We start from the raw sequence: 72,089 nt of genomic DNA, 5'->3' as shown, positions 1-72,089 counted from the left end.
TATAACTTGTCACAATTACAAAAAAAACAAATTAAGAACAAATAATACAAAAGAAATAGCAAGAAAACAAAAAAGGCTAAAACAGAATATGTTTTGCTTAAAACCTAAGTAAACTTATTTAAAAAAAAAACTGAAACTTAAACTACTGAAAGATATGATCAATAGGAAGCAGCAGAAAAAAGAATCAAATTAAAAGCTATTTTTAAACTCCTGGAATAAGCAAAACAAGCTTTAATTCAATTCTGATCTAACTCAATTTTTATAAATCCAAACATAGACAAATTATATATCTACAGAAACTACATAAAATTTGCGATCCAACGCAAAAAGAATCACCTAATTCGGAGTTATAGACAAATAGATATGAATTTTCTAAGATTGCAATTTTCTGAAAAAACTGCAATACGGGATTTCGTGAATCTCACCATGGGTGACAAAGAGGAAGAACTCCGGCGAGGTAGCTGCTCCGGCGAGGTGGGCAGGTCGCCGGCGGGGAGGGGGAACGGCAGAGGGGGTCGCGGAGGCGAGGAAGGGGGCGTCAGGGGCTCCTGGGCGTTCTTCTGTTCGGCTCCTTGCAGGAACAACAATGGTGGGGGCGTCGTGGCTACGGGCAGGGAGAGGGCGAGCTGATGGGAAAAATGGAACGAGGAGAGGAGGGACGTTCTTATAGGGGTGGTGGGAGGCTCGGAAAGGAAGTGTAGCCCGCGAATCGGGGGAGGGAAACTTCCTGGGAAGCTTCTGCCATGGCCACATAAGGAAGCTAGTGAGGAGGAAGAAGAAGGTGGGATTGGGCCAGATTGGTTTCCTAACATGGCCCAAGTACATTCCTAAAATAAGAGATCTCTTTCCCTTTTTATTAAAACAGGATTTAATACGATTAAAAGGAAATAGAATATCCTCGGAATATAGGGGTATAATATATTAAAAAAATTAGAAAAATAAATTCAAAAAGATGGACATTTTTCCACGGCCAAAATACTTCAAAAAAAATGTATTTTCAGAAAATCCCCTAAATGCTTTATTTCTTTTTGCAAATAATTACTCAAATAAATCTTGGGTGTCATGGCTCAAATATTTCAAAGAATATCCCCGGGTTTGGAGGGTCATGTTTCTCCTCTCTTTTTCTCTTGTTTGACAAAGTATTGTTCCCGACATTCCGTGAGTGAAGAAGAAAACAAAATGCAAATGAAAAATCAAAAGGAAATTCAAGTGCCACCTTGGTTCAAATTCTTTGTAGTTGAAGAAGTCATGCTATCTCCTCTCGCTGGTTTTTTAAAAAATATGAATTTGAATTCACAGGAAAAAGGGGAAAGTCATTTTATTCCCTCTCATTCAAAAGTTTTGAAAAGTTTCAAATTTCACTCAAGTTTCAATCACTCAAGCAAGCAAACAAACAATCTTATAATTATTTTAACATTCCAAAATTTGGGATGTTACATAAGGGAGTTGACAACCGTGTAGTAGATAACTTGTCTAGGATGGAAAATGTTCTTGATGACCCACTTCCTATTGATGATAATTTTCCTGATGAGCAACTTGTTGTTATAAATACTTCACATGGCACTTATTGGTATGCAGATTATGCTAATTACAGTGTTGCTAAATATATTCCGCCTAGCTTCATCTATCAACAAAAGAAAAAATCTTCTATGATTTACGACATTACTTTTGGGATGACCCGCATCTTTATAAAGAAGGAGTGGATGGTGTTATTAGACATCGTATACATGAGCATGAGCAGGAACAAATTTTAAGGAAGTGTCATTCCGAGGCCTACGAAGGACAGCATGCCGGTGACATAACTGCACACAAGGTATTACAATTCGTCTTCTATTGGCCTAGTCTTTTTGAAGATGCTCGTAAGTATGTCCTTTATTGTGATGAATGCCAAAGAGTTGGTAATATTGGTAAACGTCAGGAAATGCTTATGCACTATTAACTTGCTATTGAACCATTTGATGTGTGGGGTTTTGACTTTATGGGACCTTTTCCTTCCTCTAATGGATATACTCATATTCTAGTTGTTGTTGATTAAGTTACTAAGTGGGTAGAAGCTATTCCAACTAGTAGTGTTGATCATAACACCTCTATTAAAATGCTTAAAGAAATTATCTTTCCAAGGTTTGGACTCCCTAGATATTTAATGATTGATGGTGGTTCGCATTTTATTCATGGTGCTTTCCGTAAACTTTTAGCTAAATATGATGTTAACCATAGAATTGCATCACCTTATCGCCCTCAATCTAGTGGTCAAGTTGAATTGAGCAATCGTGAAATAAAATTAATCTTGCAGAAGATTGTCAATAGGTCTAGAAAGAATTGGTTTAAGAAACTTGATGATGCATTGTGGACTTATAGTACTGCTTAAGAATCCCATGGGGATGTCCCCATATAAAATGGTCTGGGGAAAGGCTTGCCATTTACCTCTTGAGTTAGAACATAAATCTTATTGGGAAATTAAAGAACTTAATTATGATTTTAAACTTGCCGGTGAAAAAAGGTTATTTGGTATTAGCTCACTGGATGAATGGAGGACACATGTCGATCCAAACCAACTCAGTGATTGCTACTTCTTGAGCTTGCATTGGTTTTTCCTTGAAGAGGAAAGGGTGATGCAGCAAAGTAGATAAGTATTTCTCTTAGTTTGTTGAGAACCAAGGTATCAATCTAGTAGGAGGAACAAGCAAGGCCCCAATCATAGTACCTACACAAACAATCAAACACTTGCACCCAATGCTAAAAAGGGGTTGTCAATCCCTTTAGAGTTATTTGCAAGGATGAGATCTGATAGAGATAGATATAAAAGATTGCAGAAACAAAAGTAAATAAATTGCAGCAGGATATTTTTGGTATTTTTGGTTTATAGATCTGAAAGTATAATATGGAAAATGGACTCGGGGGCCATAGGTTTCACTAGAGGCTTCTCTCGTAAAGGAAAATAATATGGTGGGTGAACAAATTACTGTCTACCATTTGATAGAAAAGCGAATAATTATGAAGATATCCAAGGCAATGATTATGCATATAGGCATCACGTCCGTGTCAAGTAGATCGAAACGATTCTGCGTCTACTACTACTACTCCACACATCGACCGACTCCTGCCTGCATCTAGAGTATTAAGTTCATGAAGAACAAAGTAACGCATTAAGTAAGATGACATGATGTAGAGGGATCAACTCAAGCAATATGACGAAAACCCCATCTTTTTATCCTCGATGGCAACAATACAATACAATACAATACGTGCCTCTCTACCCCTACTATGTCACTGGGTGAGGACACCGCAAGATTGAACCCAAAACTAAGCACTTCTCCCATTGCAATAATTACCAATCTAGTTGGCCAAACCAAACCAATAACTCGAAGAGACTTGCTAAGATATGAAATCATGCATATAAGAATTTAGAAGAGATTCAAATAATATTCATAGATACTCTAAACATAAACTCACAGTTCATCGGATCTCGACAAACACCCCGCAAAAGAGTATTACATCGGATAGAGCTCCATGAAGATCATGAAGAACATGGTACTGAAGATCAAAGAGAGAGAAGAAGCCATCTAGCTACTAGCTATTGACACGTAGGTCTGTGGTGAACTACTCACGCATCATCGGAGGGGCAATGGAGTTGATGTAGATGCCTTCCGTGATCAATTCCCTATCCGGAAGATTACCGAAAAAGGCTCCCAGATTGGATCTCACGAGAACAGAGGCTCTCGGCGGCAGAAAAGTATTTTCGTGGGTCCTTTTAGTGATGGGTAATATTTGGGAATTTATACGCCGAATAATAGGGTAAGGAGACATGCAGGGGACCAACAAGCCAGGGAGCGCCCCCCTCCCTAGGGCATACCATGCAGGCTTGTGGCCTCCCGGCATGTGTCCTGCCCCCTACTCCAAGTCTTCTGGATTTCTTCTGGTCCAAGAAAAATCATTCCGGATATTTTACTCCGTTTGGACTCCGTTTAATATTCCTTATCTGCAATACAAAAAACATGGAAAAACTGAAACTAGCACTAAGCTCTAGATTAATAGGTTAGTCCCAAAAATAATATAAAACAACATATTAATGCATATAAAACATCCAAAACAGATAATATAATAGCATGGAGCAATCAAAAATTATAGATACGTTGGAGACGTATCAGTGACTCCAAGACACACAGAGCGGAGACCTAAACCTAAAATTTTCATTCGGCTAATCTACCGGATTTGTTTTGAGGATGGATCTATTTTAATCAGTGGAACCATGGGGAACAAGTCCTAATGCGCAAGATTTGAATAAGTGGGCGCAAGAGGGGTGAGATCTTTACCCTAACTTGGTGAAGATCCCCTAATGCGGCGACTGTGGGGTTGAATACAGTCGTCGGCGAAGGACTCTGGTGGCGAGGGCGCATGGAGATGAAGTTGCGACGTCCGTAGACACGAGCGCGGCAGCAAGGGGTTGCAGAGAGCGACGGTTGAAGATGAATTCAAAAGTCGGGTCTGCTCGATATATATATCCACTTACTCTCGGTAACACCAATTCGGAAATTTCAGTGCCATCGAGTATCTTAACTTCCAGGACGAAGAAACTCGGTGAGTCCGATATTCCAAAATTAGTTGTACCGAGGTTCATAAACAAGATCAGTCCTAGTGATTTGGTGGGACCGAGTTAGTGGAGTTGGTCGCACCGAGTGGCACATGGGAGGTTTTGGAAGTTAGCTCTTGTCGAGAGGGAACTCCGAGTGCACCTCGCACAGAGGGTCCGAAAAGTGCTTGCTCAAATTTTGTGATGAAGAATGAATAGATTTTGAGACGAGAAAGCATAGATAGATAGATAAGGGTACTTGAGAATTCTTGTATATATAATTGGCCAAAGAAAATTAAAATCCAAATAGCAACAATTGATATCCTCGAATGAGCAAAAATATGCATACCAACATGCTCACACAATAAGATGTCAAATAAAACATGGCAAACATGCACAACCACTCTAGTATCTACCAAGCACTTTGGTGATGATGAAGTCATCTATATATGAGTACATTGACATAGGATCCAAGCAAGAATACTTGATCATAGGTCATACTCATCGTTTAAGAACAAGTGAGGTTGCCACTCTTACATAAAGCATTTAATGTGTTCACATCTTAAGAGATGCTTTGACTCAAGTCTTAGATTAAATCTCCCCCTTGATGTGACCTCCCCCCCTAAGAGGGACAAACTAACCTTGTTTTGTCGTAGAATGCTTCATATAGGTGTAGTAGTGGTGGATGCTCATTGTTGATGAAGATCATCTTGAGTTGGGAGCTATCCTTGTTGTTTCATATTCTTCTCACCTACATGGGTTTGTCCTACACAAGGAACAAATACAAGCATATCTATGGACATGGAATGAAGTACATATGAGAAGATGTCCATTGATATACTAATTACCCCCTTGATTACCTTTGAGGGAATATGTGACTCCTTGAACTAATGCATATGATTAGAGTTCATTGCAAATAGTTCTTCCCAAAATGAATAAGCGTGAATTTTGTTGGCCGAGCCACCCATCAAGAACTTCTCTAGTTCTTCTTCTTAGGGTCCCACATCAACTTGATGGGGATCCTTGGAGTTGAGGTAGCGCTTGATGAAGTAGAGCTAGTGGTGGCCTTGGGAATCCAATTGACCAAGGGTTGGGATTCTTCTTCAAATGAATCAATCTCCTCTTGAAGCTTGCCCTTGCCCTTGAGCTTGTGATCTTGTGGTGGAAGGTCGTGTTGAGAATTTGTTCCCTTGGGGAGAGTCGGACCATACTTCTCCTTTCGGGGAACAAACTTTGGGTTGGGGTATTAACCTTCTTCCCATTCAACCCCATTGGCATTGAAGTAGCCAATGCCTTTTTCTTTCGGTGTCCTCCTTGCTTGCGTACATTCTCCTCGAATTTCTTACTTCCGGCAAGACTCTTGAAGACACCTCTCTCTATAATTCCTTTCAATAAATCATTTTCTTTCTCAAGTTTAACTTGGCTAAGAGAATCATTAGTTGAATCAAGAGAGCTACTAGGAACAACATCATTGGATTTAACATTAGTGTTGTTTTTATTAGATGAAGAAACTTGCTCGCATTTGTTACTAGTTTGCTTAGAATGAACTTATGGAACAAAATTATACAAGAGTAATCGTCGGGCTATATAAGAAGAACTCTTCTTTCGAAGATCATCATTGATTGCTTTTAGAAACTCATGCTCTTGGTCTAAATTTAGCTTCTCGAAGCATACCTTCTCATGAGTTCTTGCAAGCTCTCTATGATCCTCTAGAGTAGATTCATGGTCTAACTTAAGAGTGTTTAATTCTTTAGCTAGACGCTCAATCTCCTTCTTATCATCATCACACGACTTGTGTTGACTAGCATGATTATCATCAAGTTCATTTTCATTTTATCACTAGTTTTATCAAATAGCAAGTCATCATCTCCTAGTAAGTCATCCTCGTCACTGTTAAAGTCAAAGTACTCGGGGTGTGATACCTTGGGGCCTTTATCCATGAAGCAGTTTCCAATCCCTTCATTCGGTGAATCAAATATGTCATATGAGTTGGAGGGTACGAGTGCAAGACCGGAAACACCTTCATCTTGACTATAGTCAGAGTTAGAGTGGTAGCTTCTCTCAGTTGGTTGTCGGATTTGGAGCCGGATACCCATTAACCAGCATGACCTTGATGTATTCTCCTTGAGTGGCTCTTGGTGTACTTGTCCTTCTTCTCCGGGAGGGTCTTCATTCATAAATATCTTCTCTACTCCTCTCTCTCTCTTCCAGGTGACTCATCTCTTGAGCTTCGTCTACTAGGTGAATCTTCTCTTATTGGGGGGGGGGGGCAAGTACTCATTGGAGTAGTGTCCGGGCCTTCCATAATTGTAGCAGTTTCGATCACGACTAGGTGAACACTTATCTTCATATCTTGAGTTGGAGCTTCTTTCTTTGCCTCTACTATTGTAGAACTTGTTGAATTTCTTGACCTTGAGGATTATCTCTTAACTAGTTACAAGGTTGTCATTTGAAATAGCGGGGGTATCACTTGAAGCTTTGTAAGCACCGCTTGACTTGTTATGAAGCTCTTCTTTGTCCTTGAGTGAAATTTCATGAGAAACAATCCTACTAATGACTTCTGTTTGCTTGAGATCTTTGTATTTTGGCATCATTTGGATCAATGTGCACACGGTGTCGTTATTTCCATCCAAGGCTCTAAGGATCTTCTTGATGGTGAATTTTTCGGTCATCTCTTTGCTTCCTAATTCGGCAATCTCATTTGTGATGAGAGCAAGCCTAGAGTACATCACAACGACTCCTTCAGCATCCTTCATCTTGAACTTGTCAAGTTAACTTTGTAGCACACCCAACTTACATTCTCTGACGGTTGGGTACCTTCGTCATATCAACCAAGTATCCCAAATTTCCTTTGCATTCTCAAGACTGGTAATATTGTTGAAATCTTCGAGGCATAGGCACTTGAATAGAATGTCGCATTCTTGAGCGTTGTATTACAACATATTCAATTATTTCGTGGTCGCTTCACGATACGGATTCCCTTCCATCACCAAAGAATTCACCTTGCAAACCAACATGAACAACAGCCCAAACGATGGGGTTATGACCAAGAATACGCATTTTCATTTTATGCTTCCAACTAGCAAAGTTTGTACCATCAAAGTATGGACCTCTACAATGATAATTTCCCTCACTAGACGCCATACTATTCTAGGTTGTGAAACCAATGCAATGGATACCAAAGCTCTCATACCCCGTGTAGGATCCAAAGAATGCCTAGAGGGAGGGTGATTAGACTACTTGACCAAATAAAAACTTAGCCTTTTTCCAATTTCAGTTGTGGGCAAGTTTTAGCAATTGTAGCAAGTCAAGCACACCCTACACATGCAAGTCTAAGAGTATAGCAGCGGAAAGTAAATACATGCACATGTAAATAAAGGGTAGGGATAGGAAGAACAAACGCAAAGACTGACATGGAGATTTTTGGCGTGGTTCCGATAGGTGGTGATATCGTACGTCCACGTTGATGGAGACTTCTACCACGGAGGGTAACGGCCGCGCGAGTCCACGGAGGGCTCAACCCACGAAGGGTCCACGGAGAAGCGACCTTGTCTTTTCCATCACAGCTTACGTCCACGAAGGACTAGCCTCACTCGGGGTAGATCTTCACGAAGTAGGCGATCTCCTTACCCTTACAAACTTCTTGGTTCAACTCCACAACATGAAGTAGGAGGCTCCCAAGAGACACCTAACCAATCTAGGAGACACCACTCTCCAAAAGTTAATAGATGTGGTAGTATGATAAACTCCTTGCTCTTGTGCTTCAAAAGATAGTCTCCTCAACACTCAACCACTCTCTCACATATGTGGCTTGGGTAGAAGAGATTGATTGGGTGGAAAGCAACTTGGGAAGGCTAGAAATCAAGATTCATATAGTAGGAATGAAATATCTTGATCTCAACACATGAGTAGGTGGCTCTCTCTTAGAAAAATGAATATGACAAGTGTTGGGTCGTTCTGATTACTTCCTCTACGAACAGGGGCGGAGCTGCATCTGCATCTACCGTGTTGCACCTTTACTAATTTAGGTTGATGCATCCATGCATACGTTTAATCTAAGTGTTTAAAGTACCACTGCAAAATAACTTGACCCTGTTGCATGTGCAACAGGGTAGCTGCAAGTAGCTCCGCCCCTGTCTACGAATGAGAGGTGGTGGAGGGGTATATATAGGCATCTCCAAAAATCCATCTGTTACAACATTATTGCCCAACTCACTGGAACCGAAGCGAAACTCAGTGACAACGACTAGTACAAAATGTGGCAACTTTTGTCTTTTCAGTGAGACCGGTATATGAATCTCGTGTTGGGGAACGTTGCATGGGAAACAAAAAAATTCCTACGCGCACGAAGACCTATCATGGTGATGTCCATCTACGAGAGGAGATTTGGATCTACGTACCCTTGTAGATCGCACAGCAGGAAGCGTTAAGAAATGCGGTTGATGTAGTGGAAGGTCTTCACGTCCCTCGAACAGCCCCACGAACCGTCCCACGAACCGTCCCGCGATCCGTCCCACGAACCGTCCCGCGATCCGTCCCACGAACCGTCTCGCGATCCGTTGCACGAACCGTCTTGCGATCCGTCTAATGATCTGTTCCGATCTAGTGCCGAACGGACGGCACCTCCGCGTTCAGCACACGTACAGCTCAATGATGATCTGGGTCTGCTTGATCCAGCAAGAGAGACGGAGAGGTAGATGAGTTCTCTAGCAGCGTGACGACGCTCCGGAGGTTGGTGGTGATCTATCCCAGCAGGGCTCCGCCCGAGCTCCGCAGAAATACGATCTAGAGGAAAAACCGTGGAAGTATGTGGTCGGGCTGCCGTGGCAAAGTTGTGTCTCAAAAACCCCCCAATACCTCTAGTATATATAGGAGGGAGGGAGGGGAGGAGGCAGCCTCAAACCCTCAAGGTTTGGCCGAAATTAGAGGTGGAGGAGTCCTACTCCAATCCTACTTGGAATAGGATTCCACCTTGCCACTTGGAAACTCTTTCCACCTTCTGTTTTTTCCTTCTCAAACCTTATGGGCCTTAGTGGGAACTTATTCCAGCCCACTAGGGGCTGGTTTATCTCTTCTCATAGCCCATGAGACCCCTTGGGGCGTGACACCCCTCCCGATGGTCCCCGGCACCCCTCCCGGCACTCCCGGTACATTACCGATAAGCCCGAAACTTTTCCGGTGACCAAAACAGGACTTCCTATATATCAATCTTTACCTCCGGACCATTCCGGAGCTCCTCGTGACGTCATGGATCTCATCCGGGACTCCGAACAACTTTGGGTTACCAACACCTATAACTCAACTATACCGAAAACATCGTCGAACCTTAAGTGTGCAGACCCTGCGGGTCCGAGAACTATGTAGACATGACCCGAGAGACTCCTCGGTCAATATCCAATAGCGGGAAATAGATGCCCATATTGGATCCTACATATTCTCCGAAGATCTTATCGGTTGAACCTCAGTGTCAAGGATTCATATAATCCTGTATGTCATTCCCTTTGTCCTTCGGTATGTTACTTGCCCGAGATTCGATCGTCAGTATCCGCATACCTATTTCAATCTCGTTTACCGGCAAGTCTCTTTACTCGTTCCATAATACAAGATCCCGTGACTTACACTAAGTCACATTGCTTGCAAGGCTTGTGTGTGATGTTGTATTACCGAGTGGGCCCCGAGATACCTCTCCGTCACACGGAGTGACAAATCCCAGTCTTGATCCATACTAACTCAACGGACACCTTCGGAGATACCTGTAGAGCATCTTTATAGTCACCCAGTTATGTTGTGATGTTTGATACACACAAGGTATTCCTCCGGTGCCAGTGAGTTATATGATCTCATGGTCATAGGAACAAATACTTGACACGCAGAAAACTATCGCAATAAAACGACACGATCAATATGCTACGTTCATAATTTGGGTCTTGTCCATCACATGATTCTCCTAATGATGTGATCCCGTTATCAAGTAACAACACTTGCCTATGGTCAGGAAACCTTGACCATCTTTGATCAACGAGCTAGTCAACTAGAGGCTTACTAGGGACAGTGTTTTGTCTATGTATCCACACAAGTATTGTGTTTCGAATCAATATAATTATAGCATGGATAATAAACGATTATCATGAACAAAGAAATATAATAATAACTAATTTATTATTGCCTCTAGGGCATATTTCCAACAGTCTCCCACTTGCACTAGAGTCAATAATCTAGTCCACATCACTATGTGATTCTAACGAATCCAACACCCTTACAGTTCTGGGGTTTGATCACGTCTTGCTTGTGAGAGAGGTTTTAGTCGACGGTTCTGAACCCTTTCAGATCCGAGTGAGCTTTACAAATCTTTATGTCATCTTGTAGATGTTGCTACTACGTGCTATTCGGAAATACTCCAAATATCTACTCTACTATATGAATCCGTTTCACTACTCATAGTTATTCAGATTAGTGTCAAAGCTTGCATCGACGTAACCCTTTACGACGAACTCTTTAACCACCTTCATAATCGAGAAAAAATCCTTAGTCCATTTAGTTACTAAGGATAACTTTGACCACTGATCAGTGATTCAATCCTGGATCACTCTCTGTACCTCTTAACAGACTTGTTGCAAGGCACACATCAGGTGCGGTACTCAGCATGGCATACTTTAGAGTCTACTGCCAAGGCATAGAAGACGACCTTCGTCTATTCTCTTTATTCTGCCGTGGTCGGGTTTTGAGTCTTACTCAAATTCACACCTTACAACACAGTCAAGAACTCCTTCTTTGCTGATCTATTTTGAACTCCTTCAAAAACTTGTCAAGGCATGCATCTTGTTGAAACTTCTATTAAGTGTTTCGATCTATCTCCATAGATCTTGATGCTCAACGTTCAAGTAGCTAAACTCCTTTCAAACAACCTTTTATGCTTCACAGAAATTCTACATTAATTCTGATCAACAATATGTCAACCACATATACTTATCAGAAATTCTATAGTGCTCCCACTCACTTCTTTGGAAATACAAGATTCTCATAAACCTTGTACAAACCCAAAATCTTTGATCATCTCATCAAAGTGTATATTCCAACTCCGAGGTGCTTGCACCAGTCCATTGAAGGATCGTTGGAGCTTGCATACTTGTTAGTATCCTTAGGATCGACAAAACATTCTGATTGTATCACATACAATCTTTCCTCAAGGAAACCGTCGAGGAAACAATGTTTTGACTTCCTATGTGCAATATTTCACAAATAATGCAGCAACTACTAACATAATTCCAACAGACTTTTAGCATCGCTACGAGTGAGAAAATCACATCATAGTCAACTCTTTGATCTTGTCGAAAACATCTTTGCGACAAGTCGAGCTTTTCTTAATAGTGACTTATCACCATCTGTTGGGGAACGTCGCATGGGAAACAAAAAATTTCCTACGCGCACGAAGACCTATCATGGTGATGTCCATCTACGAGAGGGGATGAGTGATCTACGTACCCTTGTAGACCGTACAGCAGAAGCGTTAGTGAACGCGGTTGATGTAGTGGAACGTCCTCACGTCCCTCGATCCGCCCCGCGAACAATCCCGCGATCAGTCCCACGATCTAGTACCGAACGGACGGCACCTCCGCGTTCAGCACAAGTACAGCTCGACGATGATCTCGGCCTTCTTGATCCAACAAGAGAGACGGAGAGGTAGAAGAGTTCTCCGGCAGCATGACGGCGCTCCGGAGGTTGGTGATGATCTCGTCTCAGCAGGGCTCCGCCCAAACTCCGCAGAAACGCGATCTAGAGGGAAAACCGTGGAGGTATGTGGTCGGGCTACCGTGGAAAAGTCGTCTCAAATCAGCCCTAAAACCTCTGTATATATAGGTGGGAGAGAGGGTACCTTGACTTGGGGCTCAAGGAGCCCCAAGGGGGTCGTCCGAGCCAAGGGGGAAGGTCTCCCCCCCCCCCAAACCGAGTTGGACTTGGTTTGGTGGGTGGGAGTCCTTCCTTCCCTTCCCACCTCCTCCTTTTTTTTCTCTTTGATTTTTCTTCCAATGCGCATAGGGCCCTTTTGGGCTGCCCCACCAGCCCACTAAGGGCTGGTGTGCCACCCTCAAGGCCTATGGGCTTCCCCGGGGTGGGTTGCCCCCCCCCCCCCGGTGAACTCCCGGAAACCATTCGTCATTCCCGGTAACTCCGAAAACCTTCCGGTAATCAAATGAGGTCATCCTATATATCAATCTTCGTTTCCGGACCATTCCAGAAACCCTCGTGACGTCCGTGATCTCATTCGGGACTCCGAACAACATTCGGTAACCAACCATATAACTCAAATACGCATAAAACAACGTCGAACCTTAAGTGTGCACACCCTGCGGGTTCGAGAACTATGTAGACATGACCCGAGAGACTCCTCGGTCAATATCCAATAGCGGGACCTGGATGCCCATATTGGATCCTACATATTCTATGAAGAACTTATCGTTTGAACCTCAGTGCCAAGGATTCATATAATCCCGTATGTCATTCCCTTTGTCCTTCGGTATGTTACTTGCCCGAGATTCGATCGTCAGTATCCGCATACCTATTTCAATCTCGTTTACCGGCAAGTCTCTTTACTCGTTCCGTAATACAAGATCCCGCAACTTACACTAAGTTACATTGCTTGCAAGGCTTGTGTGTGATGTTGTATTACCGAGTGGGCCCCGAGATACCTCTCCGTCCCACGGAGTGACAAATCCCAGTCTTGATCCATACTAACTCAACTAACACCTTCGGAGACACCTGTAGAGCATCTTTATAGTCACCCAGTTACGTTGCGACGTTTGATACACACAAAGTATTCCTCCGATGTCAGTGAGTTATATGATCTCATGGTCATAGGAACAAATACTTGACACGCAGAAAACAGTAGCAACAAAATGACACGATCAACATGCTACGTCTATTAGTTTGGGTCTAGTCCATCACGTGATTCTCCTAATGACGTGATCCAGTTATCAAGCAACAACACCTTGTTCATAATCAGAAGACACTGACTATCTTTGATCAACTGGCTAGCCAACTAGAGGCTTGATAGGGACAGTGTTTTGTCTATGTATCCACACATGTAAATGAGTCTTCATTCAATACAATTATAGAATGGATAATAAACGATTATCTTGATACAGGAATTATAATAATAACTATATTTATTATTGCCTCTAGGGCATAATTCCAACACCATCATCGTCTGTCTTCCTTTTAAAGATCCATCTTTACTTAATAGTCTTACTACCATCAAGCAGTTCTTCCAAAGTCTACACTTTGTTTCATACATGGATTCTCTCTCGGATTTCATTGCCTCCAGCCATTTGTCGGAATCCGGGCCCACCATTTCTTCTCCATTACTCGTAGGTTCATTGTTGTTTCAACAACATGACCTATAAGAGAGGGTTATCGTACCACTCTGTAGTAGTACGCGACCTTTGTCGACCTACGAGGTTTGTAGTAACTTAATCCGAAGCTCTAATGATCACCATCATCAGCTTCCACTTCAATTGGTGTAGACGCCACAGGAACATCTTCCTGCGCCCTGCTACACACTGGTTAAAGTGACGGTTCACTAACCTCATCAAGTTCCACCACCCTCCCACTCAATTCTTCCGAGAGAAACCTTTCCTCGAGAAAGGACCCGTTTCTAGAAACAAACACTTTGCTTCCAGATCTGACATAGGAGATGTATCCAACTGTTTTGGATATCCTATGAAGATGCATTTATCCGCTTTGGGTTCGAGATTTATCAGACTGAAACTTTTTCACATAAGCATCGCAGCCCCAAACTTTCAAGAAACGACAACTTAGGCTTCTCCAAACCATAGTCTATACTGTGTCATCTCAACGGAAATACGCGGTACCCTATTTAAAGTGAATGCGGTTGTCTCTAATGTATAACCCATAAACGATAGTGGTAATTCGATAAAAGACATCATAGCATGCACCATATCAAATAGGTCGCGGCTATGACACCATCACACCATGGTGTTCTTGGTGGCATGAATTGCGAAACAACTTCCACATTGTCTTAACTATGTACCAAAACTCGCAACTCAGATATTCATCTCTATGATCATATCGTAGACAGTTTATCCTCTTGTTACGACGAACTTCACTCTGAAACAGAATTGAACTTTTTCAATATTTCAAACTTTGTGATTCATTAAGTAAATACTCCTCTATCAACTCAAATCGTCATTGAAGTAAGAACATAATGATATCCACTGCGTGCCTCAGCACCCATTGGACTGCATACATCAAAATGTATTACTTCCAACAAGTTACTATCTTGTCTCATCTCAATGAAAACAAGGCCTTGCTCATGTGGTATGATTTGCATGTCACAAGTGATTTAAAATCAAGTGAGTATAAAGATCCATAAGTATAGAGCCTCTTCATGCAATTTATACCAACACGACTCAAGCGGCAGTGCCACAAGTAAGTGGTACTATCATCATTACCTTTTATCTTTTGGCACCAATATCATGAACATGTGTAACACTACGATCGAGATTCAATAAACCATTGAAGGTGATTATTCAAGCAAATAGAGTAACCATTATTCCTTTTAAATGAATAATCGTATTGCAATAAACACGATCCAATCATGTTCATGCTTAACGCAAGCACCAAATAACAATTATTTAGGTTTAACACCAATCCCGATGGTAGAGGGAGCGTGCGATGTTTGATCATATCAACCTTGGAAACACTTCCAACACGTATCGTCACCTCGCCTTTAGCTAGTCTCCTGTTTATTCCGTAGCTTTCATTTCGTGTTACTAATCACTTAGCAACCGAACCGGTATCCAATACCCTTGCGCTACTAGGAGTACTAGTAAAGTACACATCAACATCATGTATATCAAATATACTTCTTTCGACTTTGCCAGCCTTCTTATCTACCAAGCATCTAGGGTAGCTCCGCCTTAGTGACCGTTCCCCTCATAACAGAAGCACTTAGTCTCGGGTTTGGGTTAAATCTTGGGTCTCTTCATTAGTGCAGCAACTGTTTTGCCGTTTCACGAAGTATCCCTTCTAGCCCTTGCCTTTCTTGAAACTTAGTGGTTTTACTAACCATCAACTATTGATGTTCCTTCTTGATTTCTACTTTCGCAGTGTCAAACATCGCGAATCGCTCAAGGATCATTGTATCTATCTTTGATATGTTTATAGTTCATCACGAAGCTCTCACAGCTTGGTGGCAGTGACTTTGGAGAACCATCACTATCTCATCTAGAAGATTAACTCCCACTTGATTCAAGCGATGGTCGTACTCAGACAATCTGAGCACACGCTCAACGATTGAGCTTTTCTCCTTTACTTCGTGGACAAAGAATCTTGTCAGAGGTCTCATACCTCTTAACAAGGGCACAAGCATGGAATCACAATTTCATCTCTTTATAACATCTCTTATGTTCCGTGACGTTTCAAAACGTCTTCGGCGCATTGCTTCTAAGCCATTAAGTATTTTGCACTGAAGTATTGCGTAGTCATCAGAAACGTGTATGTCGGATATTCACAACATCCACAGACGACGCTCGAGGTGCAGCACACCGAGTGGTGCATTAAGGACATAAGCCTTCTGCGCAACAATCGAGGACAATCCTCAGTTTTAGACACTCGGTCCGCAAAGTTTGCTACTATCAACTTTCAACTAAATTTTCTCTAGGAACATATGAAAACAGTAGAGCTATAGCGCAAGCTACATCTTAATTCGCAAAGACCATTAGACTATGTTCATGAAAATTAGTTCAATTAATCATATTACTTAAGAACTCCCACTCAAAAAGTACATCTCTCTACTCATTTGAGTGGTACATGATCCAAATCCACTATCTCAAGTTCGATCATCACGTGAGTCGAGAATAGTTTCAGTGGTAAGCATCTCTATGCTAATCATATCAACTATATGATTCATGCTCGACCTTTCGGTCTCTTGTGTTCCGAGCAAAGTTGTCAGAATCACGAGGCAAGTCTTAGAATCTTACGACTTTACGATTTTGCTCATAGAATCTAAGTTTCGACGATCCTGGTAGTTATGATTCTACGATTCACGATCCTACCAACGGATCTCCAATCCGATTCAGAATCGCGATTGTGACAACCTTGGTTCCGAGGCCATGTCTGCACATGCTAGGCTCGTCAAGTTTAACCCGAGTGTTCCGCGTGTGCAATTGTTTTGCACCCATTGTATGTGAACGTTGAGTCTATCACACCCGATCATCACGTGGTGTCTCGAAACGATGAACTGTAGCAACGGTGCACAGTCGGGGAGAACACAATTTCGTCTTGAAATTTTAGTGATAGATCACCTCATAATGCTACCGTCGTTCTAAGCAAGATAAGGTGCATAAAGGATTAACATCACATGCAATTCATAAGTGACATGATATGGCCATCATCAAGTGCTCCTTGATCTCCATCACCAAAGCACCGGTATGATCTTCTTGTCACCAACGCCACACCATGATCCCCATCATCATGATCTCCATCATCGTGTCGCCATCGAGGTTGTCGTGTATGCTATGCTATTACTACTAAAGCTACGTCCTAGCAATATAGTAAACGCATCTGCAAACACAAACGTTACTTTAAAGACAACCCTATGGCTCATGCTAGTTGCCGTAGCATCGACGTGCACGTCGATATTAACTATTACAACATGATCATCTCATACATCCAATATATCACATCACGTCGTTGGCCATATCACATCACAAGCATACCCTGCAAAAACGAGTTAGACGTCCTCTAATTGTTGTTGCATGTTTTACGTGGTTGCCATGGGTATCTAGTAGGATCGCATCTTACTTACGCAAACACCACAACGGAGATGTATGAATTGTTATTTAACCTCTCTCCAAGGACCTCCTCGATCAAATCCGATTCAACTAAAGTTGGAGAAACCGACACTCGCCAGTCATCTTTGAGCAACGGGGTTGCTCGTAGCAATGAAACCAGTCTCTCGTAAGCGTACGAGTAATGTCTGTCCGAGCCACTTCGATCCAACAATACCACGGAATCAAGAAAAGACTAAGGAGGGCATCAAATCGCACATCACCGCCCACAAAAACTTTTGTGTTCTACTCGACATAACATCTACGCATGAACCTAGCTCATGATGCCACTGTTGGGGAACGTTGCATGGGAAACAAAAAAATTCCTACGTGCATGAAGACCTATCATGGTGATGTCCATCTATGAGAGGAGATTTGGATCTACGTACCCTTGTAGATCGCACAGCAAGAACCGTTAAGAAACGCGGTTGATGTAGTGGAACGTTTTCACGTCCCTCGAACCACCCCACGAACCGTCCCACGAACCGTCCCGCGATCCCTCCCACGAACCGTACCGCGATCCATCCCATGATCCGTCCCACGAACCGTCTCGCGATCCGTTGCACGAACCGTCTTGCGATCCGTCTCATGATCCATTCCGATCTAGTGCCGAACGGACGGCACCTCCGCGTTCAGCACACGTACAGCTCGACGATGATCTCGGCCTTCTTGATCCACCAAGAGAGACGGAGAGGTAGATGAGTTCTCCGGCAGCGTGACGGCGCTCCAGAGGTTGGTGGTGATCTATCCCAGCAGGGCTCCGCCCGAGCTCCGCAGAAATACGATCTAGAGGAAAAACCGTGGAGGTATGTGGTCGGGCTGCCGTGGCAAAGTTGTGTCTCAAAAACCCCCAATACCTCTAGTATATATAGGAGGGAGGGAGGGGAGGAGGCAAACTCAAACCCTCAAGGTTTGGCCGAAATTGGAGGTGGAGGAGTCCTACTCCAATCCTACTTGGAATAGGATTCCACCTTCCCACTTGGAAACTCTTTCCACCTTCTGTTTTTTCCTTCTCAAACCATATGGGCCTTAGTGGGAACTTATTCCAGCCCACTAGGGGCTGGTTTATCTCTTCCCATATCCCATGAGACCCCTTGGGGCGTGACACCCCTCCCGATGGTCCCCGGCACCCCTCCCGGCACTCCCGGTACATTGCCGATAAGCCCGAAACTTTTCCGGTGACCAAAATAGGACTTCCTATATATCAATCTTTACCTCCGGACCATTCCGGAGCTCCACGTGACGTCATGGATCTCATCCAGGACTCCGAAAAACTTTCGGTTACCAACACCTATAACTCAACTATACCGAAAACATCGTCGAACCTTAACTGTGCAGACCCTGCGGGTTTGAGAACTATGTAGACATGACCCGAGAGACTCCTCGGTCAATATCCAATAGCGGGACCTGGATGCCCATATTGGATCCTACATATTCTCCGAAGATCTTATCGGTTGAACCTCAGTGTCAAGGATTCATATAATCCCGTATGTCATTCCCTTTGTCCTTCGGTATGTTACTTGCCCGAGATTCGATCGTCAGTATCCGCATACCTATTTCAATCTCGTTTACCGGCAAGTCTCTTTACTCGTTCCGTAATACAAGATCCCGTGACTTACACTAAGTCACATTGCTTGCAAGGCTTGTGTGTGATGTTGTATTACCGAGTGGGCCCCGAGATACCTCTCCGTCACACGGAGTGACAAATCCCAGTCTTGATCCATACTAACTCAACGGACACCTTCGGAGATACCTGTAGAGCATCTTTATAGTCACCCAGTTATGTTGTGATGTTTGATACACACAAGGTATTCCTCCGGTGCCAGTGAGTTATATGATCTCATGGTCATAGGAACAAATACTTGACACGCAGAAAACTATCGCAATAAAACGACACGATCAATATGCTACGTTCATAATTTGGGTCTTGTCCATCACATGATTCTCCTAATGATGTGATCCCGTTATCAAGTAACAACACTTGCCTATGGTCAGGAAACCTTGACCATCTTTGATCAACGAGCTAGTCAACTAGAGGCTTACTAGGGACAGTGTTTTGTCTATGTATCCACACAAGTATTGTGTTTCGAATCAATATAATTATAGCATGGATAATAAACGATTATCATGAACAAAGAAATATAATAATAACTAATTTATTATTGCCTCTAGGGCATATTTCCAACATCTCGGTGGTACCAATTTTGGCTAGCCTAGTCAGTTTCCTCAACTCGGTGGGACCGATTCTCAAAACTCAGAAATTCTAATTTTAAGAAGTTTGTTAACAGAGTCGGGGACACTAATTTCGGTTGCACCGAAATGAAACTTGGTGGTATTGATACTCTAGGGTTTGGCATGGAACCTGTGTGAAGTAAAACTCGGTAGGGCCAAATGGAAAAGGTTGGTGGCACCGAATTTTGGATATTTAGCGTTTGGACAGAATACTTGTGGGAGAATTTCATGAGTATTTTTGGTGACTAACTCTAAGCACTTGAGCAACCAGATCATCATAGTCACCTCATCCCCTTTTAATAGTATTGGCCTTCTTATGGACTCAAATGTGATTTCTCACAAAATATAAAATGTAGAGTGTTCAAGCTTGTTGCCAATAGATGTTCCTTGCATTTAGGGGCTCTCCTCGCAATCCTTAGCCAATGCATCATTGAAATTTTCCTGAAATATACTAGATGGAATCATTACATCGATGACACATATGTTGTTATTAATTACCAAAACCACCTTAGGCTTTGTTTGGTAGAAGTGGATTGGGGAGGTTTGGGGAGGAGGGGGTTTGAGGGTATTTGGTGAATCCCTTCCTTCCACCCAATCCTCTCAAATCCTCGGGGTTTTGCTTCCACTAGTCCCTCGAGGAGGATCCTGAAACACATGGATAGGAAGGGATTGAAGGGGAACGGAGGGGATTCGGCTAAGCAAACCCCTCTTACCAAATGGGTGCCCGAGGTTCTGTGGGGTTTCTGGCCCTCTTGGGGATTTTCCTCTCGAAACCTCCTGAATCCCTCCGTGCCAAACAAGGCCTTAGGGAGAAGTTGAGCTTTCAATTAGGCGCACGTATGACACGTTATTTGGTTGCCACCTGCATAAGGTGTTGTCACCACTTCATACTATTGGTGACCTTACCACACAACAGTTTTACTCCTAGCTAGGAACCAAATTACGATTCATCCTAGATACTATCAAATAGGAGTACACATTATTGAGAGCCATATGGCTGAATAGGGAAAGGTTCATCATCGGTGCAACTAGATGGAAGTCCATCCTCTTTGTATTCCTCTTCCTCTTCTACTGTTGAATGCAGTTCTTCCTCTTCCTCTTCCTCTTCTCCTACCTCCACTTCTTCCTCTTCTTCTCTTGCTGCTCTTGCTCTTCTTCTTCTTCAGATCCTTGTTTGGTCTCTTTTATCCCACATTGCATGTACCCACTCCATCCTTTTGTTTTTGAGGCTTCTTTGTCAAATGCCTCCACACCATGGTCGGAGCTGACAACATCGTCAGCCGTCATATCTTCCTCCTGAGGCACGAGTTAATCACGGCCCCATTGAAGGATCCAGCTATGTAGAATGCAACAAGCGAGAACAAGCTTAACCTGAGTGGGGAAAGTGTGGAGTGACTTCTGATCTAGGATCTTAAACATGTTATTCAGAGCTCCAAAGGCCCTCTCAATAGTAACTCTAAGGCTGAAGTGTGTGAGATTGAACACCTCATGTGGAGTTTTAGGATAGTTCCTACCAAAGAACTCATTCAGATGGTACCTGGTTTTTCTGAAGGGTGGAAGAAGACTTGGGCGACATGCATAGCCAACATCTCCTAGGTAGAACTTGCCATCGGAGATGGTGATGCCATCAGGATGACTCATGATGTCACTGAGAATGTTAGTATCATGTGTTGACCCTTCCCAGCCAGCCACCACATAGGTGAACTTCAGATCAAAGTCAACGGCAACAAGCACATTCTGGCTTGTGTAGTGCTCCCTCCCCCTGTATGCTGCAGCTTGTGACCCCAACACACTCACAATGACATGAGTACCATATATTGCCCCAATGCAATTCTGAAATGGAAATACAAGATTGTGTTAGGGCTCACCTTGAACAATACAATCATATGAAGCCATAAAGTACATACTATCAGTGCTCAAGTTGAAGTATGAATACCATCTTGAGCTAGCGTGAATCTTGTTAGGAGTTCGGACGGTTGGTGACTTGATCATCTCTCCTTTGAGATCCCCAACAACATGGAGCACTTGCTTGAAGTACCTTGAGATGGTCTCCATTAATCTCCTCAACGTGTTGTGAATAACTCTGGACGTGTGGTTACGGCCACCAACATGGAGAAACATGGCCACTTGCTCCTCCACACTAGTGTGGATGCTGTCTTGTAGCAGCCCCCTGCTCCTGAAGGTTTGGACAAGTCTAAAAAATGGTGTTCTTTTCATTCGAAGTATTCACACGGCCTCTGTGTTGTTGCTGTTATAGATGTAGTTCAGGTTGGCAATCCTCTCCTGCTTCTGCATAAGAATTAGAGCATAACTGATGACACGTCTCTCACCACGACGAACAACTCTTCAGTGCATGAACATGAGCCATGCATGAATCAAAACTATCAGTGTTGTTGCCTGAACTACTAGCCTCATATGTGCGTCCATAACCTAGTCGACATGGAGGGTCCATTGAGCAATGGGGAAATCGATCCTAACAACCGACCTAATATAGGGGAGAGAGGGTATTTCTTACCAGCATCAGAGACGGGGACGGCGAAGGAGGGGGGCATGGTTGAGTCAAGGACGACCTGACGGTGGCCAACAGGAAGGGAAGCACCAACTCCTACTGTCGGATAGTGATGTTGTCGCGTCCTCCACCTCTACCGCCGGCGCCGCTAGTTGTGAGGCTACAGAAAATGTTTGTCCTAGAGGTAGTGCTGACCGGGTAAATGAGAAGGGGGGTGAGGCCAGATTTGGTGTCGTGTCGTCGTGCCCGATTTTCATCTCCCACCATCCCCACTCATTTTTACAATACTCCCTCGTTTGTTAGCTTGCACATCACTCAGCATGACTCGCTGAAAACTGTCGATTCAAGAGTTTCAGCGAGTCAGACTCTGTTTTAAGATTCGTGTGAGATGCGAGCCGGCCCACCCCGTATGCAACCAAACACAATTTTTTTTACCCAACTTGACTTGGTTGGGCCTAATGTGTCAAACAAACACGCCCATATAGCGAGACAGAACATACGCCTTGGATGGTCGATGGACGACTAAGATTTACTAGCAAATCCGTTAAACCACCACATTGCCTGTCCGATTCCTGAACAGATTGTGTTCCGTGTCATGTTCCCAGCGCCGACTGCAGATCAGTTTCGGGCTGATGTACCTGTACGGCTGTACCTCCAGCCTCTATATAAACTACGTAGCGGTGACCAGCGATAGAACCAGCACAAGCTCGAACCGGTTATATATACGAGTATATACTTAGATAACTAGATCGCTTGCCTCAACTCGCGTGCTTCGGGAGTTCCAAGCACTCCATGGCGTCGCAGAGGCGCTTCTCGCTGCCGGTGGCGCTCGTGTTCCTCCTCGTGCTGCTATTCGTCGCCGGCGCAGGATTCAAGCTTCATCACAAGGACGACAGTCACCCGTCGGTGTCACGAGCATCCGAGGATTCCATGTCCATGCCCCGCAAACTGTTGCGCGCAGTCGTCCGCCGAACGGAGGCACGAGAACCCGAGAAGCCGTCGTCGGGCGGCTCGGCACTGCCGAGGGGCATCGTGCAAGCTACCTCCGACCTCGAGATGGTGTCCATGGTGGGCGACCCTGAGCAGCAGCAGCAAGGCGGCGGCGGCGGCAGGCCGTCCAAGAGCCTGCTCGCGATCCCGGTGGGCGTCAAGAACAAGGCGGCCGTCGACAAGCTCGTCTCCAAGTTCCCCGCCGACCAGTTCACCGTGATGCTGTTCCACTACGACGGCGCCGGGGAGGAGCAGTGGGGCGACCTCGAGTGGTCGCGCCGCGCGGTGCACGTCTCGGCGCTGGGCCAGACCAAGTGGTGGTTCGCCAAGAGGTTCCTGCACCCGGACGTCGTCGCCGGGTACGACTACGTCTTCCTCTGGGACGAGGACGTGGAGGTGGACGCCTTCGACCCGCTCAGGTACCTCGACGCCGTCAGGAGAGAAGGGCTCGAGATATCGCAGCCGGCGTTGGACCGCCGGTCGGAGATCCACCACGGCATCACCACCCGCGCGCTGCCGGGGCCCGAAGGCGGCGGCGACGTGCACAGGCGGTTCTACAAGCCGGCGGCCGGGTGGGGAGCCGGAGGGTGCGACGACAGCAGCACGGGGCCGCCGTGCGCGGGGTGGGTGGAGATCATGGTACCGGTCTTCTCCCGCGCGGCGTGGCGCTGCAGCTGGGGCATGGTCCAGAACGACCTGGTGCACGCGTGGGGGCTCGACTACAAGCTCGGCTACTGCGCGCAGGGAGACAGGACGCTGAAGGTCGGCGTCGTCGACAGCGAGTACGTCCTCCACAGGGGAGTTCCCACCCTCGGCGGCGCCGAGGGCAAGGCCGCCGCGTTCCGGGTCGCCGTGAGGCGGCGATCGTTCGCCGAGATGCAGATATTCAACAGGAGATGGAAGGAGGCCGCGGCGGACGACGCCTCCTGGACAGACCCTTACCCGTAGCCGGCGATCACTAGTTTTTCTTTTTTATTTTCTCTTTTTAGCTGGGAATCTGTAGCTAGCTCTGAAGTGTACATACATATACTGCCTTGTACATGATCACAAATTGTTATGTTAGAGTAAAGCTTTGGTTCTTTCTTATTAACATAAAGTTGCGACAATAACCAAAGGGGTGTGTACTGAATTGGTGTCAAATACATTGAAATAGAAGCAACTATCATCAAGAAACAATGCACTAGAAACCTAGATTGAGATTCTTCAATCGACTATCCTATGCTTGCGGGCAACACTGGACAAATCAAAATGTTCTGTAAACAATACAAGAAGGGTGCATTGACAAGAAGGGTGTAAAGTGTAAACAATCAACTATCCTTCGGTTTTCTGAAATTTGCATTCACATCGACAGTTCTGCTACTTTGAGCTCTACCAAGTCGTTGTGACGAAAATGCAGCCATCTTGCATCAGCAGAGAGCATCAGGCGAGGTCACAGCCGCGACCTTGACAACTGGTTCCTTGTGTTCTCTTGCTATTCGCAACTGTTTTCCGCAGCTCGAACAACAGTGGTCATTTTATAACTTCCCAGATTAAGATGGCTTCAAACGAGTCTGCCGTTTTGCCTGAAACGCAAAGAAAAATGGCCAAACCGGATGAAGTTGTGAAGTGAGACGACCAAAAGAAATGTCTACATAGGGATTACGATCAATGCACCTTTCCTCTTTTTGATTTTTCAGTTTTCCAGCAGGGGAAGAGGCCATGACATCCTGGTGCTCCAGACTCGGAGACCCTGCAAATTACATGTAGGTCAATCACAAAAAATGCTAACAATATGCATCATAATTCGAAAAGGAGCATCTACTAGATGCAAGCTAAGTTGTGGATGATGCAGGAGAAGACTAGCAAAAAATAATTTAACAAAACAGTACTTTGTCGAAACTGGAGGTAGAACAGAACGCTTCAGTGTATGGCTGTAAACGAGCCAAGCTCTGAGTGAATACATCCCAGCTCGATCCGAGGTCGATTTACACTCTGAGCTTAGAAGTTAGCTCGGGCTAGGCTCGTCAAGAAAATTGCATTAAGTGGAAGCTTGTGAGGCTGAATGCTACAACGCATGAGCAATCACGATGGGCTCGTGAATTCTTGTGCTACGGCGCAGATAGAAAAGGCCGAATGAGTTGCATGGTCATTTGGACCTGAACTTCCACGGCGCATGAAAAAACTTCATATGTGCCTCCACATGTTTTATTAGGTAGGGAGAACAGGTGGGCTAGAACTACTGAGCAGGACAAGATCCTATGATATTTTGAAGGAAAGTTTTTTTTTTTTTTTGAGAAAACGCAAAGGACCTTTGCATTTCATTTTATTGGAAAGATAGAGTTTGTTTTACAGTCCTCCTAGGAGGCAGAATACAAGCATTCTAATGATACTTAGTGTACATCCCATGTCTGCGGTAGGATAACCCGAAGCCCGGCAGCACCAGCTCTTGCCCATAAGGTAGCCTCCTCTTTAATTTTCGACAGAAGTGCAGCAATTGAGGGCTGTGCCCTGTCAAAAACACAGTCATTGCGGTGCTTCCATACCATCCAGGGCAGGAGCAGGGTGATGGATGCCAGCCTTTTTCTCTATGGCTGGGGGGTGTTTTGTCGCGCGCGGTTCCACCAGTCCACCAGCAGAGTCCTCCTGGTTTGGGCCTCCTACTGGCATCCGAAGCCACGCGAGGATCTCGTGCCAAATCAGTTGGGTGAATGGGCATTCGATGATGATGTGGTGGATGGTCTCGAAGGCTTGGTCGCATAGAGGGCATCGTGGAGGGTGCTGCAGGCCGCGGCGGGCGAGTCGATCTGCGGTCCAGCATCTGTCCTGCTGCGCATGCCAGAGGAAGAACTTGACCTTTGGCGGCGCCCATGCCTTCCATATCATCTTTCAGGCAGGGCAGGTCACTGATCCATGGAACGTGGCGAGGTAGCCGGACTGTGCTGAGTAGGTGCCCGTGGTGGTCCACTTCCATATCAGGCGGTCAGGCTCCTCGGTGAGGATGGTGTCCGCGATCATCTGCCAGAGCTGAAGAAATTGCCCGACCTCGTGTATGCCAAACACGCCCTGGATGTCGCGGGTCCAACTATTGCCATGTAGGCCTTGTGCCACCGTCCTCTGCTTCCGCCGTCGCTTGGGGATGCAAGCATAGACCAGCGGCGCGATCTCGCTGATTGATCGCCCTTGGATCCAGCGATCCTCCCAGAATAGGGCCGTCTGCCCGTTTCCCAGCTCCATGGTCGTGGAGGCAAAAAAACAGCGCGCGCTCGGTGGCTGAAAATTGAAGGTCAAGCCCAGCCCATGCGCGGTCTGTGTCTGTTTGGGAGAACCATAGCCATCTCAACCTCAAAGCAAGCCCAGCACGCTCTAGGTCGCATACGCCTAAGCCTCCTAGGGAGATAGGCCGGCATACGCGTCGCCAATTTACATGGCAATGTCCTCCATTAGCGTCAGCTCTAGCGGCCCATAGGAATCCTCTCTGTATCTTCTCGAGTTGCTTGATGACTCGTTTTGGCGGGGCGAGCACAAGGAGCTGGTGGATGGGGACCGCGGCGAGGACTGACTTTACCCTTTTGGCAGTGGCGAGCAATCCAGGAGCAGCGGGCTGTGGTCCGATATAACGGACGCAAGGCAGCGGAGGTGGCATTCTCCGTGCATGTCCTCCCAGTCAGATGTGCAAAGCACACGATCCAAGTGTACCAGGGTGGGCGGTGACTGCCCGCTGGACCAAGTGACGGTGCACTGCAGAGGACACCATCTACCGAACCTTACTAAACTATTTAAGTTCGAGCTTGGCAAGCACGCGAGCCTGCAACTAGGCTTGAGTTTGCCTCGTTTAGATCTCGAGACGAGCCTATAACGAGTGGAGCTCGAATATCTTTTACAGCCTTCAGTGTCAATTTCTTAAGTTGCATCAGCTGTTGTGACCAAAAATAGAAAAAGGAACTTCATTGGCAAACTAACCTTTATAAAATTGTATTGTCTTGTATAAAGGTTGATTGCAGTTGATTCTTCTTTCTAGTAACAATCTTACTGTTCTAAAGACAAGACAAATGCTAGATTCATGTAGAGAACACATAAATAAGTTAGTTTATTACTTACACACTCTCGTTGTCGCAATTTGCCAATTCATTATTGCTGTGCAAGAGGCTTGGTGATATCACAAATCCATTCTCTATTCCTACATTCGGACCCTTCTGGGAACCATGACTCTCACTGATCTTTAAAGCTTTCAATCCATTACTCAAATCCTTGTCAATATTCCTTGAGGGCACAACACTAGCCAGTGAGGACTTCTTGTGGTACTGACCACCACCAGTTTGTGGCACAGCTTGATATTTCTCAGGTCTCGCTCCGGGTGTGTGCTTTTCAACAGCTTGGAGCCATGCACTCTCTAACCTCTGCTCCTCAACAGTAACTGTTTTTGACCGTTCAGCAGGGACTCCTTGCCCTCTAGCCCTTCCTGCATTTCCTTCAGTGACGTCTGGCTGCACCCCTCCACCAGCAGCTGAAGTATTGCTGTATTTCTCCAGTTTTTTTTCGATCTCTTCAGAATAACCTAAGCTTCTTGGGGCGTTCAGAATTCCCTTTAGCCGGTCACTGTTTGTTGAGCAACTCAAGACATCAGGCTCAGCTCTTTCTTCCAGGTCCACCTCAAGCTTGAGTCGTCCAGCAAGAAATTCAGACATTAAACCGACTCTGACTTCCACGTTACATCTCAGTGCCGTCTCCATCGAATTTCTGATGCTACTCACAAATCTTTGGGCACGAGACATTATTTTGCTGTCCTCAAATGATATGAAAGCAACTAAATAGCCTGAAATGGAAGTTCATAAAATAGGGTATGTGAACAGCTTTATTTTACGTTAGGCAAGCACTACGAACACATAGAATAAAGAAAAAGCAATCTCCCTTTTCATCCATCAACATTCATGGAAGTTCATTATTGAACCTAAATTTCTAAATCCTTTGAAATGCTCAAGTTACAGGTTTAGTCCAAATTTTAGCATAAAAAATGTGCTGAATCTGATAAGCTACAGAACCACTACAGTAGGCCTGATTTGGACCAACCCTAAAAAAAGCATGGATGATGAAGGCCCAAAAATGATAATGATGCAAACACAAGAAAGAAACCACACCTTCAAATTCTTTGATGGATGCTAGTTTCCCATGATCAGAGAGTAGCTGCTGCAACGTCTTTGAGTGACAATTATCTATGCATTTTCGCCAAATTTGGATAAGGTCTGAGCTTCCATTAATTATAGGCTTTTGCTCAGTAGAATTACTTGCTTGAGCCGAATCCAGTAGAACTCTATCAACAGATCTACAATCTCCATAAATTAAGTTGTCACTGGGCCTCATCCGGGAAGATAATGACGCAAGGTCGTTAGGACTGGAGCGCCCACTGGCTGTTCTGTGGTCCAATGTTTTCCTTGAACCGCGAATAGTAAATAGAGGATGAGAGACACTCCTGCTTGCAGAGGATTCTCTTACTGCTTCCAACATGGTCTCGCTGGTTGCTTTAGCACTTTGTTTACTGCTGCTTCTTGAATGGGTTATTTCTGAATCATGCCCAGAACCAAGCTGGAGCAGAGCTGCAGTGAACCATGTTGAACGCTCACTGGAAAGTCTTATCTGCTTTTCAGCATCAGAAAGAATCTTCAATGCTTGTTGTAATCTTTCTAACTCGGCATCAGTTACTACAGAAGGAAAAGGTGTGCTTAAAACATTAGATAAGCAACAAAATAAATAATGATAGGAGGTAGTGCACTATATCATATACATTTCTTTATTTTTTAACATAAGCCTTGTAGGCAAGTGGTTGATATAGATTTGTACTCCCTCTGATCCAAAAAAAGTGTCGCAGCTAACCTTAGTTCAAAGCTGCGACACTTTTTTCCGATCAGAGGGAGTATGTTTCCAGCACCAAGGTAATTTGCACATGGGTAATTTAACACTTTAAGTGGTAGTTGTATGATAGCAGCAACTAATAATAATGGCACGCACAACTGAAACACTCAACTTTTCTGAAAAGAAATACATGACCAATTTATTTCTGTAGTAGTACCTCATGGGGAAAACCACATCAATTTTACGTTTCTCAAGTTATTCAGAAGAAATACAGCTCGCCGAGTGAGACTCTTATTAGTCTATTGTTTTCGAGCCTAGTCTTGTCATATACAGATATACTTGATGTTAAATAACATATGATAAGGGACTATGCATTTTGAAGTCATTACTGGTAAAAGTCAGGCACAGGAAAATAGTGGATGTTAGATTATAAATAAGAGAACATGATATCCATCAAATATGATTCAGGTAGATCAATATATGTTTTCCTTCATAACTAGAGTGAAATTCGTCATCTCATAAGCAAGAAATTAAGTATTTCCCAAGCTTACTTCATTTGATATATTCGTATACATGTTAAAACTTTAAAACTTTAAAACTAATGCATGCAGTATAACACAACAGTATCACTGTATCAGTAGACTTTGTTTGAGAATGTCATTAACTTATGTCCATAATAGGACTAGTGCAATTTCACACCGCAAAAAAAAAAGACCATTGCACTTTCAAAGATAGACAAAATTATTAACTAGCACCTGTAAGGCATAAGATCATCAATATGATGCCACGTATTTCAGAACAAGGAAAAAAGACATATTTCCTTTTGGCCTAAAAATAATAAGAGATAAAAAGCATACTCCCTCCCCCTCTATCAAAACGGAAAAATCACGCATTCAACTATCAAACTGGACAGATTAAAGGGACAAAAATTGACATTTTCCCAAAATAAAGAACGTCAAACTCCAAAAGGAGCAGTGCACACTCCCAGAATAAAAGATAAGAGAGCACAGTAGTTTGATCTACTCAATACGACACTGGATGATTCTTGCTGCATAACAAACGAAGCATAAATGATAATAATTCAATAAATATGGCTTGAAAGAATTGCACCCATCAGTTGAAATACTTACTATTTCGACCACCAATTCCTTCACCGCACGTAGGGTCAGCTAATCTATAGGTCCCAGCAATGATGTCCATTATGAGCCCAGCTAATTGAGACATTAATGCCATCGGATCAACCCCAGAATCCATCAGTTCTCTTGACCTTTTAACTGTTTCAGCAGTGTCTGATGACATAGCTATCTCTAGAAGATCAAGCAAATTCTCCTCTGAAACAACCCCAACCTGTAAAATATAATTCCAACCTTTGTGTGACTAATTTGAATAGGGAAACTAGTCATATTCATAATTGCAAAAGAGCAAAGAAAAGAAATCATATTCATGCTGGATTTGTTTAACAAGATCAAGAAATTCAGTTAATATTAGTATCAGCTAGCTGCTAGGTGATTTTGTTGCTGAGGTTATCATTCGGGATTTCGATTGGCTGCAGAGAATCTGCCGTTATTATGTGCTAAATCCCAGAAGTTGCGCAACCTCTGAAGGTAATCTTGATCATTATTATATGCTAATTTCTTTGCAATTTTGTTTGGACAAGCAAGAGTTGGAATATTGTTTGATAAAATGAGCTCCATGAAAAGCATCATACATGGTCAAGTGAAAAAATAGTGTGCTATTTGGAAAAAGTAAGTTCATTAACAGTCTGATTGAAAGATTTGCCGGTGTTTGTGCCAGACAAAACATTACATCTTCGTGGATCGCTGCTAGAAAAACTCTTCAGGGAGACAAAAGAAATAAGCACGGTAGACTTTGCATCTTGGTCGTCTGGGCTATTTGGTGGGAGAGAAACAACCGTGTATTTGAGAGCATATTCTTTCATATTCTCTATGTCATTAGTAAGATTAAAGCCAATGTTAGTTACTGGCTTAGGCCTGCTTCTGCTAGGAGCCTAGGAGTGTTTAATTTTGTTCAGGAGTGGTCGCTCTTTTGTAGGTCCTAGCGGATATTGTGTTTTTTGATGGTCGATCGGTCGTTGCTATATTATATTTGGACCTTTTCTTCAGAGCATATTCTTTCATATTCTCTATGTCATTAGTAAGATTAAAGCCAATGTTAGTTACTGGCTTAGGCCTGCTTCTGCTAGGAGCCTAGGAGTGTTTAATTTTGTTCAGGAGTGGTCGCTCTTTTATGTTGTGTTTTTTGATGGTCGATCGGTCGTTGCTATATTATATTTGGACCTCTTATTTTCTTCTTTTAGTATATGATCACATGCAGTTCGCTTGCATAGTTTGAAAAAAGGGTTTCAGGAGTGGCCATTCTTTTTTAGGTCCTAGCAGATATTGTGTTTTTTGATGGTCGATCGGTCGTTGTTATATTGTATTTGGACCTTTCATTTTCTTCTTCTAATATATGATCACATGCAGTTCGCTTGCATGGTTCCAAAAAAATGTTTATGCCAGACAAAATATAAACCTAACACTCACGAAACTGTAGGGAAGAGAGTATAACCTTGAGCAAAGAAAACATAGTCAAACAAGACATTTGTGCAGGACATATATGTAACAACATGTTGTATGGTAATTATCCGAGTGCATTCATGATCTGTCAGTGGAACTTAAACACGATAACTTATGCATACATAGAAGTCTCCACTTAGAGTTTTAGACAATTACAAGTCTCAAAGAAAACCATAACAAAACAGTACTAATAACAAAGAACGAGTGACACTTAAAAAAATAACGGATGACCTAAAAATAACTCACCAGATCATTTACAAGTGACGGCGTAATCTTCTTCCCTAGTAAACTCAGCTGATCTAACATTGTCTCTGCATCTCTCAGCGATCCATCTGAATTTAGTGCTATCAAATCTAAAGCTGCCAATTCGATATCAAGAGTTTCCTTCACAGCAATTTTCCTCAGCCGGCAGACTATGTCAATGTCTTTGATCTTTGAAAACATGTATTTCTGACAACGTGATATGACAGCACGAGGGAGGTTTTCAGGGTCTATGGTTATGAATATAAATACAACGTGAGGTAATGGTTCATCAAGAAATTTCATGAATGCTGACCAGACTTTAGAAGATACCATATGGCATTCATCAACAACAAACACCTTGTATCGTGATGAAGTTGCTGATGCTGGTATATTTTCAATCAAGTGCCTAATTCTGTTAATACCTTTTTTATTGCTAGCATCAACTTCAATTAGATTAATTCCATTTCCGGAGAAAAAGTCATTACACTCCATACAAACCCCACAGGGTTTATTCTCTCCATTAGCAGTGCAACTTAAAGCTGCTGAAAAGATTCTCGCAGCAGAAGTCTTTCCTGTTCCACGAGGCCCATGAAACAGGTATGCTGGAGCTATTCTCTCCCTTATGATGGCATTACTAAGTGATTGTACTACAAAGTTTTGACCAACAATTTCATGATATGATCTTGGACGGTACTTCTGGCTCAAGCTTCTCTGGTCTGAAACTGCATGATCAGCTCCACTGGAAGGCAAAGCAATCCCATCCTGGCTCTTACAGCTTGACCACCTTCTGCCATCCAACCGGCTCAAAGCTTCTAAATCTAGTTCTCCAAATATGGTTGAAACTCCCTCGCTTGCTGAATCAAATGACGAGTAAGAAAAATGGCAACTATCACCCAAGAGTGGCTCGCCTTGGGAAGATTTTTTAAGATATCCACATTTGTTGGAGCCAGATGATCTCTTCCTTCTGTGCATCGTCTGACTTCCACACAACAGGCTGCTTCCTTTTCGTCTAAGTGTATCAGATAGTGAAGGAGAACAGCTTCTTTGTTTACTCCCCTTTGACCAATATGGAATACCACACCTTTGACTTCTCAGCGGTGCTTGTTGGTTCAACCCATCGTCATCAAGTGAAGCAGCAGTTGTTGCATCCCATGAACCGACGGTGCTGGGATTCCTGCCTCTGTGCCTGTAATAAGAGCTAGTGGAGACCGGAGTGCAAGAAAAGGAAGATCCTTCTCTTCTTGCCATTTTCAACAGCTTAGAGGGATTTGATGAGCTGAGACATCCAGAAGCAGCAAACAGCGGTGATGTTGATCGAGAAAAGTAGCCTCCTTTCTGAAGCAGCTCATGATTCTCTGAGTTATAAGTCTCAGTATCCTCAGACTGCTCACCAGAGTTAACATGGAGATCTAGCAGCTTTGAAACTGTTGAATTTCTCATTGCTCCCTTCTTTGAGAATGAACTCCTCCTCACCCTCCTAATAGTTCTTTTAACAGGAGTGCCTGAGTTCGAGCCTTGGACACTGTATATGCTAACAGGAACCTCCAGACATGTGTCACTCCTACAGTCCATAACATTAGAAATGCATGGGCTTTCCAGGCTCCTGTCATCCTGATCAAAATTTATCCCACTTTCACTGGATTTGTTAGAGTGATTCCTCCAATTGTAAAGATAAACATTTTTCCTTTTCTTTTCACTTTTCAGAGGCCCGACGGATGGCTCATTGTACTTTTGTGTCAAATTACTGACAATCTCATTGTGATTTATAATACTAGAACTTGTCATGCATGATCTAGAACTCAATGGGCCCCTCCAGGATGAGCATGTTTCAGGATCACGCAGGAACCGTGCCTTTCGCAAGGCAGTAAGTTCTTTCTTCAAGTGAAGCTCGCTAGGACCAACACACCCTTCAGCCATGGCTGTCATAATTGAAGAACCAGAGACGTAGTGGCGGACTAAAAAGAACCACCAACCTGATCAAGAACCATAATATCAAAGTCTGGATATCTGAATAGCATAATCAAAGTAAAAATAAACAACTAATAGCATTAAACTAGATTTATACCTGGCACATGATATGCACAAACAGACCCATGAATTGATAAAGAGAGGTAAATTGCAATCCAATGTCAAGGAGTAAAATATTAAAACTTGTGGAGTAACATACAGATAAAACTAGGCAGATGATTGAATATTAATATGTGAATGGCAATTCCTATTTCCAGAAAAGGGAAACTTTGATATGGTATGTCATTAAATCTACTAATCTAGAGATGTATACAGCATTACAGCTAGTGATGTTAATATGGTGTATAAAATACTCATGCGGATGAATCTGTAGCACAGAAAAGGTGATACAGAGCTAACCAACACTACAATCAAACTGAGAAATTTACAGGTAGAACCGAATTTTCTTCCTAATGTGAGGTACCAACTAGCCAGCATGTCAAATAACATGATAGATAGAAGGTTATCAATTAATCCTTCTGGTTTGCTCGATACAAATAGGTTCTAAAGACCCAACATCACCAAGATCGCATGTCAGAATGAGTCAGCCAGTCACGCACCAATAATTTCCTGAGTACTTTTATTGCCTCTTAAGTAGTAACTGCATTTCCTAAAGAAAACCAGCAGATAATTTATCTGTTTCTCCACTTATGGAACCTTTAAAGAACCTTTAAACACAGAACCTTGGACAAATGATAAAAAAAAATGGGTTCAATCGATCCAAAACTCAACAGTTCAGGTACAATTATTAGATGCAAGAATTTGCAAAAATGAGATCTCAGGAAGCTGTGCTTAGAGAAAGAATGATCTATAATAAGTACATAAACTAGCCCAACCAAATGATGGTGTCTTTAGAAGACACAGCAGGATAATTGGATAAATTAAGCCCCATCCAAATTATTTTCCCGTCTATTAGCTGGAGTCTGGAGAGTAAACCAGATATTGAAGCATTGGTTGCCATTTTCTAACTTCCTTTACTACAATGTTCATAGATATTCATATTCCACATTAAAATCACCAAAAAAGGAGACTACAATGTCTTTATTTTTGTTCTACTCCCTCCGTTCCATAATTATTGCGTGATTTTAGTTCAAATTTGAACAGAGGAAGTATGTTTGAGTAGTTTTTTGTCTATTCTCTTCTCTGAAATTTTATATCTATTAGTCTGTCTGAATGGAACATTGAGATCATTTATTCCTTATAATAAGATGAAATGAAATGTGTAAAACATGCACTATTTAAATTGTCCCTTCCAAGCAATTATGTAAACGCAACACATGTGAGGAAGATAACTGAATAGGAAAGGCACTAATCGACAAAAAAAGGGTATCAGTAACATCAGTATCAGAGAGCACAAGCTTGAATCATACACTTGCCCGCAAAAAATTAAATCAAGTAAGCATGCAACCCAAAGGTTGGACACGAGTCATTCCCTCAAATAATAAAAATGGTGTTCACTGCTCAGCCTAAGCAGGCTCAGATAAGTTCTAGGTGATAGCCAGAGACAGACAGGTTCAGACAAAGACAGTAAGGAAATGGCTCACCGTCCGGGTTTCCCTCTCAAGGGAAGTCGACTGCCGGTATTCTCTGGAGCAGGCCACGGCTGGCAGGCAGATCAGCGACGCTCCGGCGAGGGTCCAGCTGAGATCAAGGGGGAAGGTGGCTGAGTCAAGGAAATTTTAGGAAATTACTGGACAATGGACGGAATCAGGGGCACGCATTACCCTAGCATGATCCAGGGCAAGATAAACGAAGGCCACATTTCATTAATCCACGCGCAAATCTCGGAACAAATCAAGAAGGTGCTAGAAAAGTACCAGCATTTTCCCTCCCTAGCCCCCCCGCTAACAATGGCCCTAGATTGCGTCGAACAAACCACTCACCGAGGCAAAGAAGCAGGAGCAGGAGCAGGAGCGCCAATCCGGATGGAACGCGCCTCAAATCTGCGCCTACGAAGCGGGCGGCCAGAGACGAGAAAGGAAAACCGGAAGGCGTCAGGCCGGCCCCACAATGGCACGACGAGCAGATCGACAAGTTTGAAAAAAGGCGGCGCCTTTAGGGCTGGAAACCTACCGGAGTCCAGCAGGCGGGGCGGCAGAGCCGCGGGTCTCGAGCAATGCGGCGGATTTCCGGGGAGGTTTCGCGGGATGTGGAGGCGCCTGCAGCCTGCTCCTGCATCCACACAGGCGAGAGTAACAAAGGGGCACGCACCTACGTGGCGTCAGCGGTCGCCATGCCCAGCCACTCCGGCCGCTACCCCCTGTATGCCCCGCATCCACACGCCGCCGTGGCGCCCCTGCTCGTGTCCGTCACCACTCCGTTACACAAGATCTGGACGACAATGGTCTATGATCTACGCCGGGATAGCGGGGTGGTTGAGAGGGACAAGAGATAGGGCGTGGACGCACCTTGGTCCGGCCACCGCCACCGACGCCGCCACCCCAGGTCCGGCCGCCGCTTGACGATCTGTCGCCGTCGTTCAGGACGAGGGAGGAGAGAGGTCAGAGCTTCTCTGTTCCGGGGAGGGGTGAGCGAGAGGAAAACTGTTCGGGGTGAGGCGAGCCAAGGTGGCCACCGCCGCTGTGTGGAGCGAGCGAGCCTGGCCGGGTCGGGCAGCCGCGCTCCTCTTTCCTTCTCGGGTGCTCGTGTCCTGCGTCCGTCTTTCCAGGGAGTATTTTAATCTCTGTGTCCGTTGCTACGATTTTTTAACGGGGGCTTGAGCTGGACACACATGCATGAGGCCCCATGGGAGGACAAGGTGGTGGTGGTGGGAAGATTTGCCCTAGAAAACGCACGCTTTGGTCCAAGAAGACGGCTTCATTTCAGGCCCGCCCGCCGGAGCTCCTCAATCCTCCACCACGTATGATTATGTTTCTTTTTTGACCACATGGCGTGCTTCATCAATTATCATGCCATGATATGCTCTTCGCTTCGACAGAAACCATGGAATAGTGGTCGGTGGTTTGGCGTCTCATCACATAGACAGTGTGTGGTGTTGACTCGGCAGTCTCAACAAAAACTTCTAGGGTGTTATAAGCAGGAGAAGAAGAAAAAAATGCTTCTAGTTTCTCAACAAAATATTTTGGTCAACTTGAAACTCAAACGACTTATGCGGTTAAAATGAATGAAGAATAGTTTCCATCCATAAGCGATTTGGGGACGACTCTAGGGTTTTTTGGACGGCGTTGCGGGTCTATCTAGTCTCCGGGTATAGCATGGAAATGAGTGATCCCTACCAAGTATAGGGGTCCGCTGGATTCGATGGGGAGGCAAAAAAAGATAGAGGGTGGTGGTGGTTGATTACGTTGCTAAATTTTTCAAACCTGAAAAGCGACAGGGCCTCAATGTGTGGTACGGGGCCAACAAAAGCCATGAAGATTTTGTTTCTGAATTGTCGGGGATTGGGGTTGGCCCCGATAGTTGGTGAGCTGAAGGGCTTCATAAAGTCCCTCAAATCCGGCTTGGTGTTCCTCTCCGAGAAAAGGAAGAGGGTGACAATAATGGGAAAAGTGAGATGTAGCACATAAATTGTAGATGAAAGTATGGTGGCCTTGCGCTTTGGTGGAGAAATGAAATTGTTGTGGAGGTGCAGACTTACGTCAAATACCATCTCGAGGTACATGTTTTTGAAGACAGAAGAATGTGGAGATTTCCTGACATATATGGTGAATCACAAACAAAACTCTATGACAAAATCTGAAGTGTTATATAGTATCTTGTTGCTCAGTCTAGAGTATTGTACAGGAGATTGTATTTTATTTTTTTGAAGATGCAAAAGTTCTGCCTCATCGATTAGTTAAAAAAATAATTACACAGTTAATTTATGAAAGACCCAGGCAAAAATATACAAACGGAGCACACACAAAGTACTCACATGGCATGAAACCCCATAACCCCACATGTGGCCCCCAAAACTCTCGAGATACACAACATCTACAAACCCCGACACGACTACTACGCCAAGTGACCCCCGACAAGAACACCTCAACACAAGACATTAGGCACTTCCCAACCCAAGAGACAACCCAATCCAATCGGACGGGACGATAGACCAAAGATCATCCATCAAGTAACAAGAGACGCCTTGCCTTTGGTGCCATTCTTATCTTTGCTCGTCTTCTTTTGTTTGCCCCTTATTGGTGTCCCCATTAGGAGGCAAGCAATCGACCTGCCCAAACCAGGTCTAGCGAGATCCATGTTGATTGGCAAGTCACAAAGTTGATTTGCGAAGAGAGCATCTTTGGACTTGGAGTAGGTGCTAACACAAGTGGCTCATGTTGGAAATATGCCCTAGAGGCAATAATAAATTAATTATTATCATATTTCCCTATTCATGATAAACATCTACTATCCATGCTAGAATTGTATTGATCAAAAACTCAGATACATGTGTGGATACATAGACAACATTGTGTCCCTAGTGAGCCTCTACTAGACTAGCTCGTTGATCAAAGATGGTTAAGGTTTCCTAACCATAGACATGAGTTGTCATTTGATAACGGGGTCACATCATTAGGAGAATGATGTGATGGACAAGACCCAAACCGTAAGGATAGCATTTGATCGTATCACTAAGTTTATTGCTACTGATTTCTTCATGTCAAGTATTTGTTCCTAAGACCATGAGATCACGTTGTTGGAAATATGCCCTAGAGGAAATGATAAAATAGTTATTATTATATTTCCTGTTTCAAGAAAATCGTTTATTATCCATGCTATAATTGTATTGAATGAAAACAAAGATACATGTGTGGATACATAGACAAAACAATGTCCCTAGCAAGCCTCTAGTTGGCTAGCCAGTTGCTCAAGGATAGTCAAGGTTTTCTAACTATATGCAAGTGTTGTCACATCATTAGGAGAATCATATGATGGACTAGACCCAAACTATGAACGTAGCATGTGATCGTGTCATTTTATTGCTATTGTTTTATGTGTGTCAAGTATTTATTCCTATGACCATGAGATCATATAACTCACTGACACCGGAGGAATACCTTGTGTGTATCAAACGTCGCAACGTAACTGGGTGACTATAAAGGTGCTCTACGGGTATCTCTGAAGGTGTCCGTTTAGTTAGTATGGATCAAGATTGGGATTTGTCACTCCGTGTGACGGAGAGGTATCTCGGGGCCCACTCGGTAATGCAACATCACAAACAAGCCTTGCAAGCAATGTGACTAAGTGTAAGTCACGGGATCTTGTATTACGGAACGAGTAAAGAGACTTGCCGGTAACGAGATTGAAATAGGTATGCGGATATCGACGATCTAATCTCGGGCAAGTAACACACCGAAGGACAAAGGGAATGACATACGGGATTATATGAATCCTTGGCACAGAGGTTCAACCGATAAGACCTTCGGAGAATATGTAGGATCCAATATGGGCATCCAGGTCCCGCTATTGGATATTGACCGATGAGTGTCTCGAGTCATGTCTACATAGTTCTCGAACCCGCACGGTCTGCACACTTAAGGTTCGATGATGTTTTAGTATAGTTGAGTTATATATGTGGTTACTGAATGTTGTTCGGAGTCCCGGATGAGGTCACGGACGTCACGAGAGTTTTCGGAATGGTCCGAAAACGAAGATTAATATATAGGATGGTTTCATTTGGTCACCGGAAAGTTTCGGGCATTACCGGCAGTGTACCGGGAGTGACGAATGGGTTTCGGGTATTCACCGGGAGGGGCCCACCCACCCGGGAGTGAGCCCGGTGACCCTAGCGTGGCGCACCAGCCCTTAGTGGGCTGATGAGGCCAAACCAGTAGGGCCATGGCGCCACAAGGGAAAAATACCAAAGGAAAGGAAAAAAAGTGGGAGGTGGGAAGGGAGAGGAGGACTCCTCCTTCCCCAAACCGAATTGGAGTTGGAGTCCTCCTCTCCACTTCGGTCGGCGCCCTTGGGGCTCCCTTGAGCCCCAAGTCTAGCCCCTCCCCTCCTCCTATATATACTGTGTGGTTTTAGGGCTATTTGAGACACAACTTTGCCACGTGCAACTCAAACCTATACCACGTAGTTTTTCCTCTAGATCGGATTTCTGCGGAGCTCGGGCGGAGCCCTGCACGAGTAGATCATCACCACCATCGGAGCGTCTCACGTTGCCGGAGAACTCATCTACTTCTCCGTCTCTCTTGCTGGATCAAGAAGGCCGAGATCGTCATCGAGCTGTACGTGTGCTGAACGCGGAGGTGTCGTCCGTTTGGCGCTAGATCGGAACGGATCGTGGGACGACGGTGATTTCAATCACGAAGCTGTACCACTACATCAACCGCGTTTCTTAACACTTCCTGCTTAGTGATCTACAAGGGTACGTAGATGTAATCTCCTCTCGTAGATGTACATCACCATGATAGGTCTTCGTGTGCGTAGGAAATTTTTTGTTTCCCATGCAACATTCCCCAACAATGGCATCATGAGCTAGGTTCATGCGTAGATGTTATCTTGAGTAGAACACAAAAGGTTTTGTGGGCGTTGATGTTCGATTTTCTACCCTCCTTAGTCTTTTCTCGATTCGGCGGTATTGTTGGATTGAAGCGGCCCGGACCGACGTTACTCGTACGCTTACGAGAGACTAGTTTCATCGACTGACATGCAACTCGCTGCATAAAGATGACTGGCGGGTGTCGGTTTCTTCAACTTTAGTTGAATTGGTTTTGACCGAGGCGGTCCTTGGAGAGAGGTTAAATAGCAATTTGCACATCTCCGTTGTGGTTTTTGCGTAAGTAAGATGCGATCATACTAGATACCCATAACAGTCACGTAAAACATGCAACAACAAGTTAGAGGACATCTAACTTGTTTTTGCAGGGTATGCTTGTGATATGATATGGCCAATGACGTGATGTGATATATTGGATGTATGAGATGATCATGTTGTAATAGTTAATATCGACTTGCACGTCGATGCTACGGCAACTGGCACGAGCCATATGGTTGTCTTTAAACTAACGTTTGTGTTTGCAGATGCGTTTACTATATTGCTAGGTTGTAGCTTTAGTAGTAATAGCATAGATAGCACGACAACCTCGATGGTGTCACGATGATGGAGATCATGGTGTGTCGCCGGTGACAAGAAGATCATGCCGGTGCTTTGGCGATGGAGATCAAGAAGCACAAGATGATGGCCATATCATGTCACTTATGAATTGCATGTGATGTTAATCCTTTTATGCACCTTATTTTGCTTAGAACGACGGTAGCATTATAAGGTGATCTCTCACTAAAATTTCAAGATGAAATTGTGTTCTCCCCGACTATGCACCATTGCGACAGTTCGTCGTTTCGAGACACCACGTGATGATCGGGTGTGATAGACTCAACGTTCACATACAACGGGTGCAAAACAGTTGCACACGCGGAACACTCGGGTTAAACTTGACGAGCCTAGCATGTGCAGACATGGCCTCGGAACACAAGAGACCGAAAGGTCGAGCATGAATCGTATAGTTGATATGATTAGCATAGAGATTCTTACCACTGAAACTTTTCTCAACTCACGTGATGATCGGACTTGAGTTAGTGGATTTGTATCATGTACCACTCAAATGACTAGAGAGATGTACTTTTTGAGTGGGAGTTTATCAGTAATTTGATTAGTTAAACTCTAATTATCTTAAACATAGTCTAAGTCCACTTTGCAATATTTTATGTTGTAGATCAATGGCTCACGCAGTAGCAACCCTGAATTTCAATACGTTCCTAGAGAAAGCTAAGTTGAAAGATGATGGAAGCAACTTTGTAGACTGGGCTTGTAATCTAAAGCTGCTCCTGCAAGCTGGGAAGAAGGATTATGTCCTTAATGTTGCGCTAGGAGATGAACCACCCGCTACGTCTAGCCAAGATGTTTTAAACGCCTGGTTAACACGTAAGAAGGACTACTCAGTAGTTCAATGTGCAGTCTTGTATGGCTTAGAACCGGGACTTCAACGTTGCTTTGAGCGTCATGGAGCATATGAGATGTTCCAGGAGTTGAAATTTATCTTTCAGAAGAACGCCCGGATCGAGAGGTATGAGACCTTTGATAAATTCTATGCTTGCAAGATGGATGAGAATTCGTGTGTCAGTGAACACGTGCTCAAAATGTCTGGGTACTCAAACCGTCTAGCTGAGCTGGGGATTGAACTCCGGCAAGAGGCTATCACTGACAGAATTCTTCAATCACTGCCACCTAGCTATAAGATCTTTGTGTTGAAATATAACATGCAAGGGATGAACAAGTCACCCGGCGAGTTATTCGCGATGTTGAAAGTCGCAGAGTCAGAACTCCGGAAAGAGCATCAAGTGTTGATGGTCAATAAGACCACTGGTTTCAAGAGAAACGACAAAGGCAAGAAGGGTAGCTCCAAGAATAGCGGCAAGCCTGTTGCCAATCCGACGAAGAAACCCAAGGCTGGATCTAAGCCTGAAACAAAGTGTTATTATTGCAAGGGAATGGGTCACTGGAAGCACAACTGCCCCAAGTATTTGGCTGATAAGAAGGCGGCCAAGGAAAAAATCAGGTATATTTGATATATATGTTATTGATGTGTACTTAACCAACTCTCATAGTAGTGCCTGGGTATTTGATACCGGTTCTATTGCTCATATTTGCAACTCGAAGCAGGAACTGCGGAATAAACGAAGGTTGGCGAAGGATGAAGTGACGATGCGCGTGGGAAATGGTTCCAAGGTTGATGCAATCGCCGTCGGCACAATCTCACTTCAGTTACCATCGGGATTAGTTATGAACTTAAATAATTGTTATTTAGTGCCTACGTTAAGCATGAACATTATATTTGGATCTTGTTTATTGCGAGACGGTTACTCGTTTAAGTCAGAGAATAATGGTTGTTCTATTTCTATGAGTAATATCTTTTATGGTCATGCACCCAATGTGAGAGGATTGTTCATACTGAATCTTGATAGCGATGATACACATATAGATAACATTGAGATCAAAAGATGTAGAGTTAACAATGATAGCGCCATGTTTTTGTGGCACTGCCGCTTAGGTCATATTGGTGTAAAGCGCATGAAGAAACTCCATTCCGATGGGCTTTTGGCGTCACTTGATTTTGAGTTGTTGGAAATCATACATACCGATGTATGTGGTCCGATGAGTGTGGAGGCGTGATACGTCTCCAACGTATCTGTAATTTTTTATGGTTTCATGCTATTATCTTGTCAAACTTTGGATGTTTTGCATGCCTTTTATATATTTTTTGGGACTAACTTATTAACTCAGTGCCAAGTGCCAGTTCCTGTTTTTCCATGTTTTTGACCCCTTTCAGAGGAGAATTTGAAACGGAGTCCAAACGGAATAAAATCCCCGAAAAGATTTTTTCCATAACGGAAGAAGATCAGGAGACTTGAGAGCCAAGGCAGGGGGTCCCCAGGGTCCCCAGGGGCCCCACAAGCCCCCACCCCGCGGCCAGGGGGAGGCCGTGGCCCTCAGACTTGTGGGCCCCTGGACCTCCTTTTCCCTAGGTTTTGCGCCTATATATCCCCAAAAATTCCACAAAAAAAACAGGAGATCATCGAAAGTACTTTTCCGCCGCCGCAAGCTTCTGTCTCCGCAAGATCCCATCTGGGGCACGTTCTGGTGCCCTGCCAGAGGGGGGATTCGGACACGGAGGGCTTCTTCATCAACACCATGACCTCTCCGATGATGCGTGAGTAGTTCACCATAGACCTACGGGTCTATAGCTAGTAACTAGATGGCTTCTTCTCTCTCTTGGATCTTCAATACAAAGTTCTCCATGATCTTCATGGACATCTATCCGATGTAATCTTCTTTTGCAGTGTGTTTGTCGAGATCCGATGAATTGTGGATTTATGATCAGATTATCTATGAATCTTATTTTAGTTTCTTCTGATCTCTCTTATGCATGATTTCATATCCTTGTAATTCTCTTCGAGTTGTGGGTTTTGTTTGGCCAACTAGATCTATGATTCTTGCAATGGGAGAAGTGCTTTGTTTTGGGTTCATATCGTGCGGTGACCTCACCCAGTGACAGAAGGGGTAGCGAGGCACGCATCGTGTTGTTGCCATCAAGGGTAAAAAAGGTGGGATTTTCATCATTGGTTTGAGATTACCCTCTACATCATGCCATCTTGCTTAAGGCGTTACTCTGTTCGTCATGAACTCAATACACTAGATGCATGCTGGATAGCGGTCGATGTGTGGAGTAATAGTAGTAGATGCAGAAAGTATCGGTCTGCTTGTCTCGGACGTGATGCCTATATGTATCATCATTGCCTTAGATATCGTCATGACTTTGCGTGGTTCTATCAATTGCTCGATAGTAATTTGTTCACCCACCGTAATACTTGCTATTTTGAGAGAAGCCTCTAGTGAACACTATGGCCCCCAGGGTCTACTCCACACCAAATTTTCAGCCTTATACTTTTTACTTCGTTGCACTTTCCGCCTTCAGATCTCACTTCGCAAACAATCTTGAAGGGATTGACAACCCCTTTATAGCGTTGGGTGCAAGCTCTTTTGTGTTTGCGCAGGTACTCTAGACTTTACGAGATTCTCCTACTGGATTGATACCTTGGTTCTCAAACTGAGGGAAATACTTACTGCTCCTGTGCTGCATCACCCTTTCCTCTTCAAGGGAAGAACCAACGCAAGCCCAAGAGACGTCAGAAGGTTCTCTGGCACCACTACTGGGGAAGAACTTTTGTTGTCGTAGCAGAAGAATTTCTGGCGTCGTTGCCGGGGAGAATCAAGTCAAGAAGAGCCTCCCGTCAATGTGCCAATTTCTAGCGCCGTTGCCGGGGAGGATCAAGTCAAGAACTCATCCAAGTAGGTGTCGCAAACTCATCTCTTGCATTTACTTTGTTTGCCAGTTGCCTCTCGTTTTCCTCTCCCCCACTTCACCAATTTTCCTTTTTCGTTCGCCCTTTTCTTTCGCTTGTCTTTCCTTTGCTTGTGTGCTATGTGCCTTCAATATGCTTGCATCTTCGCTTGCTGAAAATCTAGTGATATGGATCCTCATCCACTTGCTAATCTCTTTAAGAGATCCAGTTATGTTGATCCAATTGCTATTGAGTTGAGTGCACTTGACTATTGCTATCTCACAGACAACAGCGCCAAAAGTTGACACGTTGACAGAGGTTGGGCTTGCGTTGGTTCTTCCCTTGAAGAGGAAAGGGTGATGCAGCACAGGAGCAGTAAGTATTTCCCTCAGTTTGAGAAGCAAGGTATCAATCCAGAAGGAGGGTCTCGTTAAGTCCAGAGTAACTGCGCAAACACAAACAAGCTTGCACCCAACGCTTCAAAGGGGTTGTCAATCCCTTCAAGATTGTTTGCAAAGTGAGATCTGAAGGCGGAAAGTGCAACGAAGTAAAAAGTGTAAGGCTAAAAATATGGTGTGGAGTAGACCCTGGGGGCCGTAGTGTTCACTAGAGGCTTCTCTCAAAATAGCAAGTATTACGGTGGGTGGACAAATTACTGTCGAACAATTGATAGAACCGCGCAAAGTCATGACGATATCTAAGGCAATGATCATGCATATAGGCATCACGTCCGAGACAAGTAGACTGATACTTTCTGCATCTACTACTATTACTCCACACGTCGACCGCTATCCAGCATGCATCTAGTGTATCGAGTTCATGATGAACAGAGTAACGCTTTAAGCAAGATGACATGATGTAGAGGGATAATCTCAAACCAATGATGAAAACCCCATCTTTTTACCCTTGATGGCAACAACACGATGCGTGCCTCGCTACCCCTTCTGTCACTGGGTGAGGATCTCCGCACGGTATGAACCCAAAACCAAGCACTTCTCCCATTGCAAGAATCATAGATCTAGTTGGCCAGACAAAACCCACAACTCGAAGAGAATTACAAGGATACAAAATCATGCATAAGAGAGATCAGAAGAAACTCAAATAAGATTCATAGATAATGTGATCATAAATCCACAATTCATCAGATCTCGACAAACACACCGCAAAAGAAGATTACATCGGATAGATCTCCATGAAGATCATGGAGAACTTTGTATTGAAGATCCAAGAGAGAGAAGAAGCCATCTAGTTACTAGCTATGGACCCGTAGGTCTATGGTGAACTACTCACGCATCATCGGAGAGGTCATGGTGTTGATGGAAAAGCCCTTCGTGTCCGAATCCCCCCTCCTGCAGGGCACCAGGACGTGCCCGAGATGGGATCTTGCGGAGAGAGAAGCTTGCGGCGACGGAAAAGCGATTGCGATGATCTCTTGATTTTTTATGGAATTTTTAGGATTATATAGGCGAAAGACCTAGGTCAGGGGACCTCCAGGGGGCCCACAAGTCTGGATGGCGCGGGCCCCCTGGCCGCGGGGTGGGGGCTTGTGGGCCCCCTTGGGCTCCCCTGCCTTGGCTCCCAAGTTCTCCGATCTTGTTCCGTTCCAAAAAAAATATTTTCGGGGATTTTCTTCCGTTTGGACTCCATTTCAAAATCTCCTTTGAAAGGGGTCAAAAACATGGAAAAAAACAGGAACTGGCGCTTGGCACTGAGTTAATAAGTTAGTCCCAAAAAATATATAAAAGGCATACAAAACATCCAAAGTTTGACAAGATAATAGCATGAAACCATAAAAAATTATAGATACGTTGGAGACGTATCAAGCATCCCCAAGCTTAACTCGTGCTCGTCCTCGAGTAGGGAAGTGATAAAAAATGAATTTTTGATGTGGAATGCTGCTTAGCATAGTTGCCCTTTGCAACTTCTTTCACGTGACATGAATGTTCAGATCCGTAAGATTCAAAACAATAGTTTGCTATTGACGTGAAAACAATAATACTTCAAGCAAACTAGCAAGGTAATCATGAACTTTCAAAATATCAAGGCCAAAAAAGTTATCCCTACAAAATCATATAGTCTGGCTATGCTCCATCATCCTCACACAACTAATGTAAATCACGCACAACCCCGAAATTAGCCAAGTAATTGTTTTCACACTCTTACTTTCTCAAACTTTTTATAACTATCACGCAATACATGAGCGCGAGCCATGGATATAGCACTATAGATGGAATAGAGTGTGGTGGTGGTTGTGAGACAAAAAGGAGGAGATGGTCACATTGACTCGGCGTATCAATAGGCTATGGAGATGCCCATTAATATATATCAATGTGAATGAGTAGGGATTGCCATACAAGAGATGCACTAGAGCTATAAGTATGTGAAAGCTCAAAAGGAAAACTAGTGGGTGTGCATCCAACTTTCTTGCTCACGAAGACCTAGGGCAATTTTGAGGAAGCCCATCATTGGAATATACAATCCAAGTTATAAAATGAAGATTCCCACTAGCATATGGTAGTGACAAAGCAAGAAGCTCTCAATCATGAAGAACATGGTGCTAACATGAAGCACAAGTGTGGAAAAAGACAGTAGCATTGTCCCTTCTCTCTTTTTCTCTCCCTTTTTTTCATTTGGGCTCTTAGGCATCTCTTTTTTCTTTTCTTTTCTTTTCTCTTTTTTTTGTTTTTGGGCTCTTTGGCCTCTCTTTTTTTCCCTCACATGGGACAATGCTCTAATAATGATGATCATCACACTTTTATTTACTCACAGCTCGAAGATTACAATGATGATGACTCCATAGGAAATGCCTCCGGCAGTGTACCGGGATGTGCAACGATCTAGCATGGCGTATGACGTTGAAAACATCTCGCTAGCTATCTTACGATCATGCAATGGCAATATGAGAGTGACGGCGCAAGTCATGAGACGGAACGGTGGGAGTTGCATGTCAATATATCTCGGAATGGCTATGAAAATGCCTTAGTAGGTAGGTATGGTGCCTGTTTTGAGGAAGGAATTTGGTGGGTTTGTGCACCGGCGAGAATTGCGCGGCACTAGAGAGGCTAGCAATGGTGGAAGGTGAAAGTGCATTTATACCATGGTCTCACATTAGTCATGAAGAACTCACATACTTATTGTGAAAGTTTTTATTAGTAATCGAAACAAAGTGCTAAACGCATACTCCGAGGGGAAGGGTTGGTAGGTGTAAACCATCGCGCGATCCCGACCTCAACAAAAAGGATGACAATTAATAGATCAATTATGCTCCGACTTCCTAACATAGCGGTTCACCATACGTGCATGCTACGGGAATCACTAACTCCAACACAAGTATCTCTAGATTCACAACACCCTACTAACATAGCTTTTAATATTACCAAATCCGTTTCTCAAAACTATTTGAGAGGAATCAAAACTTCTCTTTCTACTCAATGCACATGAAGATGGAGGTTTTTGCATCCTCTTTGGGTACCTAGCACATTTGGGACTACTTTCATAGCATAAGCCAACTACCAAATCACGCACCGCCGTGATCTAAAGATATAAGTGAAGCACAAGAGCAAAAGTGTCTAGCTCAAAAGATATAAGTGAAGCACAAGAGCAAAAGTGTCTAGCTCAAAAGATATAAGTGAAGCACAAGAGCAAAAGTATCTAGCTCAAAAGATATAAGTGAAGCACTATGAGCATTCTAGCAAAATCACGATGAGTGCATGTCTCTCTCTCTCTCAAAAAGGTGTGCAGCAAGGATGACTGTGACCAAACAAAAAGAAAAGACTCCTAAGATACAAGACGCTCCAAGCAAAACACATATCATGTGGTGAATAAAAATATAGCTCCAAGTAATGTTACCTATGGATTGAAGACGAAAGAGGGGATGCCTTCCCGGGGCATCCCCAAGCTTCGGCTTTTTGGTGTCCTTGAATTTGGCTTGGGATGCCTTGGGCATCCCCAAGCTTGAGCTCTTTCCACTCCTTATCTCTTTGTCCATGGGAACAGCACCCAAAACTTGAAAACTTCACAACACAAAACTTAAACAGAAACTTGTGATAACATTAGTACAAGAAAACAAACTACCACTTCTTTTGGTACTGTAGCAAACTTGAACTCTATCTATATTGATGATGGGATACTATATTCTCACTTTCCCATATCTAGTACCCCCCCCCCCCGATACTAACCATAGTTTCATCAAAACAAGCAACCAACTCAACAAAAATAGAATTTGTCAAAAACTGACCAGTCTATAGCAATCTGTATACTTCGTATACTTCTGGTACCTCAAAAAATCTGAAAAATTACGACGGCCTGGGTAAAAAGCATATCAATCAGAAGAAAAAGAATCAACTCAAAAGCTCTTTCTGAATAAAAATGAAAAATCATCTCGTGAGCGAAAAGTTTCTATCTTTTTCCAGCAGGATCAAACAACCATTACCAAGACTAATCATAAAGGCTTTGCTTGGCTCAAACACAAAAAGAAACACAAAAAACACAATCACAACAAAATTATGAAAGTGTGGACGCAACAAAACAGAAAGAAAAAGATAAATTCATTGGGTTGCCTCCCAACAAGCGCTATTGTTTAACGCCCTTAGCTAGGCATAAAAGCGATAGAATCACGTATCCTCATCTTTGGTGCTCAAACCATAAGTGCCCTCATCATGGATTCATAAGACAATCTTATATTCTTTCTAGGAAAGTGTTCCATGCCCTTCCTTCATATCGATGATAGCACTAATAGTACTTAGGAAAGGTCTACCACGAATAATAGGGCATGTAGGATTGCAATCAATGTCAAGCACAATGAAATCCACGGGTACATAGTTCCTATTTGCAATAATAAGAACATCATTGATCCTTCCCATGGGTTTCTTGATAGTAGAATTAGCAAGATGCAAATTAAGAGAACATTCTTCAATCTCATTAAAACCCAGAACATCACATAAAGACTTTGGAATCGCAGAAACACTAGCACCCAAATCACACAAAGCATTGCACTCATAGTTTTTGATTTTGATTTTGATGGTAGGTTCCCACTCATCATGAAGCTTTCTAGGGATAGAGACTTCCAATTCAAGTTTCTCTTCAAGAGCTTTCATCATAGCTTCGACGATATGATCGGTAAAGGCTTTGTTTTGGCTATAAGCGTGTGGAGAGTTTAACATGGATTGCATCAAAGAAATGCATTCAATCAAGGAGGAACTATCATAATTGAATTCCTTGAAATCCACAGTAGTAATTTCATTACTACTCAAAGTTTTAACGTCTTCTACTCCACTTTTAATGCTTTTAGCATCAAGGTAGATGGACTCTTAATCATTGGGGCACTTTTCAACCAAAGTGGATTCATATACATACCCATAACCATTAGGTTTGACACAAGAAAACAAAGATTCGATGGGAGTGACACCAAGCACTTTAAGATCTTCGTGATTCTCATCACGAGAACACGCCTTTTTAAGCCATTCATGTCTAGCACGAATTTGGGTGGTTCTTTCTTGGCTCTCAATCATGGAAACACGCATAGCTTTCAAAGTTTCATCCATGTTGATTTTGGGAGGAGCACATCTAACTTTCAAAGCATCAACATCACAAGAAATCCTATCCACGCTCTTAGCCAAATCGTCAATTTTGAGTAGTTTTTCCTCTATGGACGCATTGAAAATCTTTTGAGAGTTGATGAACTCTTTGATATTACTCTCTAGATCACAGGGTAATCTATTGTAATTTCCATGAGTATTTTTGTAGGAGTTGCCAAAGTTATTAGAGGAGTTACTAGGAAAAGGCCTAGGAACATAGTTTCCTCTAAAAGGCATTGTTGTTGCCAAAGTTATTCCTACCAACAAAATTAACGTCCAAGCTAGCGTTGCTACTCTCAATCAAAGAAGACAAAGGCATATCATTAGGATCCAAAGGAGCACTTCTACTAGCAACCAAATTCATTAACTCATCCATCTTAGCACTCACGAGTTAATTTCTCCTATAGCGTGTACCTTCTTACTAGTAGGTGACCTTTCAGTGTGCCATTGAGAGTAGTTTGTCATGATGTTGTCTAAGAGCTTTGTGGCTTCTCCTAACGTGATTTCCATGAACGTTCCACCTGAGGCGGAGTCCAAGATATTTCTAGAAGAGAAATTCAAACCAGCGTAGAAGATTTGAATAATCATCCAAAGGCTCAAGCCATGAGCAGGACAATTTCTAATCATTAATTTCATTCTCTCCCAAGCTTGTGCAACATGTTCATGATCAAGTTGCTTGAAATTCATGATATCATTACGGAGAGAGATGATCTTAGCCGGCGAAAAATACTTGGATATATAAGCATCTTTGCACTTATCCCAAGAATCGATACTATTTTTGGGCAAAGAAGAAAACCAAGTTTTTGCGCGATCTCGCAACGAGAAAGGAAAAAAGCTTCAATTTAATCACGTCATTATCCACATCTTTTTTATTTTGCATATCGCAAAGCTCAATGAAGGTATTGAGACGGGATGCGACATCTTCACTAGGAAGGCCAGAGAATTTCTCTTTCATAACAAGATTCAGCAAAGCGGCATTGATTTCGTATGACTCCGCACTAGTGGTGGGAACAATCGGAGTACTAATAAAATCATTATTATTAGTATTCGAGAAGTCACAAAGTTTGGTGTTTTCGTTCATGGTGACTTCAGCAAGCAAGCAAGCACACAAGCAAAAAGCAGGCGAGAAAAAGGGCGAACGAAAAGGCGAACGAAAAAGGCAAATCGGTGAAGTGGGGGAGAGGAAAACGAGAGGCAACTGGCAAACAAAGTAAATGCAAAAGATGAGTTTGCGACACCTACTTGGATGAGTTCTTGACTTGATCTTCCTCCCCGGCAACGGCGCCAGAAATTCTTCTGCTATCCCACAGACAAGAGCGCCAAAATTTGACACGTTGACAGAGGCTCGGCTTGCGTTGGTTCTTCCCTTGAAGAGGAAAGGGTGATGCGGCACAGGAGTAGTAAGTATTTCCCTCAGTTTGAGAACCAAGGTATCGATCCAGAAGGAGGGTCTCGTCAAGTCCAGAGTACCTGCACAAACACAAACAAGCTTGCACCCAATGCTTCAAAGGGGTTGTCAATCCCTTCAAGATTGTTTGCAAAGTGAGATCTAAAGGTGGAAAGTGCAACGAAGTAAAAAGTGTAAGGCTGAAAATATGGTGTGGAGTAGACCCTGGGGGCCATAGTGTTCACTAGAGGCTTCTCTCAAAATAGCAAGTATTACGGTGGGTGAACAAATTACTGTCGAGCAATTGATAGAACCGCGCAAAGTCATGACGATATCTAAGGCAATGATCATGCATATAGGCATCACGTCCGAGACAAGTAGACTAATACTTTCTGCATCTACTACTATTACTTCACACATCGACCGCTATCCAGCATGCATCTAGTGTATTGAGTTCATGACGAATAGAGTAACGCTTTAAGCAAGATGACATTATGTAGAGGGATAATCTCAAACCAATGAGGAAAATCCCATCTTTTTACCCTTGATGGCAACAAGACGATGCGTGCCTCGCTACCCCTTCTGTCACTGGGTGAGGTCACCGCACGGTATGAACCCAAAACCAAGCACTTCTCCCATTGCAAGAATCATACATCTAGTTGGCCAGACAAAACCCACAACTCGAAGAGAATTACAAGGATATGAAATCATGCATAAGAGAGATCAGAAGAAACTCAAATAAGATTCATAGATAATCTGATCATAAATCCACAATTCATCGGATCTCGACAAACACACCGCAAAAGAAGATTACATCGGATAGATCTCCATGAAGATCATGGAGAACTTTGTATTGAAGATCCAAGAGAGAGGAGAAGCCATCTAGTTACTAGCTATGGACCCGTAGGTCTATGGTGAACTACTCACGCATCATCGGAGAGGTCATGGTGTTGATGGAGATGCCCTCCGTGTCCGAACCCCCCTCCGGCAGGGCACAAGGAGGGAGCCCACAAGCCCCCACTCCGCCACGAGGGGGGAGGCGGCGGTGGGCAGGCTTGTGGCCTCCCTGGCCGCCCCCTGACCTAGGTCTTTGGCCTATAAATTCCCAAATATTCCGCAAAAAATCAGGGGAGCCTCGAAAATACTTTTCCGCCGCCGCAAGCTTCCTTTTCCGCGAGATCTCATCTGGAGACCCTTCCCGGCGCCCTGCCGGAGGGGACTTTGGAGTTGGAGGGCTTCTTCATCATCATCATCGCCCCTCCAATGACTCGTGAGTGGTTCACTTCAGACCTACGGGTCCGTAGTTAGTAGCTAGATGGCTTCTTCTCTCTCTTGGATCTTCAATGCAAAGTTCTCCATGATCTTCATGGAGATCTATCTGATGTAATCTTCTTTGGCGGTGTGTTTGTCGAGATTCGATGAATTGTGGACTTGTGATCAGATTATCTATGATATATATTTGAGTCTTTGCTGATTTCTTATATGCATGATTTGATATCCTTGTAAGTCTCTCCGGGTCTTGGGTTTTGTTTGGCCAACTAGATCTATGATTCTTGCAATGGGAGAAGTGCTTGGTTTTGGGTTCTGCCATGTGGTGACCTTTCCCAGTGACAGTAGGGGCAGCAAGGCACACATCAAGCAGTTGCCATCAAGGGTAAAAAGATGGGGTTTTTCATTGGTTTGAGATTATCCCTCTACATCATGTCATCTTGCTTAAGGCATTACTTTGTTCTTATGGACTTAATACACTAGATGCATGCTGGATAGCGGTCGATGTGTGGAGTAATAGTAGTAGATGAAGAAAGTATCGGTCTACTTGTTTCGGACATGATGCCTATAGAAATAATCATTGCATAGATATCGTCACGACTCTGCACAGTTCTATCAATTGCTCGACAGTAATTTGTTCACCCACCGTCTACTTGCTTTCATGAGAGAAGCCACTAGTAAACACTACGCCCCCCGGGTCTATTCACATCCATCGTCTACAACTCTGCTTTTACTTTGCTTTGTTACTTTGTTGCTTTCAGTTCTCACTTGGAAAACAATCTATAAGGGATTGACAACCCCTTCATAGCGTTGGGTGCAAGCTTTTGTGTTTGTGCAGGATCTTGAGATACTCCTCCGCTGGATTGATACCTTGGTTCTCAAACTGAGGGAAATACTTACCTCCGCTGTGCTACATCATCCTCTCCGCTTCGAGGGAACACCAACGCAGAAGGATTCCTGGTGTCGTCAACGTGCCCATTTCTGGCGCCACTGGAAGGTCTTTTGTGCAGCAGCATAACGGACATCAGAAGCATTCGTGCGCCATTGCCGGGGATCCTTTTGAAACATCAGAAGTATTTCTGGCGCCGTTGCCGGGGAGGAGAAATCAAGATCTATCCAAGTAGGTCTCACAAACTCTTCTCTTGCATTTACTTTTGTTGCCAGTTGCCTCTCGTTTTCCTCTCCCCCACTTCGCATTTGCCGTTTTCATTCGCCTTTCGCTTTCGCTTTCTTCTTTTGCCCGTTTGACTCTCTCTTCCTGCTCGTTTGTTCGTGAGATAGTCCATCAATGGCTAGACCCACCACTCCACACGACACCCCTGAAAATGAAGTTCTCAATTTCAGGCAGAATGAGGAAGAAAATTTGAAGGACGCTTGGTACAGGATTTGCAATGCTCAAAGTAGATCTACTCGTAAGCAATCCACTACCGTCCTCCTTCGCAGTTTCTATGTTGGAATTTCTCCTTGGAATAGGTATATCCTTGATACCATTGTAGGCAGGAACTTTTTGGGGAGCCATACTGTTGAATCCTATAGAGCTATCATTAATTTGGTAGGCTCACCCCCACTCATGGTTAATGGAACTATCTTGACCTTGGAACACGTGATGCAAAGGCTTGACGCTATTGAAAACAAAATTGCCACAGTTGAACTTATTGAGGGTTTGGATAGAAAGATCCACAATCAAATCTCTCAGTACGGATCCAAAGTGGGACACTTTTTGAAAAATTTAAAGGAGAAGGAACTTATAGTTAATGATTCTTCTAGAATTGGCAAATTAGAAGATGTCATAACCAACTTGGGTTCTGCTTTTGCCGCTGTGCAAAATACTCCAAATCTTACTCTCAAAAAGACCGTCAAGCCTGTTTTTGTTCCTAGAGCTAGTGGTGAGTCATCTAATAAATATGAAAATCTTAAGATGATAAATGATCATGCTACCTATGGTTTGAGTATCAAAGATGACTATACGTGATTCCATCACTTTCGCCTAGCTAAGAGCGTTAAACAAAAGCGCTTGTTGGGAGGCAACCCAACGAATCTATCCTTTTTCTCTATTTTGTGTTTTCCACACTTTCATAATTCTGTTATGATTGTGTTTTTTGTGTTTCTTTTTGCGTTTGTGCCAAGCAAAACCGTTATGATTAGTCTTGGGGATGATCGTTTGGTCATGCTGGAAAAGACAGAAACTTTCTGCTCACGAAAAGAATTTTCATGTTTTTTCTGTAAGAGATTTTGAGTTGATTCTTTTTGCTGCTGATTGCTACGCAAAATATTCAGACTGTCGTAATTTTTCAGAATGTTTGAAGTACCAGAGGTATACGAAACATACAGATTGCTACAGACTGGTCTGCTGTTAACAGATTCTGTTTTTGTTGTGTTGGTTGCTTATTTTGATAAAACTATGGATAGTATCGGGGGGTATTAGCCATGGAGGATTGAAAGTACAGTAACCACACAAGTAGAATTTAAGTTGCTACAGTACCTAAGGAAGTGGTGGTTTGCTTTCTTGTACTAATGTTATGACGAGTTTCTGTTTAAGTTTCGTGTTGTGAAGTTTTCCAGTTTTTGGTGAAGTTCTTATGAACAAAAAGATAAAGAGTGGCAAGAGCTCAAGCTTGGGGATGCCCAAGGCACCCCAAGATATTCAAGGATGCCGTAAAAGCCTAAGCTTGGGGATGCCCCGGGAAGGCATCCCCTCTCTCGTCTTCAATCCATCGGTAACGTTACTTGGGGCTATATTTTTATTTACCACATGTTATGTGTTTTTGCTTGGAGCGTCTTGTATCATAGGAGTCTTTTATTTTTTTTGTGTCACAATCATCCTTGCTGCACACCTAGAGAGAGAGACATGCACACACCTTGATTTTGTCAAACTTCACTTATATCTTTTGGTAGACAATTCAGCTCACATGTGCTTCACTTATATCTTTTGAGCTAGATACTTTTGCTCTATGTGCTTCACTTATATATTTTAGAGCACAGCGGTGCGTGGCTTGGTAGTTGATCTATGCTTTGAAAGTAGTCTCAAAAGGGGTAGTTATCTAAAGGGATATGAAAACTTCCACCTTCATGTGCATTGAATAGTTAAAGAAGTTTGATTCATCTCAATTAGTTTTGTGTTGTGGTTATGGTAATATTGAAAGTCATGCTAGTAAGGTGTTGTGGATCTAGAAATACTTGTGTTGAAGTTAGTGATATCCGTAGCATGCACGTATGGTGAACCGCTATGTGATGAAATCTGAGCATGATTAGTCTATTGATTGTCATCCTTTGCGTGGCGGTCGGGATCGCGCGATGGTTTATACCTACCAACCCTCCCCCCTAGGAGTATGCGTTGAATGCTTTGTTTCGATTACTAATAAAACTTTTGCAACAAGTATATGAGTTCTTCATGACTAATGTGGAGTCCATGGTTTAGATGCACTTTCACCTTCCACCATCACTATCTTCTTAGTGCCGCGCAACTTTCGCCGGTGCACAAAACCCACCATTAGCCTCCCTCAAAACAGCCACCATACCTACCTATTATGGCTTTTTCAAAGTCATTCCGAGATATATTGCCATGCAACTACCACCATGACATGTGCCACCACGTGTACATTGCCTTTGCACGATCGTAAGATAGCTAGCATGATGTTTCCATTGATGTCTATGCCATGCAAGATCATTGCCACGGTACACTACCGAAGGCATTCCATATAGAGTCATAGTTGCTCTAAGTTTTGAGTTGAAAGTGTGATGATCATCATTATTGGAGCATTGTCCCATGTGAGGAAATAAAAGAGGCCAAAGAAGCCCATAAAAAAAGAGGCCAAAGAGCCCACCAAAATAAAAAAATAAAAAAATAAATGAGAGAAAAAGAGAGAAGGGACAATGCTACCACTTTTTCCACACTTGTGCATATTAAGCACCATGATCTTCATGATTGAGAGTCTCTCGTTTTGTCACCACCATATAGCTAGTGAGAAATTTTCATTATATAACTTGGCTTGTATATTCCAATGATAGGCTTCCTCAAAATTGCCTTAGGTCTTCGTGAGCAAGCAAGTTGGATGCACACCCACTTGTTTGCTTTAAGGGCTTTCACATACTTGTAGCTCTAGTGCATCATTTGTATGGCAATCCCTACTCATTCACATTGATATCTATTGATGAGCATCTCCACACTCATTGATATGCCTAGTTAATGTGACTATCTTCTCCTTTTTTGTCTTGCAACCTCCACCACATTCCACACCATCTATAGTGCTATAACCATGGCTCACGCTCATGTATTGCGTGAGAGTTGAAAATGTTTGAGAAAGTAAAGGTGTGAAACTGAAACAATTACTTGGCTAATACCGGGGTTGTGCATGATTTAAATCATTGTGCAATGATGATAGAGCATAACCAGACTATATGTTTTTGTAGGGATAACTTTCTTTTGGCCTTGTTATTCATGTCACATAAGAGGAATTACAGATGACACCTATGCTAGGTAGCATGAAAGCATCAAAAATTCATTCTTATCACTTCCCTACTAGAGGACGAGCAGGAGTTAAGCTTGGGGATGCTTGATACGTCTCAAATGTATCTATAATTTTTGATGGTGTCACGCTGTTATCTTGCCTTCTGTGTATGTTTTATGTACCTTTTTATATCTTTTTGGGACTAACTTATTAATTCAGTGCCAAGTGCCAGTTCGTGTTTTTTCCGTGTTTTTGACTCTTTTCAGATCTGATTTTGGAACGGAGTCCAAACGGAAGAAAAACCCCGAAATGATTTTTTCCCGAACAGAAGAAGTCCACGGGGCTTTTGGGCCAAACCAGGTGGGCTCGAGGGAGCCCACAAGCCCCCACTCCGCCACCAGGGGGAGGCGGTGGTGGGCAGGCTTGTGGCCTCCCTGGCCGCCCCCTGACCTAGGTCTTTGGCCTATAAATTCCCAAATATTCCGCAAAAAATCAGGGGAGCCTCGAAAATACTTTTCCGCCGCCGCAAGATTCCGTTTCCGCGAGATCTCATCTGGAGACCCTTCCCGGCGCCCTGCCGGAGGGGACTTTGGAGTTGGAGGGCTTCTTCATTATCATCATCGCCCCTCCAATGACTCGTGAGTAGTTCACTTCAGACCTACGGGTCCGTAGTTAGTAGCTAGATGGCTTCTTCTCTCTCTTGGATCTTCAATGCAAAGTTCTCCATGATCTTCATGGAGATCTATCCGATGTAATCTTCTTTGGCGGTGTGTTTGTCGAGATCCGATGAATTGTGGACTTGTGATCAGATTATCCATGATATATATTTGAGTCTTTGCTGATTTCTTATATGCGTGATTTGATATCCTTGTAAGTCTCTCCGAGTCTTGGGTTTTGTTTGGCCAACTAGATCTATGATTCTTGCAATGGGAGAAGTGCTTGGTTTTGGGTTCTGCCATGTGGTGACCTTTCCCAGTGACAGTAGGGGTAGCAAGGCACACATCAAGCAGTTGCCATCAAGGGTAAAAAGATGGGGGTTTTATCATTGGTTTGAGATTATCCCTCTACATCATGTCATCTTGCTTAAGGCGTTACTTTGTTCTTATGGACTTAATACACTAGATGCATGCTGGATAGCGGTCGACATGTGGAGTAATAGTAGTAGATGCAGAAAGTATCGGTCTACTTGTTTTGGACGTGATGCCTATAGAAATAATCATTGCATAGATATCGTCACGACTCTGCACAGTTCTATCAATTGTTCGACAGTAATTTGTTCACCCACCGTCTACTTGCTTTCATGAGAGAAGCCACTAGTAAACACTACGCCCCCGGGTCTATTCACATCCATTGTTTACAACTCCGCTTTTACTTTGCTTTGTTACTTTGTTGCTTTCAGTTCTCACTTGGCAAACAATCTATAAGGGATTGACAACCCCTTCATAGCGTTGGGTGAAAGCTTTTGTGTTTGTGCAGGATCTTGAGATACTCCTCCACCGGATTGATACCGTGGTTCTCAAACTGAGGGAAATACTTACCTCCGCTGTGCTACATCATCCTCTCCGCTTCGAGGGAACACCAACGCAGAAGGATTCCTGGTGTCGTCAACGTGCCCATTTCTGGCGCCACTGGAAGGTATTTTCTGCAGCAGCATAACGGACATCAGAAGCATTCCTGCGCCATTGCCAGGGATCCTTTTGAAACATCAGGGATCTACAAGGGTACGTAGATATAATCTCCTCTCGTAGATAGACATCACCATGATAAGTCTTCGTGTGCGTAGGAATTTTTTTGTTTCCCATGCAAGTTCCCCAACACATGCAACAACCTGACACCGGAGGAATGCCTTTTGTGTATGAAACGTCACTTCATAACTGGGTGATCACAAAGGTACTCTATATGTATCTCCAAGGGTGTCTGTTGGGTTGGCATGGATCAAGACTGATATTTGTCACTCCGTTTGATAGAGAGGTATCTCTGGGCCCTCTCGGTAATACAACATCACAAGAAGCTTGCAAGCAATGTGACTAAGGAGTTAGTCACATGATATTGTATTGTGGAACGAGTAAAGAGACTTGCCGAGAACGAGATTGAACTAGGTATGGAGATACCGATAATCAAATATCGGGCAAGTAACATAAGTTGAACAAAGGGAACTGCATACGGGATTGATCGAATCCTTGGCATCATGGTTCAATCGATAAAGATGTTCGTGGAATATGTGGAAACCAATGTGGCCATCTAGGTTTCGCTATTGGTTATTGACCGGAGAGGTGTCTCGGTCATGTCCACATGATTCTCGAACCCGTAGGGTCCACACGCTTAACGTTCGGTGACAATATAGTATTACTAGGTTATGAATGTTGGTGACCGAATGTTGTTAGGAGCGGATGGGATCCCAAATGTCACGAGGAGCTCCGAAATGGCCTGGAGGTAAACATTTATATATGGGAATTCATACTTTGGCTACCAAAAAGTTTTGGGTTTTTTCGGTATTGTACCGGGAAGCTTCTAGAAAGTTCCATAAACTTATGGAGGAGTCCGGAAGTCTACCAAGGGTTCCACCACGTCCCAAGGGTTTGCATGGGTTGAGGGGAGGCACCCTGGACTTAATTGGCCAGGTGCACAAGTCGCTCAAGGCCCATGTGGCTTGGGAGAGATAGAAAGTCCACCTATATATGGAAAGGGAGGGAATTGGACTAGGAGTCCAACTCCTCCCCGTTGGTTGTGCCCTAGGGCTTGGAGGGGTTGTTCCCCACGCCCCTCCACCTATATATAGAGGGGAAGGGGCACCCCAAGAGGAAAAACCAAGCCCTTGGCACCTTCCTCTCTCCCTAGTTCATTTTCTCCTCCGTTTGCGGTTCCGGTAGCGCTTGGCGAAGCCCTGCTCGCATTGCCCTGCCATCATCTCTACCATGTCATTGTGTTGGTTGAGAACCCATATACTACCCCGCCCTCGCTCACTAGATCGAGGAGGCGGAGACATCATCGAGCCTCACGTGTGTTGAACGCAAAGGTGTCGTCCGTTCGGTGCTAGATCGGGACGGATCGCGGTTGGATCGTGAAGACGCACGACTACATCAACCATGTTATATATACGTTTCCGCTTAGAAATCTACAAGGGTATGTAGATATAGTCCCCATATCGTAGCTATGCATCTCCACGGATAGATCTTGCATGTGCATAGGAAATTTTCTGTTTCCCATGAAACGTTCCACAACGATGGTATGAGAGCTAGGTTTATGCGTAGATGATATGCGCGAGTAGAACACAGAGTGTTTGTGGGCGTTGATGTTTAGATTGCTTACCTCCTTAGTATTATTATGATTTGGCGGTATTGTTGGATGAAGAGCCCTGGACCAACCTTACTTGTCCATGTACAAGAGATCGGTTCCACCGGCTAACATGCGACTTGTTTGCACAAAGGTGGCTGGCGGGTGCGTGTCTCTCCTACTTTATTGAATTGGATTCGACATAGGCGGTCCTTGTTGAAGGTTAAAAGGCAACTTGAATATCACCGTTGTGGTTTTGCATAGGTAAGAAAAGTTCTTGCTAGTTGCCCATAGCAGCCACGTAAAATTTGCAACAACAAAGTAGATGATGTCTAACTTGTTTTTGCAGGGCATGTTGCGATGTGATATGGACAAAGACGTGATTTGACATATGTGATGTATGAGATGATCATGTTTTGTATAGTTATCATGACTTGCATGTCGATGAGTACGACAACCGGCAGGAGCCATAAGATTGTCTTTAATTTATTTGTGACATTTGCTTTACTTTATCGCTATGAGTTAGCAATAGTTGTAGAAGCAATAGTTGGCGCGACAACCACATAACGACACGACGATGGAGATCATGGTGTCATGCCTGTGGCGATGGAGATCATGTCGGTGCTTTGGAGATGGAGATTAAAAGCACCGGATGATGATGGCCATACCACCTCACTTATATGATCTGCATGTGATGTTTATCTTTTATGCATCTTATTTTTCTTAGGACGAAGGTAGCATTATAAGATGATCCCTCACTAAAATTTCAAGATAAAATTGTGTTCTTCCCAAGTATGCACTGTTGTGAAAGTTCGTCTTTTGGAAGCACCTCGTGATGATCGGGTGTGATAGACTCTATGTTCGCATACAACAGGTGTAAGGCAGTTTTTCACACGCAGAACACTTGGGTTAAACTTGACAAGCCTAGTATGTATAGACATGGCCTCGGAACACATGAGACCGAAAGGTCAAACATGAGTCATATAGTAGATATGATCAGCATGGAGATGTTCACCATTGAAATCACCTCATCTAACGTGATGATCAGACTTCAGTTGCTGGATTTGGATCATGTCACACTTAGACAACCTGAGGGGGGTTAGTTTCAGTAGGAGTTCTTAAGTAATATGATTAATTTAACTCATTATCACGAACATAGTCTAAGGATGCAAATTATGTTGTAGATCAACAGCTTGCACTATAACTCCCCTGTATTTTGATATTTTCCTAGAGAAAACTAAGTTGAAAGATGATGGTAGCAATTATGCGGACTGTGTCTGTGATGTGAGGATTGTCCTCATTGTTGCATAGAAGGCTCATGTCCTCGATGCGACACCCCCTCAAGTTTCGTTTGTGGGTCTTGTGAACATTTGACACGCACGTTATGATGTCTACTTGATAGTTCAGTGCGTCATGCTATATGTCTTAGAATTGAGGCTACAATGACGTTTTGAACGTCACGGAGCATATGATATGTTTCGAGAGTTAAAATTGGCATTTTAGGCTCATGCCCGTGTTGATAGGTATGAGACCTCCGACAAATTCTTTGCATGCAATATGAAAGAGAATAGCTCAACCGGTGAGCATGTGCTCAGATTGTCCGGGTGATACAATCGCTTGAATCAAGTGGTAGTTAATCTTCCAGATAAGATAGTGATTGACAAAGTTCTTCAAGTCACTTCCACCAAGCTACTAGAGCTTAGTGATGAACTATAACATGCAAGGGATGGATAAGATGATCCCTGAGCTATTCGCGATGTTCTACATCGCGTAGGTATAAATCAACAAGGAGCATCAGGTGTTGATGGTTAGTAAAACCACTAGTTTCAAGAAGGGCAAAGGCAAGAAGGGAAATTTTGAGAATGGCAAGCCAGTTGTCACTCCAGTGAAGAAACCCAAGGTTGGACCCAAACCCGAGACTAGGTGCTTCTGTTGTAAGAGGGAATGGACACTAAAGTGGAACTGCCCTATATAATTGGCAGATAAGAAGGCTGGCAATGTCAACGAAAGTATATTGTATATACATGTTATTGATGTGTACCTTACGAGTGCTCATAGTAGCCCCTGGGTATTTGATGCCGGTTCAATTTCTAATATTAGTAACTCGAAACAGGAGTTGTGGAATAAACAGAGACTAGCTAAGGGCGAGGTGACGATGTGTGTTGGCAATGTTTTCCAAGGTTGATGTGATCACCATCGCACGCTCCATCTACCTTCGGGTTTAGTGTTAAACCTAAATAAATGTTATTTGGTGTTTGTGTTGAGCATGAACATTATATTGATCTTGTTTATTGCGAGATGATTATTCATTCAAGTAAGAGAATAATGGTTATTCTGTTTACATGAATAATATCTTTTATGATCATGCACCCAATGTGAATGGTTTATTCAATCTCTATCCTAGTGATACACATGTTCATAGTATTGATGCCAAAGGATGTAAAGTTAGTGATGATAGTATCACTTACTTGTGGTAGTGATTCTTATGTCATATTGGTGTAAAATGTATGAAGAAACTCCACGTTGATGGATCTTTGGACTCACTCGATTATGAATCGCTTGAGACATGCGAACCATGCCTCATGGGCAAGATGACTAAAGACCCCGTTTTCTGGTAAGATGGAGCGGGCAAGTGACTTACTCGAAATAATACCTTTTGATGTATGCAGTCCAATGAGTGCTGAAGCACGCAGTGGATATTGTTATTTCTTACCTTCGCAGATGATTTGAGTAGATATAGGTATATTTACTTGATGAAACACAAGTGTGAAATGTTGAATAGTTCAAGCAATTTCAGAGTGCAGTTGAAGATTATCATGACAAGAAGATAAAATGTCTATGATATGATCGTAGAGGTGAATATCTGAGTTACGAGTTTGGTATACATTTAAGACAATGTGGAAATTGTTTCAAAACTCATGCCACCTGCAACACCATAGTGTGTAATGGTGTGTCCGTACGTCGTCGCGTGCTCTATTGGATATGGTGCGTACTATGATGTCGCTTACCGACTTGCCACTAACGTTTTGGGGTTATGCATTAAAGACAACCACATTCACTTTAAATAGGGCACCATATAAATCCGTCGAGACAACACCGTATGAATTATAGTTTGGCAAGAAACCTAAGGGCTTCAGACTAATAAGCTCAAACCCATAGCGGAGAAGTGTGTCTTCATAGGATACCCTAAGGAAACAATTGAGTATACCTTCTATCTCAGATCAGAAGGCAAAGTACTTGTTGCCAAGAATGGATCCTTTCTAGAGAAAGAGTTTATTTTGAAAGAATTGAGTGGGAGGAAGGTAAAACTTGATGGGGTTATTGAACCGTCACTTCAATTAGAGGGTAGCACGACACAGAAAGGTGTTTCTGTGACGCCTACACCAATTGAAGAGGAAGCTAATGATGATGGTCATGAAGCTTCAGCAAGTCACTACCGAACCTCGTACGTCGACATGGACACATACTGCTCCTGAGTGGTACGGTAATCCTGTCTTGGAGGTCATGTTGTTGGACAACAGTGAACCTATGAGCTATGGAGAAGCGATGGTGGGCTCGGATTCCAACAAATGGCTAGAGGCCATGAAACCGAGATAGGATCCATGTATGAAAACAAAGTATGGACTTTGGAAGAATTACCTGATGGTCATAAGGCTATTCAGAACAAATGGATTTTTAAGAAAAGGACGGACACGGACGGTATTGTCACTGTCTATAAAGCTCGACTTGTCACAAAGAAGTTTCCGACAAGTTCAAGGAGTTGACTACGATGAGACTTTCTCACCTGTAGTGATGCTAAAGCCTCTTGGGATTATGTTAGAAGTTGCTGCATTTTTCAACTATGAAATTTGGCTGATGGATGTCAAAACATCATTTCCTTAACGATTTCCTTGAGGAAAGGTTGTATATGATACAACCAGAAGGTTTTGTCAATCCTAAGGATGTTAAAAAGGCATGCTAGCTCCAGTGGTCAATTTATGGACTGGTGCAAGCATCTCGGAGTTGGAATAAGCGCTTTGATAAGGTGATCAAAGCTTTTGGGTTTATACAGAGTTTACCAAGAAACTTGTATTTACAAGAAAGTGAGTGGGAGCACTATAGAATTTCTGATAAGTATATGTGGATGACATATTGTTGATTGGAAATGATGTGGAATTTCTGGAAAACATAAAGGGTTATTTGAAAGGAGTTATTCAAAGGAAAACCTGGATAAAGCTACTCAAACATTGGGCATCAAGATCTATAGAGATAGATCACGATGCTTGATAAAACTTTCAATGAATATGTACATTGACAAGATTTTGAAGGAGTTCAAAATAGATCAGTCAAAGAAGAAGTTCCTGGTTATATCGAAAGGTGTGAATTTGAGTAAGACTCAAAGCTCGACCACGGCAGAATAAAGAGAAAGGATCAAAGTCGTCCCCTACGCCTGAGCCATAGACTCTATAGTATGTCATGATGTGTATCGCACGTGGTGTGAACCTTACCATGAGCGTGTCAAAGGGTACAAGAGTGATCCAGGAGTGGATCACTGGACAACAGTCAAAACCATCCTTAGTAACTAGAGGATCAAGAAAATGTTTCTCGATTATGGAGGTGATAAAAGAATTCATAAGGGATTACATCGATGCAAGCTTTGACACCAATATGGGTGACTCTGACTAGCAAGCCTGATTCGTATAACGGAGCAGTCATTTGGAATAGTTCCAAGTGGAGCGTGGTAGTTGCTACTTGTAAACTACGTTGGTTTTTATCCCCGAAGAGGAGAGGATGATGCAGCACAGTAGAGTAAGTATTTCCCTCGGTTAAGAAATCAAGGTTATCAATCCAGTAGGAGAACCAAGCAACACCGGCACCTGCACACACAACGCAAACCTTCACACCCAACGCAGGCGAGAGGTTGTCAATCTCTCGACGGTCAAGAAACGAGATTAAATAATATATGATAGATTGATAAATAAATAAATAAATGTTAAAAAAGTGCAGCAAGTATTTTTGGTATTTTTATATAAGTAAACGAGATTGATCTTATAATAGAAGTAGACCCGGGGGCCGTAGGATTCACTAGTGGCATCTCTCTCAAGAAAATAGCATACGGTGGTAAACAAATTACTGTTGGACAATTGATAGAAAAGCAAACAATTATGACGCTATCCAATGCAATGATCATGACATAGGCATCACATCCAAATCAAGTAGACCGAATCCTGCTTGCATCTACTACTATGACTTCACACATCCACCGCTAGCCATCATGCATCTAGTGTATTAAGTTCATAAGAACGAAGTAATGCATTAAGAATGATGACATGATGTAGTCAAGACACAAACATATAAGAATTCATCCCAACTTGTTATCCTTAATGGCAACAACACATGTGTATCAACTCCCCTTCTGTCACTAGGACTGAACACCGCAAGATCGAACCCATTACCGAGAACCTCTTCCCATTGCAAGAAGATCTAATCTAGTTGACCAAACCAAACTAAAACTTCGAAGAATAAATGCAAGGCTATACTAAATCATACATAAAAAAATATCAGCAAATAACTCAAATAAAACAAGGATAGATCTGATCATAAACTCACAATTCATCGGATCCCAACAAACGCACCGCACAAAGTCATTACATCGAATGGATCTCCATGAAGATCATGGAGGTTGTTGTATTGAGATACAAAGAGAGATAGAGAGACATGTAGATAGTACCTACGGACCCGTAGGTCTGTGGTGAACTACTCACGCATTATCGAAGAGGTGGCAAGGTTGATGTAGAGCCCCTCTATGGTGAGTTCCCCCTCCGACAGAGTACCGGAGAAGGCCTCCAGATGGGATCTTGCGAGAACAGAGGCTTGCGAAGGCGGAGTAAGTATTTCGTGGATTCCCTTGAGGGTTTTGGAGTATTGCTGAATTTATAATGGAGGAGGTAGGGCAAATGGAGCGTGGAGGGCCCCACACAACATCAACCCCCCTTGGGCGCGCCCTGGTGTTGTGTGGGGCCCTTCGACAAGATCTTCCTTGGCCTCCAAGTTCCAGGTGATCCTTATCTTCAATAAAAAATCCTCAGAAAGTTTTGCAACGATTTGATCTTATCTGATATTGATTTCTTGCGAAACAAAATAGGGCAGAAAACATGAATTGGCACTTGGCACTAAGTTAATAGGTTAGTCCCCAAAAATGATATAAAAAGGTATAAAATGATAATAAAAAGATCCAAGAATAATAATATCATAGCATGGAACAAGTAAAAAATAATAGATATGATATGTTGGAGACGTATCAAGCATCCCCAAGCTTAACTCCTGCTCGTCCTCGAGTAGGAAAGTGATAAAACATATTTTTGATTGTGGAATGCTACCCAACATACTCCAGGTTATTTTCATAGCATAGACATGAGAACTTAGATGATTCAAAGCAATAGTCTATATTTGACATGAAGACATAGATACTCAAGTGATGCTAACAAGCAACCATGCCTTTCAAAATAACAATGCTAAAGTAAATTATCCCTAGCCCATTATGCTCAATCATTGATTCATTCATGATGCACACTCGAATATCAATCATACCCCTTGCACACACATGACCACATGAACCCCTAGTTGGTGCTTTTAAAGAGAAGGATGAGACTCAACATAAAACATACATAGAAAGGCCCTTCGCAGAGGGAAGCAGTGATTTACACAGGTGCGAGAGCTTAAGTTTTAAAAGGGATGCAAATTTTATTTTGGGTGGCATGCTTTTCTCGTCAATGAGAACGACTTAAGGTTCCCAACACTTCTCACATTGGATACATCATAGGTGGTTACCAAACAGAAAGTAAATATTTTTTGTATCTCTATTCCCTCATCATCGTTTGAGTGTCATCAAGACTTTGGTCTTTCTAATGTCACATCCAAGAGAATATTTTTTTTGTTTCCACCATTACTTTTCACAATCCATGGCTAACCGAATTCACGGGTGCCTTCCATACCATCACATTCCATTTATTTTTGGGACTGGACATCCCTTTTACCGCCACAGTCTCGTGCAATGACAAGTGAATACACACTCATCATGAGAATGACATATCCAACACAAAAAATATCGGCCACCCCTCACCGCTTCATGAGCGATACGGGCATACAAAAGAGAAAATATTTTGAGATTTTTTAGAGATGGGACATGCAAATTTACTAGGAACGGCACTAAAATACCGCATATAGTTAGGTATGGTGGATACAAGTGGCAAAACAAGGTTTAAGGATAATGGATGCACAAGCAGTATTCTCGCTTAGTACAAATGAAGGCTAGCAAAAATATTGAGAAGCGCCCAACTAGAAAATCATAATGATGCACATGCATACATAAAACATAACCAACATCGAACAATACACCACAAGTAGGGTATAACTTCATTGCATAACTATTGACTTTTCGTGCTTGCATAGGAAATCATAAACCTTAACATCAATATTCATACTAGAGCATAATTGACTCACTATCATAACTCACATATCATCATCTACATATCTTAAAACTATTACAAAGAATCAAGTTTTTCATGTCCCATAAAATTTTTGTATGCTAGTTTTCATTATTCTACTTGAATATTCATAACAAAGGGACCAAGCATCATATCTTGTACCAATTACCAACACTATTTTCACAATCTCAAAAAGATATAAGTGAAGCAAGAGAGTGGACTTCTTCAAAAATTTCTAACATTCTCAAAAAGATACAAGTGAAGCAAGAGAAGAGGTTTCAAAACACATAGCATTCTCAAAAATTTATAAGTGAAGCATGAGAACAAGTTTATTCAAAACATTCGCACCATCGTGCTAAAAAAGATATAAGTGAAGCACTAGAGCAACCACCTAGCTTAACAAATTTAAGTGAAGCACAAGAAGAAATTCTAACAAATTATGATGACATGAGGCCATCTCAAGCAAATGTGTTCAGAGGTGATGATTGTGAAAAACTAATAAGCAAAGACTCATATCATACAAGACGCTCCAAGCAAAACACATATCATGTGACGAATAAAAAATATAGCCTCAAGTGTGTTACCAATAGTCGTTAGAAGAAAGAGGGGATGCCTTTCGGGGCATCCCCAAGCTTAGATGCTTGAGTCTCCTTAGATATTACCTTGTGGTGCCTTGGGCATCCCCAAGCTTTGGCTTTTGCATCTTCATTCCTTCATCCATCGACGTCACACCCAAAACCTGAAAACTTTAATCAAACAAAACTCAACAAAACCTTCGTGAGATCCGTTAGTATAACCAAGCAAACTACTACTATAAGTACTATTGCAAACCCATTAAAATTTTATAATTACATTATAGGTACTGTATTCTAACTTTTCCATGGCTTGCACCCCCCAATACAAGTTATAGATTCATCAAAACAAGCACACAATGCAATGAAAACAGAATTTGTGTTAAATAGAACAGTCTGTAGTAATCTGTACTATAACCATACTTTGGTAACTCTAAAAAGTCTAAACAATTAGGAAAATGTAAATAATTTGTAGAACAATATTGTGTTAAAATTTAGTATTATTATCATGCTCTAGTAAAAAAATCAAAATTCGTTCACTGGAGACAGAGTTTCTGTTTCAGATTCAACATTGTTTCTACTCATCTTATGAATCATCATAAAGGTTTTACTTGGCACAAACACTAAATAAAACATAAAAACACTATAATAACGGAAGAATAATTGTGTAAACACTCAAGAACAGGAAGGAAAAGGTAAAAATAAATTTTATTCATTGGGTTGCTCCCAACAAGCGCTATCGTTTTATGCCCCTAGCTAGGCATGATGATTTCAATGATGCTCGCATAAAGGTAAATAATTGAAACATAAAGGGAGCATCATGAATTACATGGAAAGCATATTTAAGTCTAACGAACTTCCTATGCATAGGGATTTTGTGGGCAAACAAATTATGGGGACAAGAATCAATTAGCATAGAAAGGCAAAACAAGCATAACTTCGAAATTTCCAACACATAGAGAAGAAACTTGATATTATTGCAATATGTAAAAGCATATGTTCCTCCCTCATAGTAATTTTCAGTAGCATCATGAATAAATTCAATAATATAACTATCACATAAAGCATTATATTCATGATCCACATACACAAAAGTCTTACAATCTTCCCACATAGTGGGATTAACATTAACTAAAGTCATGACCTCTCCAAACCCACTTTTATCAAAAAAATTCAAAAGATTGAGCACTCTCCAAATATGTGGGATTCTTTTTTACCTAAAGTTGACACTCTTCCAAACCCAATTTCGATACTATTGCAAAAATTATTATCAATAACATATTCATCATTAGGATTAAATAAATTTTTAAGATCATAAGAAGCATCACCCCAATCATGATCATTACAATGAGTAGTGGACATGACAAAATTATCATCCCCAAGCTTGTAGTTTTGCATATCATTAACATAATTGACATTAATATAATTTATAGTAACATCATTGCAATCATGCTTTTCAATCAAGGAGCTATCATGAATCACTTTATAAATTTCTTCTTTCAACACTTCATCCAAATTTTCAGATTCATGATTTTCAAATAAAACTTCATAGAGATAATAAAGTGAACTCAACTCACTAGTAATTGGTTCATAATAATTTGGTCTTTTGAAAAGATTAGCAAGTGGATGAGGATCCATATCATTAGATTTTTAGCAAGCGAAGATGCAAGCAAATAGAAGGCACATGGAAACACAAGCAAAGATAGAAAACAAGCAAAAAAGGCAAACAGAAAAGAGGGCGAATAAAACGGCAAATTTTTGTGAACTGGGGGAGATGAAAACGAGAGGCAAATGGCAAAGAAAGCAAATGCAAAGATAAGAGTTGATAGTGTAGGTACTTGGTAACGACGCGAGAGATTGGCAAGTTGATGATGTTGGCTTGATCCTCCCCGATAACAGCGCCAAAAATTCTTCCTGCTACTTGTAAACTGCGTTGAATTTAACATCACCTTGGCACCGGTCCACCGACATATCAAATTATCAAAGTAGCGAACGCGAATCAACTCAACATGATGAATATGACTAGACAAAAATTCTCATTTGTACTCGGGAGCGCTTGCTTAATAGTATAAGAGTACTTTCAGGCATGTCCTTTGCTACAAAAAGGATTGGTCTACCTTGCTACACCTTTACTACTATTGTTACTTGTCACTTGTTATGAATGATCTTGTTACAGAATTATATCATTGCTAATTACAACACTTGGAGAGAATACCTTGCTGAAAACCGCTTGTCATTTCCTTCTGCTTGTCGTTGGGTTTGACGCTCTTACTTATCGAAAGAACTACGATTGACCCCCTATACTTATGGGTCATCATGAGGCACGTCGGGAGGCTGCGAGGAGGTCGTCCGAGGGAACCAGGCGATAGGTCTGGCTCTACAGCGTCTAGGGATGTGCTCTTTGGGCCATATGGTCGCTGGAGCAAACGACGACGACCATTCCCGCGGTGGCTCCGGGCAACACAAGTGGGCGAGGGAGAGGGGGGCCATGTGTGTGACATTGGTGAGCTCACTAGGAGCACAATGGCGACGCTGCTGAGGTTCGGGGAAGCCCGGGGCAAGGATTTTGATGATGTTGGCCATGGTAGAGGTCAGAGCTCATGGGGAAGACAACTCGAGGACATGGAAGTTGTTATGGTGAACTCCCTAGTCTTCTATGGTACATCATGATGCCATAGGAGCCGTCGGAATCGGATGGCGTGCTTCAACGACGTCGAATCGAAGGCGGCAATTCGAAGATGCGTCCTGGAGCTCTGTGATGGACATCTCTAGTCGAATTCATAGGCTGGCAGGATGTGGTAATGGCATACGAGCTTCCTGGCGAGGTGGAATAGATTCGGGTTTCCGTTGGCCACATGCTTGATAGACGCCGGCGACGGGGCGCTCTCTCGCGTGCTTGCGTGAGAGGGCTAGAGGAGGGAAGAGGAATGAGGGCAAGCGGCCGAGAAAGAACGAGGGAGAGAGGACTACGACGGTAGGGAGGCCAGTGACGGAGGCGACACTTGTTCAACACTCTCTCCGGAGTTGAGAGCGAGTGCCCGTCGTCCAGTTGAGAGAGGTGAGAGATAATTTCCCTTTTTCCTTTTTCTAGTTTGGCCCCCACTTGTAATTGAAGGAAAGAAAGGTGAGAGAGAGAGTTTTGTTTTTTTCGATGGATGAGGGTCCCACATGTAAGTGTGCGAGAGAGAGGCGGTGAGAGAAAGGGTTTTCTCATTTTATTTATTGAGAGTGAGTCCGAGACGTAAGTGACACATGGAGTCAAGGGCAAAATGTCGAGCAAACATTGAGATATCGGTCAAAGACCTTTGACCGAACGGTAACGACGCGAAAGGGCATTTCTATAAGTGCACCTAACAACAAAGGGGCAAATTTGACCATGCTTCAAAATTAGGGATAAATCTTAATAGGTTCGAGTTAGGGACACAACTATAAAAAAAACCTTGAAATAAATACTGTTTAGTGTAATCATCTAAAGAAAATTTGATGAAAAAGCCAAAAACGAGTGTAAT

General features: G+C 43.0%; 1 protein-coding gene and 1 pseudogene across 6 annotated transcripts; one reads left to right on the top strand and one right to left on the bottom strand.

Moving 5' to 3' along the window:
- The first annotated feature begins 22,951 nt into the window (after positions 1-22,951).
- LOC123450259 lies at positions 22,952-24,336 on the top strand (annotated as a pseudogene).
- On the bottom strand, positions 24,209-36,441 carry LOC123447834 (protein STICHEL-like). Of its 6 annotated transcripts, none has more exons than XM_045124525.1 (10): positions 36,210-36,441; positions 35,875-36,132; positions 35,685-35,750; positions 35,346-35,464; positions 31,798-33,767; positions 30,106-30,322; positions 28,264-28,824; positions 27,227-27,941; positions 24,803-24,878; positions 24,209-24,711 (listed from the first exon to the last, which is right to left on the bottom strand). In XM_045124525.1, exons 5-10 carry the CDS (start codon positions 33,718-33,720, stop codon positions 24,679-24,681), a joined length of 3,525 nt encoding a protein of 1,174 aa, XP_044980460.1. In that variant the 5' UTR covers positions 33,721-33,767; positions 35,346-35,464; positions 35,685-35,750; positions 35,875-36,132; positions 36,210-36,441; the 3' UTR covers positions 24,209-24,678. The 6 variants fall into 6 exon arrangements, with proteins under 6 accessions (XP_044980460.1, XP_044980459.1, XP_044980457.1 ...); XM_045124524.1 differs by having other exon boundaries at positions 35,346-35,442; XM_045124522.1 differs by having other exon boundaries at positions 35,346-35,442; positions 35,875-36,097; positions 36,210-36,432.
- Between the last annotated feature and the right edge of the window lie 35,648 nt (positions 36,442-72,089).

The sequence above is a fragment of the Hordeum vulgare genome, chromosome 4H (genome assembly GCF_904849725.1).
Source record: "Hordeum vulgare subsp. vulgare chromosome 4H, MorexV3_pseudomolecules_assembly, whole genome shotgun sequence".
Taxonomy (NCBI): Eukaryota; Viridiplantae; Streptophyta; class Magnoliopsida; order Poales; family Poaceae; genus Hordeum; species Hordeum vulgare.
This window is presented reverse-complemented; position numbering and strand designations above follow the sequence as displayed.

What these genes read in the sequence shown, in the direction of transcription:
- LOC123447834 (XM_045124525.1), bottom strand. Translation starts at nt 33,720, where the DNA reads ATGACAGCCATGGCTGAAGGGTGTGTTGGTCCTAGCGAGCTTCACTTG. An exon ending in ATCCATCAAAGAATTTGAAG is followed by an intron (nt 27,942 to 28,263) that starts GTGTGGTTTCTT and finishes CTTCCATTTCAG; the next exon opens with GCTATTTAGTTGCTTTCATA. An exon ending in AAAAATCAAAAAGAGGAAAG is followed by an intron (nt 24,712 to 24,802) that starts GTGCATTGATCG and finishes TTTGCGTTTCAG; the next exon opens with GCAAAACGGCAGACTCGTTT.